The sequence below is a fragment of the Rhinoraja longicauda genome, chromosome 1 (assembly GCF_053455715.1).
Source record: "Rhinoraja longicauda isolate Sanriku21f chromosome 1, sRhiLon1.1, whole genome shotgun sequence".
NCBI classification, from domain to species: domain Eukaryota; kingdom Metazoa; phylum Chordata; class Chondrichthyes; order Rajiformes; family Arhynchobatidae; genus Rhinoraja; species Rhinoraja longicauda.
In genome coordinates this window covers 66254891-66326979 of record NC_135953.1, presented here as the reverse complement: position 1 = coordinate 66326979, position 72089 = coordinate 66254891, and the positions used below count along the sequence as shown (strand labels likewise).

At 42.2% G+C, this 72089-nt stretch overlaps 1 protein-coding gene across 1 annotated transcript; it reads left to right on the top strand.

The window, feature by feature from the left end:
• Positions 1-13967: 13967 nt before the first annotated feature.
• Positions 13968-70150, top strand: grxcr1a (glutaredoxin and cysteine rich domain containing 1 a). Its single transcript, XM_078410628.1, has 4 exons — positions 13968-14378; positions 41562-41801; positions 63347-63412; positions 69947-70150. The coding sequence occupies exons 1-4, from the start codon at positions 13968-13970 to the stop codon at positions 70148-70150; spliced, it is 921 nt and encodes a 306-aa protein (XP_078266754.1).
• Positions 70151-72089: the final 1939 nt, after the last annotated feature.

Genomic DNA, 72089 nt, shown 5'->3' with positions numbered 1-72089 from the left:
GTAAGTTCAGTTTATATTATTGTCACATGTACCGAGGTACAGTGGAAAGCTTTTGTTGCATGCTATTCAGTCAGCAGAATACATGGTGATACATGATTCCAATCGAGCCATTTACAGTGTAAAGCCTCGGAGAAAGAGCACTTGCACTCTGCCAAGGCACTGCGGCCTACTGCCTGATTTGATTGCCTCTGGCATTTTGTCATGTGTTAGACATTACTGTAAAGTGCCACAAAAGCAGCCATGAGCCATCCAGTCAGGATAATTAATAGACTATTCACTGAGCTGTGCTTATGTGCTGCTCCCCAGCCTCCTGCTTTAATAGTCAGCTAAAACTGCCCTCTAATAGCTGCATTTTAGACCTCTCACAGTATCATATATCTAACCCAGTGGCAATCACTACATGCTCAAACCAGAATTGTCTTTGCATTGACAGAATAAGACTATAATGTCCCTTATTTAGCCTGTCCTGCAGCTTTGTGCACATAACAAAAGACTTGCATATTGTTTTAATGAGGCCTAACTGAATGTGCTGGAGAAGTCAGAGAGATTTACTTCCCCGAGATTGAGAGAAGGAATCTGCTGTGTGCAGTGTGACAGTCAGTGCAGAAAGCACCTTGATCATCTATTCAAATCTGGAGATTCGAGTAAAGTTGCAAATTCGCCAAAGGTTCACTGAACTTCATACCAACCCCTCATTCTGCAGTGTTAAGCCTGTTCTATCACATCCTCCTCACACTCAATCAATTTGCCCGCATACCATTCTAAATCTCTCCATACCCTCTCTAATTGTCCCTTCTATGCATCAGCCACTGACACATTGTGGCACAGCCCAGAAATTGGCAATGTGGTCCAATTATCTAGGGATATGTTTACATTCCACACAAGTCTCACTAGACTTAAATCTTAGTTTTGCTTTGATGCTATCTGAGCTGTGTCAGTATCACAGATTCTTTTTTAATAAAATCATTTATTTATGCCATATGGATATTTCATTGGATTTGACTGAGATTTGAGCCCAACAGTATTATTTACCACCTCCCCCTATGGTTGGTCTGAAGAGGGGTTCAAACACGAAACATCACCTATCCATGTTCTCCAGGGATGCTGCCTGACCTGCTGAGTGTCTATCACTTACCCCTATATTTTACAATGACATAGAGTCATAGGGAGATACAGAACAGAAACAGCCCGCTGTGGTGCGTAGCACTGGTGGTCAGGATTTGACCCAGTACATTGGTACCACGAGGCATCAGCTCTACTACATGCAGCGCTGCTAACCTAATATTTTCTGCAGATTTATTCGACCATAAATCAAATCCACCTGAATTGTACATTCACATTGGAGATGTAATCTGGCAGCCTCTCAGCACCATATTGTACCAGCGCACCTGCTAAATCTCTTCATCAGGCATATTTCCTCTGTGTGCTATGTGTTGTGACTGTACTATTCCACCCACCACCAGATGTTAACTATAAACAATTATGAAGCAATGTATTGCATTCTTGCCAATGTTGTATTCTGGCACAAAAAAAAACAAAACAACATTGTAATATGAAACATTCAGTATAATATGTGTAGAAATGAAGTGGAGATTCTGGTTTAAACTGAAGATAGGCACAAAGTGCCGGGGTAACTCAGTGGGTCAGGCAGCATCTCTGGAGAAAAAGGATGGGCGATGATGCGGGAGAGAACCCTTCTTCAGGCTCCTTTCAGAGTCTGAAGAAGGGTTCCGACCCAAAACGCTGCCCATCACTTTTTCTCCAGAGATTTAGTATAATATGGTTGGTCTCATTAATGTGAGATTGGAGGACAGCATCACATCTCTATTTTGATGTAGCTTTTCGAAGCCAATTAAACACCATGATCATATCTGCTTCTCCTGGCACCAGGAGTTCCAGGCACCCACTATTCTATGTGTAAAAAACTCACCTCACACATCTCCTTAAAACTTTCACTCTCTGACTTTAAAACAATGGCCTCGAGTAATTGACCTTTCCTGGGTTGTTATAAGTTGTCTACTTTTCCAAAGCATACAAGAGACCAAAGATTCAAATGCTATGTGTGAGGTTCAGGGTCTTCCTCTTAGAATGCTCTTTTCCTCTAACCATCCAAGGTTGTGCTGGGGGACTGAAATGGTGGCTGAACCAGACTGAGTTCAGTTCCTCTCCTGAGTTTAGCAGTTGCGAAACATTGCTGATGTAGGTGCTAAAGCAATAAACATGATTGAAGGCAGCAAGCTACATCTGTAGAGGGGTAGTTACTGTTCCAGTCTATATTTGTGATCCTTTTTATCCCACACTGTATAAAGATTCTGCTTTCACATTTCGGGCCCACCAGGTTGCCTTAATGCTGAACATTAACCCCTGGTTCCTTTCGTCATCTGCTTTCTGCACTATTGTTTTGTTTCTGCAAAACTCACTTACGATACGCTACGATAGAACTTAATTTATCCCAGGAGGGAAATTGGTCAAGGACCAATTGAGGACCAAGACTTGTCCATAGGATTGACATGCCCTTTGCCTGCTACTGTTTCACTGCAGAGCAGCAGAACGTTATGGAAGGAGGTGAGACGGAGGGGGTGCCTCAGCATTCGTTTTGGAGATAAAAACCCCTTTAATAACAGAAAGCAATACAAATGATATGTATCACATCTCTCCAGAGATGCTGCCTGACCCGCTGAGTTACTCCAGCATTTTGTGATACATTACTGCCCCAGTGTGCTTTAGGTGAGGTCCTGATGGAGAATATGGGTGGTTTTTAATAGATAGAGGTTTTTTTAATTTTGAGAGGGACGGACAGAGTTGACGTGGGTAGGCTTTTCCCTTTGAGAGTGGGGAAGATTCCAACAAGGGGACATAGCTTCAGAATTGAGGGACAAAGGTTTAGGGGTAACATGAGGGGGAACTTCTTTACTCAGAGGGTGGTGGCTGTATGGAATGGGCTTCCGGTGGAAGTGGTGGAGGCTGGCTCGATTTTATTATTTAAGAGTAAATTGGATAGGTATATGGATAGGAGAGGATTAGAGGGTTATGGTCTGAGTGCAGGTAGATGAGACTAGGTCAGGGAGAATGGTCGGCGTGGACTGGTAGGGCCGGACAGGCCTGTTTCCATGCTGTAGTTGTTATATGTTATATGTTATTAACTATTTTACACTAGTCTGTTCAAATTATTGGTAACATTTAGTCAGCATCATTGCTTTATATTTGGTTTCATTATTGATTTAAATTTATAAACTTATCAATTGCAACTGTCCTTTGATGAAGTAATGGAGAGAAATGATGCTGATGACGTTGTTAACTTTTGACAAGTTGCCACATTTTAACGAATTAATACATTTGAGGTCCAAGGAATTACAAGAACAGTGGAATTACAAGAACGTCACAGTTTGAAAAGAATGGGTTACGTTTTTGGATATCTCTTAGTTTAGTTTAGAGATACAGCACGGAAACAGGCCGTTCGGCCCACTGAGTCGGCACTGACCAGCGATCCCCGTACATTAACACTATCCTACACTCACTAGGGACAATTTACACATACACCAAGTCAATTAACCTACAAACCTGCACGCCTTTGGAGTGTGGGAGGAAACCAAAGATCTCGGTGAAAACCCACACGGTCACGGGGAGAACGTACAAACACCGTACAAAGAACATCCATAGTGGAATCGAGCATGGGTCTCCGGCACTACAAGTGCTGTAAGGCAGCAACTCTACCGCTGCGCCACCGTGGCTGCCCTCTTCTTCAAAAGCCATGGAATCAAAATTATTGGAAAATTTTAAGACATCGATTCTTGATCAGCACGAGATTAATTGTTATGGGGGCTGTGAACATGCAGTGGTGAAGTTACAATCAGTTCAGCCATGACATTACTGAAGGATGGAACAGCCTCAAGGGGCCAAGCAGTCTACTCCTGCTCCTAAGCTGTAGAGTCAGGTATAAAGGCGATGGTTAAAAGACATTGACACACATGTATGGACAGGAAAGGTTTAAAGGGGATTTGGGCCAAATGCAGGGAAATGGGACCAGCTGAGATATAAAACCTGTTCAGCATGGCGTAGTTGGGCTGAAGGGCCTGATTCCATGCTGTGTGACTCGAAGACTCCAAATTGTTATGTTCATATGAAAATGGTGTGCGATAAAAAGGAGAAACTAGCGGGCAAATGTTTTGGTGGCAACTCTCCACTTTCTCAAGGTTCATGTGGTCAAGAACAGAGCAGTTGCTATAGCAGGCTGAGATATATCCTACAATTCTCATTTGTTTGTTTCTTCCTGAACTACAGCCAACATGGTACCAAATAGCACAACAATTTTAGGCCCATCTTACTCACCGTCACTCACCTTTGGTGCTAATGGAAGAAGTTTCATTGAAATTGGTGTTATATTTTCAGTTATTCACATTTTAAAGTTTAAATCTATCTCCTAGGGAGGGAGGGGGGGGGGGGGGGAGGGAGGGGGGAAGGCGAGGGGGGGAGAAGGGGGGAAGAGGGGGGATAAGGGGGGTTGAGGGGGGAGTGGGTGGGAAGGGGCAGAGAGGTGAGGGGGAGGGGGAGGGGGAGGGGGAGGGAGGTGGGGTGGAGCGAGGGGAGAAAAGGGGGGTGGAGTGGGGGGGAGGCGAAGGAGGGGAGGGGGAGGGAAGGGGGGAGAGGGGGAAGGAAGAGTGGGGGAGGGGAGAGGGGAGGGGGAGGGAGGGGGAGAGTGAAGGGAGGGGAGAATGAGGGGAGGGGGAGGGAGGGGAAAGGGGAGGGTGGAGTGGGGGGTGGAGAGGGTGCTGCACCAATGCAGGAGAGATTTGGGCCCAATGGGTCCACTTGGTCGAGTACTTTCTTTCATGCATCTATACAGGTTCAAGAGAATCTTTGTGGATATATCAAATACTTGTGGGCATGCAATATCTCATAGTCATAGAGTGATACAGTGTGGAAACAGGCCCTTCGGCCCAATTTTCCCACACCAGCCAACATGTCCCAGCTATACTAGTCCCCCCTGCCCGCGTTTGGTCCATATCCCTTCAAACCTGTCCTATCCATGTATCTGTCTGTTTCTTAAACGTTGGGATAATCCCTGCCTCAAGTACCTTCTCCGGCAGCTTATTACATATACTCACCAACCTTTGTGTGAAAAAGTTACCCCCTCAGATTCCTATTAAATCTTTTCCCCTTCACCTTAAACCTATGTCCTCTGGTCCTCGATTCACCTACTCTGGCCAAGAGACTCTATGCATCTACCCGATCTATTCCTCTCATGATTTTATACACCTCAATAAGATCACCCCTCATCCTCCTGCCTACTCAACCTCTGCCTATAGCTCAGACTCTCTAGCCCTGGAAACATCCTTGTAAATCTTCTCTGTACCCTTTCCAGCTTGACAACATCTTTCCGATAACCTGGTACCCAGAACTGAACACGATAATCTAAATACGGCCTCACCAATGTCTTATACAACTGCAACATGACCTCCCAACTTCAATACTCAATACTCAATACTCTGACTGATGAAGGCCAATGTGCCAAAAGCCTATTTGACCATCCTATCTACCTGTGACTCCGCCTTCAAGGAACCATGCACCTGCACTTGCTCCCCTGCACTATGAGATCTCTCTGCTCGACAATACTTCCCAGAGCCCGATCATTCACTGTGTAGGTCCTGCCCAAGTTAGACTTCCCAAAATGCCACACCTCACATTTCTCTCTTAAATTCCATCAACCATTCCTCTGCCCACCTGGCCAATTGATCCAGATCATGCTGCAATTTTTCACAACCATCTCCATTATCTGCAAATACATCCACTTTTGTATCATCTGCAAACTTGCTAATCTTGCCGTGTCTGTTCTCATGCAAATCATTGATATAGATGACAAAGAGTAATGGGCCCAGCACCGAACCCTGACACACACCACTAGTCACAGGCCTCCAGTCCAAGAAGCAACCTTCCACCATCACCCTCTGCTTCCTTCCATGAAGCCAATTTTCTATCTCTTCAGCTATCTCTCCTTGGATTCCATGGGAAAGGGACCCTAGCAGGGATGACGGTGGAACAGCAATGGCAGGTATTTCTGGGAATAATCCAGAAGATGCAAGATCATTTCATTCCAAAGAGGAAGAAAGATTCTAAGGGGAGTAAGAGGCAACTGTGGCTGACAAGGGAAGTCAAGGACAGTATAAAAATGAAAGAGAAGACATATAACATAGAAAAGATAAGCGGGAAGCCAGAGGATTGGGAACCTTTAGAGAACAACAGAAGGTAACTAAAAAGGCAATATGGGGAGAAAAGATGAAATACGAAGGTAAGCTAGCCAAGAATATAAAGGAGGATAGTAAAAGCTTCTTTAGGTATGTGAAGAGGAAAAAAATAGTTTAGACAAATGTGGGTCCCTTGAAGACAGAAACAGGTGAATTTATTATGGGGAACAAGAAAATAGCAGGTGAGTTGAACAGGTACTTTGAATCTGTCTTCACTAAGGAAGATACAAACAATCTCCAAGATGTTCTAGTGGCCAGAGATCCTAGTGTGGAGGAACTGAAGGAAATTCACATTAGTCAGGGAATGGTGTTGGGTGGACTGATGGGACTGAAGACTGATAAATCTCCAGGGCCTGATGGTCTGCATCCCAGGGTACTTAAGGAGGTGGCTCTAGAACTTGTGGACGCATTGGTGATCATTTTCCAATGTTCTATAGATTCAGGATCAGTTCCTGTGGATTGGAGGGTAGCTAATGTTATCCCATTTTTCAAGAAAGGAGGGATAAAGAAAGCAGGGAATTATAGACCAGTTAGCCTGACATCAGTGGTGGGGAAGATGCTGGAGTCGATTATCAAAGATGTAATAGCGGCGCATTTGGATTGCAGTAACAGGATCGGTCCAAGTCAGCATGGATTTACGATGGGGAAATCATGCTTGACAAATCTTCTGGAATTTTTTGAGGATGTAACAAATAAAATGGACAAGGGAAAGCCAGTGGACGTAGTGTACCTGGACTTTCAGAAAGCCTTTGATAAGGTCCCACACAAGAGATTAGTGGGCAAAATTAGTGCACATGGTATTGGGGGGAGGGTATTGACATGGATAGAAAATTGGTTGGCCGACAGGAAACAAAGAGTAGGGATTAACGGGTCCCTTTCAGAATGGCAGGCAGTGACTAGTGGGGTACCGCAAGGCTCGGTGCTGGGACTGCAGCTATTTACAATATACATTAATGATTTAGATGAAGGAATTAAAAGTAACATTAGCAACTTTGCAGATGACACAAAACTGGGTGGCAGTGTGAACCGTGAAGAGGATGCTGTGAGGATGCAGGGTGACTTGGACTGGTTGGGTGAGTGTGCAGATGCATGGCAGATGCAGTATAATGTGGATAAATGTGAGGTTATCCACTTTGGTGGCAAGAACGGGAAGGCAGATTATTATCTGAATTGTGTCAGGTTAGGAAAAGGGGAAGTATAACGAGACCTGGGTGCCCTTGTACATCAGTCACTGAAAGTAAGCATGCAGGTAAAACAGGCAGTGAAGAAAGCTAATGGCATGTTGGCCTTCATAACGAGAGGAGTTGAGGATAGGAGCAAAGAGGTTCTTCTGCAGTTGTACAGAGCCCTGGTGAGACCACACCTGGAGTATTGTGAAAAGTAAAGTGTGGCATATAAGCAGTGACAAAAGCTTGTGAAAAGAGAGATTTAAAAAATGAGGGAGATTTCGGATAGAGATTTAAGGATGTCTAAATGAAGTTATCGCTGTGATAAAAATGATATCATTTGATATTAGAAAGAATGTAGAGAAGAAATATATCAAACGGCAAGGAGCAATAAAGTGTCTTTCTTTTGTGTGGAATGTTGTAAACAATGATGCATGTCACTGAACATAACTGGGCAGAAATTTACAGATAATGCAAAAAAGCATGAAAGAAGTGTTTAGAAGGGCGACTCAGATGAAAATTCAGAATTGTGAGGGCTTTGATAAAATAAATTGGGAAGGATTATTTACATTGGTTAGTAATTTGAAAACTAGAAGGTATAACTTTGAGATAATCACCAAAACAGAACAAAGTTTAGAAAATGTATTTTCATTCAGACATGAGGACATGAAAAATAATATCAGAACCAATATGAGCTCCAGAGGCAGTAGGGGAAATTTTATACAGAAAGTGGATTCATATATGGAAAAGAAAATGCGTTGATTGATTCCAATTGCTTTAGATGGCATTAAATGTATTCCTCTTATTTGATTTTTAGCCACAGTTTGCATCTGCAATTGTTTGTACCTCTTGGCTACACTTCAGATACTTAAGATGCAAACACACATAGACAGCTACACCAAAATACATCATTGTTAAATTATAAATGTTTTGAGAGTGCTCAGAGGATAGTGTATTCTTTGATGCACTCTAGTCAGCTTTTAGATAGGCTGAGGTAAGGTCATGAGAAAGAGCATTGGACCCCTCGAGATACTTTGTTGACATGGTTTGAGAATGTTCTTGCCTTCTGCAGATTCTGATTCAAGCGACAAGCATATAAACAAAGAGCTGCAGATGCTGGTTAATGCACAAAATAACACAATGTGCTGGAGTTTAAACAGTGTTAGAAATTCTTTGTATGTTTCTAGCATGCACTCTGAAACCTATGGTGAGCAGAACACTTTCAGCTTGGAATGGGCACAAACAACCACTCACAGATGTTGGGCTCTCAGGCTGGCACTTTACACAATTGATTTTCTTAGCCATTTATTTTGCCCATACTTTCTGATGTCTTGAAATGTACAAAGTTTCTCTTGCCATTTCTCTGAATCATTCAGACACATCTCTGAATGTACAAAAGTTGCCCTTGAAATGAGAGCATTAGAAAATAAAATATAGAACAGTGCAGCTCAAGCTCAGGTGCTTCAGCCCACAATGTCTGTGCTGAACATGATGCCAGTTTAAACTAATCTCCCCTGCCTGCACATGTTCCATACCCCTCCATTCCCCACATCTCCATGTGCTGACATAAAAGCTTCTTAAATGCCACCATCAAATCTGCCTCCACCACCACACCAGACGCCCACCTTTTTAAAATCTCCTTTAAACTATCCCTTATGCATTTATGGAGCAATGCCCTCCAGTCTTTCACATTTTCACCCTGAGAAAGAAAGGTCCTGACTGTCCACCCTGTCGACGCCTCTCTTCATTTTATATACTTCTTTCAGGTCTCCCCGCAGAGAAAACAATTCAAGTTTATCCAACCACTCCTTACAGCTAATACCCTCTAACCTAGGCAATGTTCTGATCAACCCCTTCTGCACTCTCTCCAAAGCCATCACATTATTCCTGTAATGGGGCAACCAGAACTTCACATAATACTCCAAAAGAGGCCTAGGCAAAGTCTTTTAAAGCTGCAACGTGGCTCCTTGATGCTCATCCCCAATGCCCCGCCTGATGAAGGCAGGTATACCATATGCCTTTTTACAACTCTTTCTATTTATGTTGCCATTTTTGGGGAGCTATGGATTTAGACCCCATGATCCATCTGTTCATCACTGTTGTTAAGGGTCTTGCCATGAGACTAGTTCTAGTTGCTTTAACCTCATCTCAATCAATACATGATATGGAACATTCCTGATCTGCGAAGCGCACAGTACCCAGTTGTTTCTACTATCCACAGAAGTACCAGGCTAATTTTTGTTTTTTACATTTTAAATTTGAATAAATGACAAGTGTTTTTCCTGGTCTTTCAATGACATTCTCAAAGCCTTTTATTGCAAAGTATGTCTTCCTTGTATATTTCTGTAGTTACCTCATCACTTTGACAACCTGCTTGGCTGCAAAATTCCAGGCTTTGTTGGAGTGCAATCTATAGCTGCAAAGTGAAACCTTGCAAATTTTCCTGAGCTGCAAGGTTCTGCCACATTTCCCTGCTACAGAAAGGATGATGTTTCTGCCACCTTATGCTGTGTTACTCTTCTCATCTTCTGTGAGCTTGAAGATCATTTTAGTGAATAACAGCTGGTCTTTTATTCACCGGTACCAGGCTTCGGTGATGTGACAAGTAAAATGGATGAAGGAGAGCCAGTGGATGTGGTGTATCTGGACTTTCAGAAAGCCTTTGATAAGGTCCCACACAGGAGATTAGTGGGCAAAATTAGAGCAGATGGTATTGGGGCTAAGGTATTGACATGGATAGAGAATTGGTTGGCAGACAGAAAACAAAGATTAGGAATAAACAGGTCGCTGTCAGAATGGCAGGCGGTGGCAAGTGGAGTGCCAGAAGGCTCGGTGCTGGGGCCACAACTATTTACAATATATATTTATGATTTAGATGATGGAATTAAAAGTAACACTAGCAAATTTGCAGATGACACAAAGCTGGGTGGCAGTGTAAACTGCGAAGAGGATGCTAGGAGGTTGCAGGATGACTTGGACAGGTTGAGTGAGTGGGCAGATGCAGTATAACGTAGATAAATGTGAGGTTATCCACTGGCGGCAAGAACAAGGAGGCAGATTATTATCTCAATGGGGTCAGATTTGGAAAAAGAGAAGTGCAACGAGACCTGGGTGTCCTTGTACACCAGTCACTGAAAGTAAACATGCAGGTTCAGCAGGCAGTGTAGAAAGCTAATGTTGGCCTTCATGACGAGAGGATTTGAGTATAGAAGTAAAGAGGTCCTTCTGCAGTTGTACAGGGACCTGGTGAGACCACACCTGGAGTATTGTGTGCAGTTTTGGTCTCCTAATTTGAGGAAGGACATCCTTGCTATTGAGGGAGTGCAGCGTAGGTTCACTAGGTTAATCCCCGGGATGGCGGGGCTGTCATATGAAGAAAGATTGGAAAGACTGGGCTTGTATTCACTGGAATTTAGAAGGATGAGAGGGGATCTTATAGAAACATATAAAATTATAAAAGGATTGGACAAGCTAGATGCAGGAAAAATGTTCCCGATGTTGGGGGAGTCCAGAACCAGGGGCCACAGTCTAAGAATAAAGGGAAGGCCATTTAAAACTGTGAGAACAACTTTTTCACCCAGAGAGTTGTGAATTTGTGGAATTCTCTGCCATAGAAGTCAGTGGAGGCCAATTCACTGGACGAATTTAATAAGAGAGTGAGATAGAACTCTTGGGACTAATGGAATCAAAGGGTATGGGGAGAAGGCAGGCATGGGGTTACTGGTTGTGGCTGATCATCCATGATCACAATGAATGGCGGGGCTGGCTCGAAGGGCCAAATGGCCTCTTCCTGCATCTATTCTCTATGTTTCTATATTTCACCGATTTTGCAGCTCTGAACTTCCACCACACAGTGTTAGACCACAGCTTATTTCAGAACCTGGTGTGGGTTCATATCCATCTGTTTTCACAGTCACAAATGGCAACAAAAGTTCCACTGCACTGCAACAGATTCTCAATGAGCTGATGAAAATATAAACACATCATTTGCAATACTTAAGGCGGAAGCCAAATGTGTCAGTGTGATAATTGATGGATTTTAAAACATATGTTGCAAAAATTCCTGAGATTAATATGAAAAATTTGAAAAGTTAAATCATGAAAAAATTAGGGATCCAATTCAGTTGTATTGATGATTATAGGACAAAGATTCTATTGTGAGTATTAAAATGGAGTGCCACCAAATCATGATATATATATTGTCATAGAGTCAAAGAAAAATGCAACTTGGAAACAGACCCTTCAGCACACCTCATCTGGTCTGACAATCAGCCACCCATTTATGTTCATTCTATGTCTGCTCATCCTATATTCTTATATTAATCCTACTTTAAACTTATTTTGGAGTGCAAAACTTCAGACCATGAGGATTATAATGAGCCGAGATTCTAAATAAAGTTTTGTTGTGGAGGGTTGTGGATTATGTGCAGGCAGTTAAGAATTGATTTTGACATCATGTTCAGCACAGACATTGCAGACAGAAAGGTGTGTTCTTTTGCTGTCCTGTTCTGCGTTCTATGCTCTAAAAGGGCAAATGTTGCACCTTTTGTGATTGCAATGACATAGGAAATGAAATGAAACAAGAAAGAATGGTGGAAATGGAAGGGTGGATTCAGCAGTTGTGAAGGGAATGGTGTTTTTGGAATGCCAGAAGGGAGGGGAAGTGAAAGGTTTGCCTGCAGGTGGAATTCTGCTCAAGGTACTTTCTTACGGCACTTTTCCATTCAACTGAATACATTGCAACACCTGTCCTTTCATCTCTTCCCAGATCATCATAGGGACCCAAAAGCAGTCCTTCCAGTGAAACAGCGATTCACTTGCATATCTTATAATGCAGTGCATCACACCTGGTGCTCACAATGTGGTATTCCCCACAATGGAGGAACAGGAATCCTTTGCTGTACTTTATACTGTCCACAAGGGGCAGCACAGTGGTGCAGATTGCGGTTCCGTGGCATAGTGGTACCTGTCCATGATTATGCTGCTTGCCTTGCTGAGGCAGTGTCTGGTATAAATGGAGTCAATGGGAAGTTGGTTTGTGTGATGGTCTGGGCTGCGTCCACAATTCGCTGCGATTTCTTGCGGTCTTGGATGGAGCTGTTCCCAAACCAAGCAGTGATGCATCCACATAAAAGGCTTTCTTTGGTGCATCTGTAGAAGTTGGTGAGAGTTGTAGTAGACATGCCAAACTTCCTATGCGTTCAAAGGAAGTAGAGGCGTTAGTGGGCGTTGGTGTGAACATGATCTATATTCCTCCATTATGCTTCAATCTGTTGCTTCTTTTCTATTCTGCTTCTTACCACTGGTTAATCACTGGCTAACCTTGACAATTCTGTTTAGCATGCTATGAAAGGTTCATTTACTCTTTCCCTTTCTGAAGCTTAATAACATTGCTTTCTCACTCTTACTGTTCTGGTGCAGGGTCTTTGCAATGTCCTAGATCTGAAATGTTGACTCTATTTCTTCACCCACCGATGTTGCAAGACCTGCTGTAGAGCTTCCAGCTCTTTGTATTTTCATTTCACAATTTATGTATGTTTGCCAGCAGTAAAATCATTTTCTGAACATTCTCAATGATATATTTCAACACTGCGGTGAAAACACACATTTTTACTTTGTTTTTTTTGATGTGGCAGCCATTGCACCTTTTGTGGGACTGAATTGTGTCCTTTGATGGTGGTATGTTAACATGAAAAATTGAAGCACTAGGACTCCATTTGTATCTGTAATTCCCAATGCATTCATAAGAGTCATGAGCCAAGCAATGAACTGCCTTTGGAAGGAGCTCATTCCATCTATGCAACTATGATTTATCAAAATAAGAGACTGAAGTTAAGCTGCAAGCAAGTCCCTTAATGTTCATGCATATTTTAATTATCCATTGATCTTGTGTTCCTTTTGACGAATATTCATGTGCATTTTCCAGAACCGATGGAAATTTCGTTCTGCCATTTATTGTAGTGGAAAGAACTCTGAACATGGTTTGTCAGGAGGCCCTCTCCAGCAGCAGGGGGTATGGGGAGAAGGCAGGAATGGGGTACTGATTGAGAATGATCAGCCATGATCACATTGAATGGTGGTACAGGCTCGAAGGGCCGAATGGCCTACTCCTGCATCTATTGTCTATTGTATTTAGCGTATGTGATGCTCAATATCCCAGTACTAAAGTCAAATACTTGCTGGAATGGCCATGGTATCTGGAGAAGGGTTCAAAATGAATTGGCGGGGAATGTTGTGTTGAAACTAAATATTTTTTAATACTTTCTCACATTTGGATGTTACACAAAGAGTACACAATGGCAACTTAAATATTTAATCATCGATATCATGTTACCGTCTGCTGTTATAAAGGCAACTATGATGTAATCTTATTCATTATTGAAGTAGAACGTTTTCAGGATCAGCACCAGTTATATTCTCCTTCACACCGTTGCATGGTGTTGAGAGCGCTCAACGTGTGAAATACCTACTGACATCAAGGGGAAATCGACTTGCAGATTTTCAGCTGGCTCAAAGAGGATTTTATTTGAAACCAAAACAATGTGAACTTCATTCTTCGATGGAAAACTCTGTGCTCAATGGCATAATGAAGACAGAAGGAGAACACCGGCAGAAAAAAGTCAGGTTTCGGATATCTTCTGCGAACAGTGGAAGGGTGCTGAAAGAAGTGTACACCGACGGAGACCTGGTGGGCTTGCAAGTGCCTGAATGTGCCAGCATTTCCAAGGGCGAGCGATGCAGCGCTCACATTGAAGTGAATGGATGGAACGAGCAGCGATTCCCCCTGGAAAATGATGGCAGTGACAGTGAATGTGATGACATGCTTCTGCTGGCCGGTAACACAAAGGACAGAGGAATCTACAGAAAGAGAATTAATATCTTGAGTAAAAACGGCACAGTGAGAGGAGTCAAACACAAAGTCAGTGCCGGACAGGTACTTTTCAGTAACTTGTCAAATGGTGCTGTTCAGGTATGTCGCTAAGAATATAAAGATTGCTCTAATTGGCTGTTGCTTCCTGTAATGTTAATTAATGCCTGGCATCTAATATTTATTTAAATGTGTAATGTCAATATATTCATTATCATACAGTAATCTTAATGATGTTATCAAGAATCTTATAAATTAGCAGGAAAAGTGAGGTGGTGCCAGTATCTAATAACACCCATGCATTAGATTTAATGTGGAGTTATTCTGGGACACGATGGTCATAATTAGGTCAATGGGTTTCAAGCTTGTTGCTTACTCCTCTTCTGAACAGTGCATGGCTGTGTCAGGAATCCAAGCAGAGCACCAGCACAAGTAAATTCCTTTTGTGTTTTGTTGTAGTAAACACATGATGTAACAATGTCAAAGGTCATCTGCGGTTAGAACACCGTATTGACGATTGAGACAACAGGAAATTGATGTTGGTAAATATCTTGCAAGTGAATTTCCATTTGACAAATTTTGGATAGGTCAATATCTTGTATCCTTTTATTTACAGAGGGTATTTGTTTTCAGTTTGAAACAATACTTTTACTTTGTTCTGAAAGGACTCATTGTATTAGAAAGGCAGCTGTTCAATTTTGTTTTGTGACCGTGGCTGACCTTATAATATCTATATCATGTAGATAAGCTTCTGTAAATTGTATTTACTCGCCGGGTCATTTGTGATGAAAGGCATTTTCTCCTGTTAAATGTAATTGATATTTCCCTGTCATATGATTTTCCAATCCTCAATTTACGTCGATAGGTTTGGAAGTTCAATTTATAAATAGTAATTATTTCAGGATTCAGGATTCAGGATATCTTTATTTGTCATCCAAAAAACAAGTTATTTGGACGAAATTTAGTCACCCACAGTCCAACAATAAAAGCAGTAAAATAAGCAAATTACACAACCCCAACCAACACAAAAAAAAGAAACATCCATCACAGTGAGTCTCCTCCAGTCCCCTCCTCACTGTGATGGAAGGCCAGAATGTCTTTTCTCTTCCCCTGCCGTCTTCTCCCGCGGTCAGGCTGGTGTCGTTGCCACGTTCCAGGCCTCGCCGGACGGTGAAAGGTCCACGGCGGGCCGACCCAAGCCCCATGATCCGGGGCGGGTGAACACGCTGCCGCTGCACGTCGGGGCGGTCATGGCTCCCGACATTGAAGCCCCCGCCGAGCAGAGAAAAATCCCGCGGCCTATTTCAGGCCGCGCCGGACGGTGAAGGGTCCGCGGCGGGCCGACCCAAGCCCCGCAATCCGGGGCGGGCGAACACGCTGCCGCTGCCGGTGCTCCCGATGTTGACATCCACGCGGCCTGAGCCTAAGGCGAGTCGCAGCCGCTCCCGCAGCCTCCGAGGACGGCCGGCTCCGCTGATGGTGAGTCCGGTCCGCGGGCTCTGCGAACCAGAGCCCTGGAGGCCGCCAGCTCCAGGAGTTGGGCCGATGGTAGGCCGCAGCAGGAACGGAGACCCGACCCAGAAAACAAAGGTCGGGTCTCCGTTCAGAAGGGACAAATTACAATTTTACAGTTCCCCCCTCCCCCCCACATACACACATAGTACACAACCACAAAAACACGTCATCACATCTACAATTAAGACAAAAAAAACCAACAAAAACACAAAGACAAACGGACCGCAGGTAAGCCGCAGCTGCTAGGGCAGCGCCGCCATTTTGCTTCCAGTTGTTTAGCTTCCAGCCGCATGAACGGATCTCAATAAATACATTGTCCTTTTTTTAATACTATCCTTTTGCCACAGTTTATAACTCTTGCAAGCACAGCAGAGGGATGTTTAGCCACTGCAAAATGTGATATATAAATACATAGCTGTTATTGCATGGAAACGGGCCTCTTCGCCAAATAGGTCCATCTTCACACAATCTTTTCCACATTCGCTTTACTTTATCAGTATAAATTTTCTCTTTCTCCCTCAGAAACATGGGTGGTTTCATCTTAAATGCATTAAAGCTTTTCGCTCCAACCAATCCATTGGGTAGCAGCTTCCACATCCACTCCACTTTTCCACTTATTGGGTTTCCTTCCTGAGAAACAAAGCCCAGTTTCCAGTTTTAACAGAAAAAAGGAATAGGTGATGTTTTGGGTCAAGACCCTTCTTCAGACTGAGAGTCAGGGGAAAGTGAAACGAGAGCATAGACTATTTTCTAAATGGGGAGAGAATCCAGAAAATGGAGGTGGAAAGGGACTTGGGAGTGCTGGTGGGGGATTCCCAAATAGTTCATCTGCGAGCTGAATCGGTAGTAAAGAAGACAAACGCAATGATAGCATTTATTTCAAGAGGGTCAGAATATAAAGACTGGGATGTAATGCTGAGGCTCTATAAGGCACTGGTCAGGCCGCATTTGGAGTATTGTGAGCAATTTTGGGCACCATATCTGAGGAAGGATGTGCTGGCCCTGGAGAGGGTCCAGAGGAAGATTACAAGAATGATCCCAGGAATGAGTGGGTTAAATAACGAAGAGTGTTTGACGGCACTGAGCATGTACTCGCTGGAGTTTAGAAGAATGAGGGGGGGGCCTCATTGAAACGTACCGAATTGTGAAAGGCTTGAATAGAGTGGAGTGGAAGTGGAGAGGATGTTTCCACTAGTGGGATATTCTAGGACTAGAGGTCATAGCTTCAGAATTAAAGGACGTTCCTTTAGGAAGGAGATGAGAAGGAATTTCTTTAGTCAGAGGGTAGTGAATCTGTGGAATTCTTTGCCACAGAAGGTTGTGGAGGCCAAGTCAATGGATATTTTTAAAGCAGAGATAGATAGATTCATGATTAGTACTGGTATCAGGGGATTATGGGGAGAAGGCAGGAGAATGGGGTGAGGAGGGAAAGATAGATCAGTCATGATTGAATGACCCAGAGTAGACTTGATGGGCCAAATAGCCTAATTCTGCTCCTATTACGTATGACTTTATGACCTTATGAGAGATATAGATGGTGATATAGAGAGATATAGAAAAAATAAATGAAGGAATTGTTACTTTTTTGCATATCTTTCATTCATTTCTTCTGTCTCTCTTTTTCACCGTCTATATATCTTGTTTCCATTTCCCATGACTCTTAGGCTAAAGAAGGGTCTTGACCTGAAACATCACCTATTCCTTTTCTCTGGAGATGCTGTCTGACCCACTGAGTTACTCCAGCTTTTCATGTCTATCTTCAGTTTAAACCAGCATCTGTAGTTCCTTCCTATACATTTCAGTTTTTATGGGTCTGTTAACCTGAACTACTATTTCTAATGGAGGCACAAGAAACTGCAGATGGTGGAATCTTGAAGAAAAAAAAGTGCTGGATGAACTCAGCAGGTCAGATAGCATCTGTGGAGTGAAATGGACAGATAAGGTTTTGGGGTTTTCTCTTCATCTGTCCATTTCGCTCTACAAATGCTGTCTGGCCTGCTGAGTCCTTTCATCACTTTGTTATTTGGTAGTTCATTTAGAGATACAGTGGTAACAGGCCCCTTGACACACCGAGTCCATGCTGACCAGCGATCCCCGCACATTAACACTGTCCGACACACAATAGGGACAATTGTTACATACACCAAGCCAATTAACCTACATACCTGTACGTCTTGGAGTGTGGGAGGAAACCGAAGATCTTGGAGAAAACCCAAGCAGCTCACGGGGAGAACGTGCAAACTCCGTACAGACAGCACCCATAGTCGGGATCGAACCCGGGTCTCCGGCGCTGCAAGCGCTGTAAGGCAGCAACTCTACCACTGCGCCACCCTGGTGGTATTCCTAATGATTTGTGCATTTGTGCACCATATTTCTCTCATACCTATTCTGCGTTAGACACATACATTTCAAAGAGTGGGTGGCCGCCATTTGTTCCATCAAATACAAATAAGTATCAGCCTTTAGTTTCCGTTTAGTTTATTGTCACGAGGTACAGTGAAAAGCTTTTTGTTGCCTGCTGACCAGTCGGCAGAAAGACAATGTATGATTACAATCGATCCATTTACACTGTATGATAACATGATAAGGGAATAACGTTAACTGCAAGGTAAAGCTAGCAAAATCCGATCAAGGATGGTCTGAGGGTCACCAAAGAGGTAGATAGTAGTTCAGCACTGCTCCCTGGTTGTGGTAGGATGATTCAGTTGCCTGATAACAGCTGGGAAGAAACTATATCCTGAATCTGGTGGTGTTTGTTTTCACACTTCTTTAACCTTTGACTGATGGTAGAGGGGAGAAGAGGGAGTGGCTAGGGAGCGACTCACCCTTGATTATGCTGCTGGCCTTGCCGAGGCAGTGTGAGGTATAAATAGAGTCAATAGGAGGGTGGTTGGTTTGTGTGATGGTCTGGGCTGCGTCTACAATTCGCTGCAATTTCTTGCTGTCTTGGTCTTGTAAGCTGTTCCCAAAGCATCTGTAGAAGTTGGTGAGAATTTTGGAGGACATGCCAAACTTCCTAAGCCTTCTAAGGAAGTTGAAGCATTGGTGTGCTTTCTTAGTCGTTGCTTCAATATGGTTGGTCCAGGAGAAGTTGTTGGTGATATCGATTCCTAGGAATTAAATGTTTTCAACCATCTCTACTTCGGCGCTGTAAATGCAAACTGGGGTATGTTCCTGAAGTCGATCATTATCTCCTTTGTCTTGCTGACATTGAGAGAAAGGTTGTTGTCTCGACACCAGGACACGAGGTTCTCAATCTCCTTCCTGTTCTCCGTCTCATCATTATTTGATATCTGGCCCACAACGGTGGTGTTCTCTGCGAATTTGAAAAGTGAATTAGATTTGTACGTGGCTGTACAGTCGTGGATGTAGAAGGAGTAAAGAAGGCAGCTGAGAATACATCCTTGCAGAGCCCCCGTGTTGAGGATTATCGTGGAGGATAATTTGTCCCCTATCCTCACTGATTGGGGTCCGCTGGTCAGGAAGTTGAGGATCCAGTTGCAGAGATGAGTGCTGACACCAAATCCCGCTTGTTAGGTGATAAGCCTGGATGGTATAAGTGCAATACCAACTCGTATTTCTCACTGGTCCTTTGATAACAGTTCTTTTCTCCTCCACCCAACCTGCTGGTGATCCCATTTTAAATTGGGGACTCAGTTCCCTGGACCAGAATTCTGTGGAACTTTTCAAGCATAATCATTTAATTTACCTTTGCTCATTTTCATTCAGTAGAAGCACAATTACATCTTTAACCTTGTCTGCTTTCATCAGATCATGCAGTATTAACTCTTTAAAACATTTTTGTTACTTTAGTAACAAAAGTATTAAAGACATGTATTTACACCAAAATAGACAGTTAAGATCAGCAGGGCCAGTGGGCTGAGGATGGACTAATGGAGTTTAATTCAGACAGAACACAGAACATAGAAGAGTACAGCAGAAGAACAGGCCTTTCGGCCCACAATGACTGTGCTGAACATGATGCCAAGACTATCTCTTAGCTACCTGCGCATAATCCATATCCCTGCAAACATCCGAAGCAACATGTCTATGTTTATATTCAAATCAATTATATATATCATAAATAACAGAGGTCGCAGCACAGATCCCAGTGGAACTCCACTGTTCACAGACTATGGTCTTTCCAGATAAGTATGCAATATTGCATTTTGTAAAGTCAAACCAAGGCAGGACATTCACAGTGAATGGTAGGATCTTGGGGAATGTTGTAGAGCAGAGGGATCGAGGACAAATATTTCGTTCCCTGAAAGTGGCATTAATGATAGAGTGATGGTGAAGGCTTTTGGTATGCTGGCCTTCATTGGCCAGGGAATTGAGAATAGAAGTTGGGACATTATATTACAATAATTCAAGATGTTGCACTTGGAGTATCGTATTTGATTTTGAACACCCTGCCATAAAATAGATGCCATTAAGTTAGAAAGAGTTCAGAAAAGATTTATGAGGATGTTGCCTGGGCTGGAGGGGCTGAGTAACAGTAAGAGGTTGGCCCGGCTAGGACTTTATTCCTGAGAGTGCAGGAGACTGATGGCTCACCTAAAAGAAGTGTATAAAATCATGTGGAATAGGTAGGGTGAATGCACAGAATTCTTTACCCAGTGTACTGGAATCAAGAACTAGAGGGCATAGGATTAAAGTGAAAGGGGAATGATTTAATAGGGAGTACCTGAGGGGAAACTTTCTTAATAGAGGTCGGTGGGCAGATGTAATGAGCTGCCAGAGGGCTGCATTGTGGCGCAACGGTGGAGTTGCTGCCTCACAGCACCAGGGTTCGATCCTGACTACGGCTGGTGTCCTTACGGAGTTTGTATGTTCTCTCCCGTGATTGTGTGGGTTTTCCCCGGGTGCACCAGTTTCCTCCCACATTCCAAATATGTATAGGTTTGTAGGCTAATTGGCTTCAGTAAAGATTGTAAATTGACCCTAGTCAGTAGGATAGTGCTAGCATATGGGGATCGCTGGTCGGCACGGATTCGGTTGATCGAAGGGCCTGTTTCCACATTGTATCTCTAATCTAAACTAAATTAAAGGAAGTAGTTAAGGTAGATACAATAATATTATGTAATAAATTCCAATAGTAAATTTCACTTTCATTATGTTTTGTCCATTTGCCAAGTACCAATGGAAGTCAATCTATTGTCACTCTGATACATCTGTAATATGTTATACTTTGTTTTTAACAATTCTCAACATAATTATTTGCAAATGCACGAAATGAGACGATACGATACAGTACGATACGAAAAAAAGTTATTCATCCCCGGAGTGAGATTGGTCTGCCAACAGTCACAGCACACAACAAGGTACACGAAGAAGTTGAAAGTAAAATTAAATTAAAAGTGAAATAAGGAAAAAGACAAGCAACTGTTGGCTGGCTGCCATATGCACAGCGCCTTAACTAGAACGAACGTACAAACGAACAAACGAACAAACGAACGCAGGCTTATCCCCTGGATAGTGGATTCTAAAACTAGTGTGTCCCCTCCCTCCCCCCATGCAGGGTCCCCATCATCTTCCACTCCCCCCCTCATGCCTATCGACCGCTGATTACGGGTCGATTGCAAGGCCCCACCGCCACCGAGGCTCCAGCTGCTGCCGAGGCCCCGCTGCCGCTGAGGCCCCACCACCGCTGAGGCTCCCGTTGCCTCCCAGGCTCATGCTGCCGCCGAGGCCCCACCTCCACCTCGGTAGCGGTGGGGTCTTGCAATCGACCCGCAATCAGCGGTCGATGGGCGTGAGGGGGGGAGGGGAAGACGAAGGGGACCCGGTGTGGGGGGAGGGTGGGGTGACACTAGACTTAGAATCCACTATCTAGGGGATAAGCCTGCGAGTCACCCATCACCGCTGCCACTGAGGCTTCTTTGGCCCAAACAGGCCTCGCCACCCGGCTTCTCCACAATTCTCTGGGAGGCCTGTGGGGCAAGTCGGGCCTACCGAGGTGCGTTCCGGTCGATGGCACGGTTCTTCAGCGGGTGGATCGGGTCCGCGCGGCTTGCTGGGACACCCCGGAGATTACGTTAATCCTTGCCACATGTGTCCTATTGAAATGCTACCACTCACTTAACTAGTTGTCAGTTGAATCGTACTTCATAATAATACTTCTGACTTCAACTGAAACATTTTGTGAAACACTTCATTGATACATTTCTAAAGATCTAGTGCAGGACTGGAATTTTGAATACCTTTCATGATTCTGAGCCTTACTCATATTTTCATATATTAGAACATCCTAGACACATCACCCATGAAATACAACTATTCATTGGCACACAGGGTTCAAACACCGGTGGTGGTGGACAGTAACCAGGGAACAGCGGCCAAAGGGACAAGGGTGGCAAATATGAAATAGTCGCAATGGATGATTGGGGTCTTGTCCTACCTTTTCCATAACATGAAAAATCACCTCATTAATTTATTCCATTGACATTATTCGCTGCATCATTTACAGAATCAAAGAGACCTCACATCCACACGTATTCGATCCTGAAAAGAATTTAAAGCCAAAATTTGAAATTACTAACATAATTACTTAATATAATGCAAAAGAATTCAATCTAAACGCAATCATATTTGTATAGAAAATGATTTCCAAGGAAATTAACATTTTGTCATGGAAAATGAAAAAGAAAAGATTTTACTATTAGTTTGTAAATGAACCACTTAATGTAATTTTGGTAAACATTAACAATTGAAATTTATAATGTTCAAAATAAAATTTCAAACAGAATATTTGATAAAAACCTAATCAAATTTGCCCTTTAAATTGTCCTTTGTGTTTTTTATTCACACTTTCATTCAAAATCTAAGGTTCAAAGGCAGGGCTTTAATCGAACAGTTTTGCTCACAGTATTAGGTAGAACATTTAATCATATTTATAATTATTTTATGTATGTTCAGTTCGCATAATTTCTGAACTTACAATTCATACATCAACAGGAAGGATAGAAGGATTTGATTTGCTCATCTTTCGAGAACTTGACAATTTTTTGATTTTTCCTAAAGAAAAGTGAGGCAATATTATGAAGTTAGAAACCAAAGTATTACAAAAAATGATTGTATATTTACAAAAACCATCTACCCAGTTTCTTCCCAGCTGTTATCAGGCAACGGAATCATCCTACCACAACCAGAGAGCAGTGCTGAACTACTATCTACCTATTTGATGACCCTCAGACTATCCTTGATCAGACTTTGCTGGCTTTACCTTGCATGAAACGTTATTCCCTTATCATCTATCTATACACTGTAAATGGATCGATTGTAATCATGTATTGTTTTTCTGCTGACTGGTTAGCATGCAACAAAAAGCATTTCACTCTACCTCGGTACACATGACAATAAACTAAACTGAACAGAACTAAGAAATGAACTACCTCCAAAGCAGATATGTGAATGACCGACATCTCTTTGACTAGAAGCTTTATGACTGCATTGCATTTCCAGCGACTTGTGCTTCAGAGTATATTACAATGGTGGGATTTCCAGAAGTCACATTTAAATGCTTTGGGCAAATATGAGATTTTGCTGGATATGCCCCAGCATAAAGAAAAATAATAACTTGGATTTTAAAGGCAGCAGCATTATTTAACTGGAAGATATAGTCACAGACAGTTAGCCTACAACCCAATAGTATGAGCATGTAATTATCCAATTTTAGGTATCTAACCAACAAACAACCCACCCCCATCTTCTTCCTTCTCTTCACTGTGTCCCACTTGCTACCTGGATGCACATCTATTGCTGCTTTTCCCCTCCTCCCCCTCTGTCCTTTTCCACCTATATTGCTTCCTTTTCACATTTCATACATTCTCTCTGTATCTCCTTATCTCACCAGCTTTTGTCTTTTCATCGGTGACCTCTGTCCAACCATCTGCCAAAGCTCCCCTCACCTGTATCCACCTATTACTTGCCAGGCTTTGTCCCGCCCCACTTCTCTACCAGCTTTCTCACCCTACTGCAATCAGTCTGAAGAAGGGTCCCGACCTGAAATGTCAGGTGTCCATGTTCTCCAGAGATGTTGCTTGACCCACTGAGTTACTCCTGCACTTTGTAAAACAGTATCTGCAGTTCTTTGTATCTAGAGAAAGGCAGACAGTTTCGTATATTTGGTTGATTTTAGAGATACAGCATGGAAACAGGCCCTTTTGCCCACCGAGCCCACACCGACCAGCGATCACTGCACATCAACACTATCCTACACACACTAGGGCCAATTTACATTTATACCAAACCAATTAACCTACAAACCTGTACGTCTGGTGATCTTTGTTTATTTCCAGGATGTGTATCTGCAGACATTCCAACCATATTTGGAACATGCTTTTATTGATTTTTTATTGCGTTAAATGCCGTGAGTGTTGTTCACAACGACCTAAGGAAGTTTGGCATGTCCCCAATAACCATCACCAACTTCTACAGATGTGCCCTAGAAAGCATCTTATGACTTGCATCAGCCTGGTTTGGGAACAGCTCCATCCAAGACAGCAAGACATTGCAGAGAGTTGTGGATGTAGCCCAGACCATGACGCAAACCAACCTCCCTTCCATTGACTTCATCTACACTTCATGATGCCTCAGCAAGGTCACCAGCATAGTCAAAGACCAATCTCACCCCAGTCACTCCAGCCTTTCCCTTCTCTCATCAGGCAAGAAATACCGAGGTTTGAAAACACCAACCTCCAGATTCACGGACTGTTTCTCCTCAGCAGGAATGAGGCAAATCAGCTAGAGAGCAGTCCTGACATCCCATCTACCTCATTGGGGACCTTTGAAGTATCTTTAATAGGACTTTTTTTGGACTTTAATGTATACCTTGCACCTAATGTTGTATCATTATTCTTTTTCTGTGCACTGTCGGTGGCTTGAGTGTACATATACATGTGTAGTCTTTACCCTGGCTGGATAGCACGCAAACAGAAGCCTTTCAGTGTACCACGGTACAATTGACAATAATAAAGCAATCTAAACTAAACTAAAAGCTCCATTCTTCCTCAATTAAGTTTATGCCTCTGCTTAGGTTAGATGGCGAGAGCAATCTACTGTAAATAGATGTCTAGGCTGAATTGCAGTCCAGATTGGAAAAAAACAAGCAAGCATGATGGTATTATTTTTGTGAAACCGTGGCTGGAGAAATGAAAAGTGTGAGTACAGGGAGTGTGCACATAAGAATGACAAGGGGCGAGTATCCTGATTGGGAGGCTTCTCGTTAATCCCAGCAAAGGAGCCAATCTCAATCTATGAAAAGTGTTGGAAGGATCTGCAGATATTGGTTTAAACCAAAGATAGACATGAGGCAAGTAGGGTCTTGCAGCGAGGAGGCCATAGTGTATACTTTGACCCCATCTTGGAAGATAGCTTGCCATCTGCTAAATGCTGCAACAATTCCTTCAATGGTTTTAACGTTTCGATAGTCAGAGATTTAAAAAAACCTATCTAAGAGACTCATGAAAAATGCATTAACTATTGACAATTAATATAAGTAATATACTTAAGATAGACACAAAAAGCTAGAGTAACTCAGCGGGTCAGACAGCATCTCTGGAGGAAAGGAAGAAGGGTCTGTTCCCAAAACGTCACCTGTTCCTTTTCTCCAGAGATGCTGTCTGACCCGCTGAGTTACTCCAGCATTTTGTGTCTATCTTCTATGAAAAGTGTTTTTACTGGGTGAATGGGGGTAAGATGTGGGAATGGGGTGGTAGTGGTGGAAGTTGGGCTATGCAGTGTGAAACAATATTTTCACCATAAAGTCTGATATTTTAATGGAATTCTCTATCAAATCCTTAAGCAACTATATTATTTTTTTCAATTCCATTAAATAAACTTGAACTTGCCCCATTTGGATGAATGAAGCTTGTACTAGGAATCAAAGTCACAAAGATAGGAGCTTGCAGGAGAATTGTGCATCTGAATGACTCTTGGAGGCAAGTTGAAATTTGCATGAAATTGACATTACTGAGACTTTATCAGGTGCAAGGAAAACCAAAAAAGAATTATGTTTGCATTGGAACAGAATCACAGGCAGAGATTAATATTTGTATTTCTGTGCATTGCAATAATTGTTATTCAGGAGCAGAGAAAAATCATCTTTTCTATTTAAATTTCAGTCACTCAACACTTACTGAATACAGTTAATAAATCTAGTCTATTTCTGACAAAAACGGATATTAAACCTTTTTCATCTCTTGAAATTATTATTCAAAATGTTCAAGATAAGTTTTCATTTTTGAAATGTATTTTTGTTAATGCCTATGATATAAACATAGTGTGCATGCCAGGAGTACAAATTGGGAAAGTGAACACCTCGGACATAACTATCCACCACTAATCTTAATGACAGTTTACTATAACTGCATTGACAGCTTAGCAGATAATGGGGAAAAGGGCTTCCTTATGGTACTTGGGAAGACCAAGGAGCCTCGGAGTGTTATGTATCTGTAGAACTCTCTTCTTCAAAGTACAGTGGTTTTCAAGGTAGAGGTACGTAGATACGATAAATAAGGAGATGAAAGGTTAATGTAGATAGACAGGCATGCTGCAAAATATACAAAGTTCCACCTTGCATACTGCTGGTGACAATATGTATGCTCATATATACGTTTATGAAATAGATGGAGTTGAAATTGCAGATAGGAATATGATCCATATTGGAATTTGATGACTGAGAAGAAGTCAAGAATAGTTTTGTTTGCATTCTTATTTTCCATAGGTCTGTTCGACCCTGCATAACACCCACCCAGCCACCAGTTAATGGACCAGCAGTCAAATCATATTATGAAGCGAAAACCAGTAAATCCAGTGATTGTGGTTTAGCACCAAAAACATGAATTATGTCAGGTTGTTGGAAAACCCTGCTGGTTCAACAATGTCCTTCCGAGGATGGAAAATGCCACCACTATCTGGATCAATCTCTGTGTGACTCATATCCTAAGCTATTTAATACACTGTTAATGCGTAATGGAGTGGCCTAGTCATCCAGCTAATTGCAACGTATCACATAAAAATAAAGAAGAAACATAAATAACATTTTCATAAGATCATAAGTGATAGGAGCAGAATTAGGCCATTCAGCCCATTGTCTACTCTGCCATTCAATCATGGCTGATCTATCTCCCTCCTAGCCCCATTCTGCCTTCTCCCCATAATCTCTGATATTTTGGGAGGTGTTTTTGAAAGCTTTCACACAGCTTCTGTGTCAGCAGGGAACATTAGTGAAGCTAATGTGTGTAGGAGTCAAAGAGAACGCCTCACCAATGGCAGGTATGACTGCTGACACAAATGAAGATGGTCCTAGTTTTCAGATAGTAATCATCGTGGTCTCATTACATCATTGCAGGAGTGCTTAGGGAAGAGTTAACTTTGTCTGCACCTTGTGGCGTCTCTCTCTCTCTCTCTCTCTCTCTCTCTCTCTCTCTCTCTCTCTCTCTCTCTCTCTCTCTCTCTCTCTCTCTCTCTCTCTCTCTCTCTCTCTCTCTCTCTCTCTCTCTCTCTCTCTCTCTCTCTCTCTCTCTCTCTCTCTCTCTCTCTCTCTCTCTCTCTCTCTCTCTCTCTCTCTCTCTCTCTCTCTCTCTCTCTCTCTCTCCCTCTCTCCCTCTCTCCCTATCTCCCTCTCCCCCTCTCCCCCTCTCCCCCTCTCCCCCTCTCCCTCTCTTCCTCTCTTCCTCTCTTCCTCTCTTCCTCTCTCTCTTCCTCTTCCTCCCTCTCTTCCTCCCTCGCTTCCTCCCTCTCTCCCTCTCCCTCTCTTCCTTCCTCTCTTCCTCTTTTCCTCCCTCTCTCTCTTCGTTCTTCTCTCCCTCTTCCTGCCTCTCTCCCTCTCTTCCTCCCTGTTCCTCCCTCTTCCTCCCTCCCTCTTTCCCTCTTTCCCTCTCTCCCTATCTCCCTCTCTCCGAACAATCCTCAGCTGGTTCAGTTGTTACTTGCTCTCCATCCTAAGATCAGGAGTGGATACTGTTGGTGATTCATGTGTTCACTGCCTCTGATAATAGAGCAGCCAATGCTAACTTACAAAGGAAACTTGATCACATCCACTCTTGGCTGCGACACAGCTGTACAGCTTGTTGCCAGGTAACGATTGTCGAGAACAATAGAAAGCTCAAACCTCTTCCTTTAATGTTATTATTGAAGGCAGAACCATCCATCCATTAACCATGGATTTAAATGGACCAACACAGTGGCGCAATGGTAGAGTTGCTGCCTTACAAGACCCGGGTTCGATCCCGACTACGGGTGCTGTCTGTACGGAGTTTGTGCGTTCTCCCCGTGGGTTTTCCCGAAGATCTTCGGTTTCCTCCCACACTCCAAAGATCTACAGGTATGTAGGTTAATTGGCTTGGTGTATGTATAAATTGTTCCTAATGTGTGTAGGGTAGTGTTAATGTGTGGGGGTCGCTGGTTGGCACGGATCCTGTGGGCTGAATGGGCTGTTTCCGCGCTGCATCTATAAACTAAAGTAAACTAATATAATAATTTTAACCACAGCTACATGAACAAAGCAAAGCCTGTATCCTCTGCACCTTCTGATTGAAAGTATCTCTAACAACTACAAGGACAGAGCCGCCTCATCAGTGCTTAATAGTCAACTTCCATCAACGTTACATTTGACCAGTGCTAAGAAAAATATGAGCTGGAATGCTGCAGGATCACCATTCTTATATCAGGATCATCACATGTTCCTCCTAATTCTAATTGTCCCAACTTCAATATATATCACTGTTAGAATGTTATTAGTGATCAGAATCTTGGAAGTCCCTGCCTGGACTTTACTTGAGGAATTACTTGGAATGAAACAGTTTAAGAAGAAGGACTATTGTCACAACTAAAGATTGGTCCTGTTATTAGTTTATTATTGACACTTATACTAAGATACTGCAAACAAATTTGGTTTGGGTGCTATCCAGGCAAATAATACCATAAATGAATACTTCAGGTAGTGGAAAAGAGAAAATAAACAGATTGTAGGGTATCATGTCACAGCAGTCGAGAATGTGCAGAGAAATAAAAATGCCACGGGCACAATGAAGTAGATTGGAAGATCAGGAATACATTCTTAGCAAAAGAGAGGACCATTGAAGAGTCTGACAACAGTAGCAAAGAAGCTGTTCTTCAATCTGGTGATACATGCTTTCAAGCTTTTATATGTTCTGCCTGAGAAAAGAGGGGAGAAGTGAGAAGGACAGAGTGTGAATGGTCTTTGATTATGGTAGCAACTTTTCTGAGGGAGTGTGATGGGTAGATGGTGTTGATAGGAGGGAGGCTGGTCTTGCAATGGATTGGGCAATTTGTATTTCTTTACCTTTGTCACCTGCGATCCAAAGATATGGGGGGGGGGGGGGACAGTTGGCCGATTCGGACACCCTAAAGTTCCAAAGTTTCCCTGCAAACCTTTGAAGAGTCTGCACCCCTCGCCTTGGAGTTCTCACAGCAATCCCATATTCCACACCACATTCTGAATGCTCCACAACCCCAGACCAATCCCAAATACTCCCAGGTTATGTTTGTGTTTCTAGCATAATACAAATGTGCTTATGAAATCCATTCTTCTTCTTGAACAGTGATTTCGGTGAGTGATTTGTAATTAATTGCAATGATATTCATGGTATCTCAAAGCCAATTTGATTTGTAAGTTATTCTTCCATGCGGGGATTGTTCACTCATTATGCATGCAATATTTCTTGTCTGTTGACTACTATATTGGTAATTGGTTCCGACCTTGAAACATGCACTGAAATATTATGGTCATGAACGAGGGATCTCTGCAAATTTCTCCTAATTCCTACCTCTGTCTATTTTTGTGCTGGGTGGATATTTGAATGTGTGATAGCCACAACCTGAACAGCTGGGTAACTCATTGGCTGATAAATATAAGTGCAACCACTAACCAGCACTCCGTGTAAGCTTGACTAGAAACTGGCAACAACAAAAAATTGTTGAAATAATTAAAAATTAAATTTCATTTTTCAGATAGATAGATTCTTGATTAGTACGGGCGTCAGGGGTATAGAGAGAAGGCAGGAGAATGGGGTTGGGGGGAGAGATAGATCAGCCAAGATTGAATGGCAGAGTAGACTTTATAGGCTGAATAGCCAAATTCTACTCCTATCACTTGTGAACCTTATTTTTCTTAAATGCCCCTTTGATTATGTTCTTTCCAGTCCCTTATCCACTGAGCTTCAAAGTGCTTTGTGAATCCAACCAGTAAGTTATGGATTAATTGATTAAATGCATTAAGCATTTAATGCATTCATGTCACGATAGGCACAGAAAGTAAAAGATGAATCAAACTCATTCATCTTCTTTTATCCTTGGTCCACATCATTAATCCAGAAAACATGAGGTTACTTTTTTTTGGAATGGATGTTCTTTTTTTGCACATTTCATTAGCTGATTTAAATATGATTAATTTTCTCATCCACTCAATTCTCTGAACAGTCTTCTCTGAAAATAATACATAGTGCAATAACTTGCGGATGCAATGGCCTAAATTTCTCCCCTCATTGGCTCTGTTAAAAAAGACGGCAAAGTGTCAGGCAGGTAAGAGCTGGAGCTGGAAGTCCAATTAATTGTAAGGCTCTGTGCCAGCTATATAATATTAATTTAAACTGTTATGCGCACTTAGATGACTTAAAATCAGGCAACTGTAAATAACTACAAGTTTCATTTCAAGTTATTAAAACATCTGTTTAAAATAACACTTGGCCATTGATTTGCCTTTCCTTCGGTTTCTGATTTACGTGCTCAGTGTTGGCATTTGCAAAATACCAGAAGCGCAAGCTTGAGTGAATTGAAGGTCACTTTGCAGAAAGACGCAGGGGCTGCGAAACCCCACGAGGAGAAGGGGGTGGTGCAACCAGGCACAAGGACATGGAGCCTGCCCCAGCCTCTATTGCTTATTCTACCAGACTGAGGGAAAGCAGCAAGGGAGCTCTTTGTTTGCAGGGAATCGAGGCAGTGGAGACCCCACCTTGGAGCCTTTGCAGTTTAGAGATACAGCGCAGAAACAGGCTCTTCGGCCCACCAAGTCTGCAGCAACCAGCGATCACCCCATACACTAGCACTATCCTACACACAAGGGACAATTTACAATTTACAGAAACCAATTAACCTACAAACCTGTATGCCTTTGGAATGTGGGAGGAAACTGGAGCACCGGTGAAAACCCACGTGGTCACAGGGAGAATGTACAAACTCCGTACAGAAAGCACCCATAGTCAGGATCGAACCTGGATCTCTGACGCTGTAAGGCAGCAACTTTACCGTTGTACCACTGTGCCGCCACTGTGCTGCCCTGCACCACGGTTTAGAGATTGGGACATCCAATGTTGTTCTAGGGTAGCTGAGTATTATGAGCATGGCGGGGTAGGGAACAGGGAAATCCAAATTCCCGACATCTATATTGTGGTTAGCCGCCTTATCAATGAGGAGGCCAAATGCAAATTCTCCTATTGTGCCTTGACTTCGGTTCAGGACCTGAAGGTGTGCTACTCCTTTCATTTAACTGAGAAAGGTTTACAATCTTACATCTGGCAAGTGTTCAAGTATTCCCTAAAAATTAGATTATTCAAATAATATAATTTTTAAATCGTAAAATGTTTCTTCTGTTTCATTCACATTATGTGGATACAAATACTCTATATCTGAAGATTGAGGCGAGATAGTGAATCCCTTTATTTCACCTTTCATGTTTTAACTCAGCGATCAAACCTATTAAAATATCTAATTATTTCTTAAATATATATATTATCCTATTTACCGGTACTTGTATCATCTGCTGACCAGCACCTGTGGAAAGAGGTCTCAACCACATGACATGCCTGGTATTTGTGCCCTTCTTAGAGTTATAGAGTCATAAAGTCATAGAGTTGTACAGCACGGAAACACAGACTCATTTGCCCATCACATCTATGCTGACCAGCATGCCTACCTATACCAATCCCACTAGGCTGCATTAATTGCATATTCCTCCACGCTTTTACCATTCAGGAGTCTATCCAGATACCTCTTTGGTGTTGTTAGCGTTCCTGCCTCCATTGGTCATTCCAGATATCAACTGCTCTACGTGGAGCAATGTACCCATCAGATCCCCTTTAAATTTTCTTCCTCTCACTTCAAACCTATGCTCTCTAGTTTTAGATAACCTTCCCCTGGGAAAAAAAACTGTGACCTTTAGGATGGAGATGAGGTGGAATTTCTTTAGCCAGTGGGTGGAGAATCTGTGGAATTCATTGCCACAGTCGGTTGTGGAGACCAGGATATTGGATATATTTTATGCAGAGATTGTTTAGCTCTTGATAGGAAGGGTGGCTAGGGTATGGGGAGAAGGCAGGAGAATGGGGTTGAGAGTGAAAAATAGATCAGCGCTGATTGAATGGCAGAGTAGACATGATGGGCCAAATGGCCTAATTCTGCTCCTATGTCTTATGGTCTATCTATTCCATCGATGCCTCTCGCAACTTTATATACCTCATGTGCCTTTAAGAACTAACTGCACACCAACAAGGAAAATATTGCTACCCCACCAGGCAACAGGTATAGAAGTGTGAAAACTTCCACCTCCCGATTCAGGGACAGTTTCTTTCCAGTTCTTATCAGGCAGCTGAATCATCCTACCACAACCAGAGATAGTGCTGAACTACAATCTACCTCATTGATGACCCTCTGACTATCCTTGATCAGCTTTGCTGGCTTTACCTTGCACTAAACATTATGCCCTTATCATGTATTTATACACTGCAAATGACTCGATTGTAATTATGTTTCGTCTTTCTGCTGACTGGTTAGCACGCAACAAAAGCTTTTCACTGAACATTGGTACATGTGACAATAAACTAAACTGAACTAAACTGAACTGATAAAGAAATGCTGCACTAATCAAATGAGTCAAATATATTGCAGACTAAATCTTGGGTTCTAATCACTATGCCAAAAAACTCTTACAGGAGATAGCAGAAAATAATATTTTATGAGTATCCACATAGAAAACTCCAGACAGAATGTATTAGAGAGCTGGGAAGTGAAAGTACTCAGTGCTTTTAAAAAAGAGAGATAAAACAAGTTAATTGATTTATCACTGTTTAGCTTAGCATTAATTCTAAGAAAGAACCAAAGAATCTTTACTGAAAGATCAGATAAGCAAACATTGTGGGACAGTAAATATAATAAAAGTAAAGTCAACATAGATTTCTAAAAAGCAATTTCTTAGTCAACATTAAGTTGTTTGAAGAAATAAGATGTGGTGAATCTCTAGAATTCTTCATAGGGAGAGTAGTGGGGTCTAGAAACAGAAACATAGAAAATAGGTGCAGGAGTAGGCCATTCGGCCCTTGGAGCCAGCACCAATATGATCATGGCTGATCATCCAATATCAGTTCCCCCATATCCCTTGATTCTGTTAGCCCTAAGAACTATACCTTACCCTCTATTGAAAACATCCAATGAATTGGCCTCTACTGCCTTCTGTGGTAACCTTCCCAGGGTAAGGTTATCTAACTCAGCGGGTCAGGTAGCATCACTGGAGAAATAGGATGGATGATGTTTTGGGTTGGGACTCTTCTTCAGACAGTCTGAAGAAGAGTCCTGGCCCGAAATGTCACCAATCCTTTTTCTTCAGAAATGCTTCCTGACCTATGATAATGTTGGTGATGTGCTGTCCATAGGCTTTGAGGAGACTTTGGAAAGATATAACAACATACCTTCTTGGTCAAGTTGGCAGTTGCAAGCTGGTTTGAAATTAGAGAACATGGGACATCTAAGGAAGAAAATGTTCTTTGTGGCAGAGTATGTACAGATGTGTTGTGTGGATCTGTGATTGGACCATTGCTGTTTAGTACATTCAAATATGATTTGTCTTCTGAAATTGGAGGTACGGTTTCAAAATCTGCAGATATTTCAAATTACCGACGTGGAAACATATTAGCATTCCTTTACTGTTGCTTGGTGAAAATCGTGGCGCTTGCTTCATGGGGCTATTTTCACCAGGACTGTGGTGGATTATGTAGGTGGTTCAAAACTAGCTTGTCAAAAGAGATTAGGATGCAAAATAAGCACTGATCTTGTCAATAAAGTCAACTTCTCACGAGTGACTCAAAATAATAGATATGGATAATGATATAAAATCTTGCATTAAATCATGGGAATATATACGAGCTAGTATAGAGTGAGTTGATAATTGGCAAAATGTTTGAAAGCAGTAATATAAATTGATCAAAAATAGTAACACAAATTGATCATAAATTGATCGATGTGATCAAAGAAAATATGGCTCTAGAAATGCCCAGTATCCTTTGGTGGGTTAGTTTACAGGTTCTGCATTGGGCCAATGGGTACTTGGTTCATGAGCCCAACACCTGTAAGTCCATAAAGTACAAGGTGCTATCTCCAACCTACAATATGGTGGTGTCGTGAATAAATTACTGGATTTGTAACATAGAAATGTGAGTTTAAATCTCACCATGCAGCTGAGGAATTTAAATCCAATAATCTGGACTTTTGTAAGATGAGTCTCAGTGAGTGATGACCATGAAATACCAGTTGTCGTTTAAAAACTGATCTCACTCACCAATACCCTTTCTGGGTATGTCTGATATCCTGACCTGGTCTGGTTTACAATGTGATCCCAGACATACAACAATGTGGTTGCATTTCATAACTGCTATGTAAAAGTAATAAACAAAATAAGCTTGATGGACCATACAGACTTGACCTGGGTTCTCAATTCAGATGTATCAAATTCTCAGTCAAAGAAATATTAACCCAGTTAATCCTGCAAACTCCTTCTCACAAATATCTGAGAGCTGCTGTTTGATATAAATCATCTTCACAGATTCCTTCATTTGAGGCCTGAGTACATCCAGTCTCTTACTGACTGGACAGTGTCACCAGAGTTGGTGGTGGTACTGTGTTTTCAGGTGGGAATGAGTGGCCCTGAGAAGTCTCAATTTGACTACAGACCTCATGAAATCAGGTGAAAATTGGCAAAGAAGCCACCTTCCGATTGCCACCTATCGTCCTGCTTTAGCTGATGAATCAGTGCTGCCTTGTATTGAACAAAATTTGGAAGTAGTAAAAGGAGTAAAATACACTCTGGGGGGAGAACTTCAATATCTGACATTCCTTTGTTAACACCTTTGCAAGCTGAGCCCTGAAATGCTGCAACAGCCAGTGAGTGAACTAACACAAAGGATTATCTACTTGATCATCAATCTCTCCGAGGCAGATGCATATATCCTTAATACCAGTGATAGAAATGACAACTGCATGTTGCTTATAAAGTCAAAGTGTCGACTTTGCTCACGCCATGGATATTCTCTGCCACATTGTGTGGCACTACAGCTGTGCTGAATTACATAAACTCAAAACACATTGAGCGACTGAAAACTGGGCATTCATGAGATGCTGTGGGCCATGGGCAGAAATAAATAAACTTGTCACCTTGAGAACTGGTGCATCTCTAACTGTACTATTACAGTCAAACCATTGGATCGATCCTTTTTTGACGAGGAGTCCAGAAAGTCCTGCAGGGAACAACAGCTGATGCAACTAATAGTGGGCACAAATCTGGTGAAGCTAAAGGAGCACGGTCGAGCATGTACTCGACATAACTAAGTAGTCCCATAATTTCATAAGTTCCAGCAGCAAAATTGGACCTTTCGGCATATCAAGTCTGCTCTGCCATTCAATAGTCATAGAGTCATAGAGTGATACAGTGTGGAAACAGGCCCTTCGGCCCAGCTTGCCCACACCGGCCCAGCTTGCCCAACATGTCCCAGCTACACTAGTCCCACTTGGCTGCGCTTGGTCCATATCCCTCCAAACCTGTCCTATCCATGTACCTGTCCAACTGTTTCTTAAAAGTTGGGATAGTCCCAGTCTCAACTACCTCCTCTGGCAGCTTTTTCCATACACCCACCACCCTTTCTGTGAAAAAGTTACCCCTTGGATTCCTATTATATCTTTTCCCCTTCACCTTGAACCAATGTCCTCTGGTTCTCGATTCCCCAACTCTGGGCAAGAGACTCTGTGCATCTACCCGATCTATTCCTCTCATGATTTTGTACACCTCTATAAGATCACCCCTCATCCTCCTGTGGTCCAAGGAATAGAGACCAAGCCTATTCAACCTCTCCCTATAGCTCACACCCTCTAGTCCTGGCAACATCCTCGTAAATCTTTTTTGAGCCCTTTCAAGCTTGACAATATCTGTCCCATAACACGGTGCCTAGAACTGAACACAATACTCTAAATGTGGTCTCACCAACATCTTATACAACTGCAACATGACCTCCCAACTTCTATACTCAATATTCTGACAGATGGCCAATGTGTCAAAAGCCTTTTTGACCACCGTATCTACCTACGACTCGACCTTCAAAGAACCATGAACCTGCACTCCTAGAACCCTCTGCTCTACAACACTCCCCAGAGGCCTTCCATTTACTGTGTAGGCCTTGCCTTTGTTAGACGTCCCAAAATGCAACACGTCACACTTCTCTGTATTAAATTTCATCAACCATTCCTCAGTCCATCTGGCCAATCGATCCATATCCTGCTGCAATCATTCACAACCATCTTCACTATCTGCAAAACCACCTCACTTTTGTATCACCAGCAAACTTGCTATTCTTGTCCTGTATGTTCTCATCCAAATCATTGATGTAGATGACAAACAGTAACAGGCCATGCACTGAACCCTGAGGCATAACACTAGTGCCTCCAGTCCGAGAAGCAACCTTCAACCATCACCCTCAGCTTCCTTCGATGGAGCCAATTTGCTATCCATTCAGCTATCTCTCCTTGGATCCCATGTGAACTAACTTTCCAGAGCAGTCTACCATGCGGAACCTTGTCGAATGCCTTACTGAAGTCCATGTACTCAAAATCTACAGCTCTGCCCTCATCGACCTTTTTGGTCACGTCTTCAAAAAAATCAATCAGATTTATGAGACACCACCTCCCACGTACAAAACCATGCTGACTATCCCTAATCAGCCCTTACTCATCCAAATGCCTGCAAAACCTATCCCTCAGAATCATGGGTGATCTATCTTTCCTTCTCAACCCCATTCTCCTGCCTTCGCCTCATAACCCCTGACACCCATAATAATCAAGAATCTGTCACACTCCGCCTTAAAAATATCCATTGACTTGGCCTCCACAGCTGTCTGTAGCAAATTCCACAGATTCACCACCCTCTGACAAGATTCTAAATCAATGGATCAGATGAATGTTCTGACATTTTTGCCTCATCTGGCTGTGCCCAATGAAAGGGCTGACAAAAGGAAAAGACCTGAAGAAAATACTGCAGGATCCAACATGTGAAAGGCAAAGGTGAAGCCATGTTCAGCCAACCATCCTCTGTGGTTGATCCATTCCTCTTGAGATTCCCACCATCTGACACCAGTTCAATTTGATTCATTCCACTGGTTTCAAGAAATAGTCAATAGCCCTCAAAAAAGCAAAGGATAAGGGGTTGAGACAAAATTCCAGCTGAAGGCTTTTGTTCCAGAAATAGTTGGGTCTATTCTGCATTCACCCTATCTATTGCCCTCATGATTTTATATACCTCTAAAAGATCGCCCCTCTGCCTCCTACGCTCCAAGGAATACAGTCCTGGCTTGCCCAACCTCTCCCTATAGATCAGGCCCTCGAGTCCTAGTAACATCCTTGTGAATCAGTCAGCTGGACAACTTGACCTCCATGCTATTCTGAAAGATTTCCTCTCTACACCCCTCACTAACTGAAAACACAATTATTTTTCACTTATAGATAGAAAATGCTGGAATAACTCAGTGGGCCAGGCAACATCTCTGGAGAGAAGGAATAAGTGACATTTCGGGTCGAGACCCTTCTTCTGAAGAAGGGTCTCAACCCGAAACATCATCAATTCCTGCTCTCCAGAGATGCTGCCTGTCCTGCTGAGTTTCTCCAGCATTTTGTGTCTATCATTGGTTTAAACCAGCATCTGCAGTTCCTTCCTACACATTATTTTTCACTTGTCTAGTTCAGGTTAGAGAGTCACTAACCCGCCCCCCTGACATCAGTCGGAAGAAGGGTCTCGACCCGAAACGTCACTCATTCCTTCTCTCCCGAGATGCTGCCTGACCTGCTGAGTTACTCCAGCATTTTGTGAATAAACTCATTTATATATTCTCCCTGATTCTTTTCTGGTCATCAATTTTTAATCCCAACCAATATACTCTGCATGGTAACCTCTTATGTGGGACTTTATCAAATACTTTCTAAACATCCAACTGCACCACAAGGACTCATTTATCTCCTCTAGTAGTCACATCCTCAAAAATACTCCAATTGGCTTGTCAGATTTGATTTCCTTTACATAAATCCACATTGACATTGTCTAATCTAGTAATTTTCCTGATATAGTAGACTCCAACATTTCCCCTAAAACTGATATTAGTCTTATTGGTGTTGAAGTCCCTGATTTCTCGCTCCCATCTTTCTTGAATAGTGGTCTTATGTTTACAGTCTGTAGGAACTGTTCTGTAATCTATGTGACTTCGGAAGATAACAATCAATGTATACACTATTTCCATGGTGATGTTTATCAGTACTCTGGTGCTTGTTATCAGGCCCTGGGGATTTATTGATTTTCAGTGCATTCATTTCTTCAGTTTTTTGGATAATTCTAATTTTCTTTAACCCCCTCCTTTTCAGTCGACTCTTGGTTCCCTAGTATTTCTAGCATTTTTTGAACCTCCTTCCATGAAGACAGAATCAAATTTTTTGCTTAATTGCGCTACCAATTGTTTCTCATTAAATTGTACTGATTCTGAATATAAAGGATCAACATTTGTTTCACTAACCTCTTTACATACGTATTGAAGCTAATCAGAATACATTATATTAATATAAAGTTTTAAGATAAAAAACCATCTGGGGCACACCATCCTATAAATGTGAATGGTTGTGCACTTACTCCAAGAGAGTGGGTCAAAATCAGGAATGAATATTTGCAAATATTGACTTACTATATATAGCCTTTATTTATTTGTTTCACCTAAATTCCAGCATAACTAGAAAGGACAATTAAAAGCATATTATTATTAACAGGCAGCGAGGGAAATTCCAGTGGTTAGACAGACTAATTGATACACTTACAAGTACTGATCCAAAGGTAATCTGATTCAAGCAGAAATATCCCCAGGTTATCATATTTTGGCACAGATGCTGTCATGTTTCCTCCAAGAGCGAAGCCACGTGTGAAGAGGGATGGGGTCTTGCATTGAGATTCAGTAAGTATTCTTGATGGGGAAACCCGAACATAAGGGGTGAAAGTTGCCGCAGGCCACCTTTTTAAATGTCTTTGTGCGTGTTGACTGCTTAAAAACCAGGTAAGTCAGAAACAGTGAGTGGCTGAGGGGCAGTCAGAGGATCAGGCATGAATGTGGAGGAGGATGTTGCAAATAGCCAGTGTTCAGCAGTTTTTCGATTGGGCTGGGGACAGCCAGAGAATTGGCAATTTGGTGACCTGGAAGACAGGAGATTGGGTTTGGGAGGTACAGGAATCCAAATTACTGGGGATTGAGTATAGGATCGATGGGAGCAAATGGAAAATCGCAGGAGGGGACTGGGATATTGGTGGGTATATGCGGGTGGCTCTTTTGTGAAAATTGGAGCTCATTGGCAAGGGAAAGTGTTTCACTTATTGAATCCAGTGGAAACATCCTTCCTCTGGCAACCTTGTAAACGGCACTCAGCATTAAGACGATGGGTATTAAAGGATGGCCAATGTCAGTGCCTTTTGAAATTTCATAGGAGAATTGGAAAGAACATCACATGTCTGACACTTTGCATTGCTGTTTACCAGCATAGATTCTTATATCTGTGAAAAATCCAGCTGTCAAGGTTTAAAAATAAGCATTCTATTAAAATTGATTTGTTCAACTTCCTTGAAGACTTTAATTGCTGAAACCAGAATGAGGTGGATAGGAATCTGGCCTGACATTTAAAAATGCTTTCATTCCCACCTTTCTCCAACACACTCTCCTTTGGGACTAGAACAAAAACAACCCTATTGCAAACAAAAAATCCAAATTATTTGGAGAAGCGTGAACTGATGGGTGTCATTTCTTCATTTATGGAGGCCACATAAATTTGAATGTGATATTAGCTCAGGTGTAAAAGCTCCCTGGTCATGGTTGGTATAGAATCTCGCTGAAGAGCAGCGGGTAATGAAATCAATACTACCTCTCATGATTTGTCATACACTTATGATACTTTACAAAGTCTGCTTAGAGATATTTTTCCCCTGTTTTCTGAAGATTTCTTTATTCTTCTAATCTCCCAGAATCCCGGGACAGCACAGTGGCGTAGCAGTAGAGTTGCTGCCTTACAGCACTAGAGACCTGGGTTCAATCCTGACTACGGGTGCTGTTTGTCTGGAATTTGTACGTTCTCTCTGTGACCATGTGGGTTTTAGAGTCATAGAGTCATAGAGTCCTACAGCACAGAAAGAGGTCCTTCGGCCCATCGTGTCCGTGCCGCCCGTTACCAAACACAGTCTAATTTTAATCCCATTTTCCCGCATTTGGACCGTAGCCCTGAATGTTGTAGCATTTCAAGTGCCCATCCAAATGCCTCTTAAACATTGTGAGTGTTCCCGCCTTCACCACCACCCCAGGCAGTGAGTTCCAGACTCCAACCACCCTCTGGGTGAAATAGTTCTTTCTCACATCCCCCCGAAACCTCCCTCCCCTTACCCTGTATCTATGTCCCCTCGTTGTTGAACCTTCCACCAGTGGAAGAAGTTCCCCGCCATCTACCTTATCTATGCCCCTCATGATCTTGTACACCTTGATCATGTCCCCTCTCAGCCTTCTCTGCTCCAGGGAAAACAACCCCAGTCTGCTCAGTCTCTCCTCATAGCCGAGGCCCTTCATCCCTGGCAGCATCCTGGTGAATCTCCTCTGCACCCTCTCCAAAGCTATCACATCCTTTCTATAATGTGGTGACCAGAACTGTACACAATACTCCAGCTGTGGCCTCACCAGTGTTCTGTACAATTCCATCATTACCCCCCTACTTTTATATTCGATGCCCCGGCTAATGAAGGCCAGTAACCCATATGCCTTTTTGACCACCCTGTCCACCTGTCCTGCTGCCTTCAAGGACTTGTGTACCTGTACTCCAAGGTCCCTCTGTACCCCTGTCTTCCCTAGGGTCCTTCCATTCATGGTGTACTCCCTCTCCAAGTTATTCCTGCCAAAGTGCATCACCTCGCACTTTTCAGGATTAAATTCCATCTGCCACTGCTCCGCCCATCTGACCATCTCATCTATATCTTCCTGCAGCTTGCAGATCCCTTCCTCGCTATTCACCACCACCCCTAACTTTGTGTCATCTGCAAACTTGTTTTCTCCGGTTTCCTCCCACATTCCAAAGACATGCAGGTTTTTAGGTTAATTAGCTTCTGTAAATTGTAAATTGTCCCTAATGAGTAGGATATTGCTAGTGCACAGGGTGGTCGCTGGCCAGCGCGGACATGGCAGGCCGAAGGGTCTGTTTCCACGCTGTATCTCTAAATGAATTTAAACTAAACTAAACTAAACTAAACTAAGTGGAATTGTTTGGGGTGGATGCAGAGTGTGCTGTATGGAACATCTCAATTATGTGGATGCAGAGTGTGCAAGTTTGTATAGAACTTAACAAAGTTACTTGAAAATATAAGTTATTTAGAAAGTTAACACAATAAGATACAGACAATGTGCTATCTTTGAGACTTCTCTTTATTTGTTGCAGCCACCACTCACTCTAGAATTTGGAAGAATAGTAATCTACACAACTAGCCTTCGAGTTGTGCGGACAACATTTGATCGCTGTGAGTTAGTAAGGAAAATCTTTCAAAATCACAGAATAAAGTTGGAAGAAAAAAATATTGCCTTGAACAGTGATTATGGAAAAGAGTTAGAAGGACGATGCAAGAGAGCAAATGAATCTCCTTCCTTGCCTGTAGTGTTCATCGATGGCTATTACTTGGGGGTAAGTTGAAATGTTCTGACCAAATGCCTATCTCGGTATTTGCTATTATAATTGTGAAGAGTTATGGGCAAAACTGCAACTTCTTCTCCCCTGACTTTCAGTCTGAAGAAGGGTTTCAACCCGAAACATCACCCATTCATTCTCTCCAGAGATGCTGCCTGACCCGCTGAGTTACTCCAGCATTTTGTGTCTATCTTTGATTTAAACCAGCATCTGCAGTTTATTTTCCTACCAGTATTTTGTGTCTATCTTCTGTGTAAATCAGCATCTGCAGTTCCTTCCTACACTAAACTAGATTAGTTTAGTTTACGGTGGCATGGTGGCGCAGTGGTAGAGTTGCTGCCCTACAGCACCGGAGACCTGGGTTCGATCCTGACTACGGGTACTGTCTGTACAGAGTTTTATATGTTCTCCCTGTGACCTGTGTGGGTTTTCTCCGGGTGCTCCGGTTTCCTCCCGCACTCCAAAGACGTAGTTTGTTGGTTAATTGGCTTCTGCAAAATTGTAAATTGTCCCTAGTATGTAGGATAATGCTAGTGTACTGGGATCGCTGGTCGGCGCGGACTCGGTGGGCCAAAGGGCCTGTTTCCGAGCTGTATCTCTAAATATTAAAATATCTAAACTCAGACATGCAAGTTTCACCATTTCAATGATGAAGCAAGTTTTTAAAATTACATTTAGTGCCTATTCTGTACCTGCTTGAGCTACTAATGAAAGTCATGAGGTGAGAGAGAAATTCAGCTTAAATGGCCCAAAGAGGATGGAGTTTAGCTTCCGTGTAATTGATTTTGGAAAGAACACAATTTTCTTTTGCCATTGTATCAACTTTATTTACATAATTTAAGAATTAGGCTTCTGAACAGCCCTTCCATAAGCAAGGGTAGGGTCCTGATCCTCCAATCTACCCCATTGCGGACATTGGATTTTTTTATCTGGAACTCTTATGCTATAATGCTGAGAATTATATTATGCATTGTATCTTTCTCTTCGTTCTACCTTTTGTATTTGAGTTTGGCTTGATTGTATTCATGTGTAGTATTATCTGATTTGATTGAATAGCTCACAAACAAAAGCTTTTCACTGTACCTCAGTATGCGTGACGATAATAAATCTTAACCTTCAATTACTCAGAGAGAAATAATACTTGTAATTTGATGAGCTATCTAATCATGGTTTAATTTAGTGCTACTAATTCTTCGGACTCTTTGGTGTTGTGATGAGTTGCCTTAGGTTGGTTGTTCCTGTGGCAATTGGATTCTTTATTCTCAGAATTCTATTTAGTCCTTCTTGGTATTGTATCCATTTTGTACTTTCTCAATCCCTTAATTAAATATTCTTCTTTGCTAATCCAGAAAAAGAGCCCACAAATAAATAGGAAAATGCATGTTTGGTCTGGGCTATTTCCTGGCGACAACCAATTTTGCTCTTCACACCCACGCTCTGGCTGACATCACCTTTTTTTAATCAACTGTGCAATTCTTCCTGTTGTTCCATTAGTCTCCAGTGTCAGGTTTTCATGAAATCTTCTGAAAGGCAAGTTGGAACAATTAATTTAATATTAGAGGTTGGCAGACTCTTATGGGAAAAGCTTTTGTGAGATGATAGAGAATTGCAGAGCAATCCTGATCTGAAAAGTTCCATCCTTAATGGAGTTTACAGTTTGGCAGCCAGAACATATCCATTATAGGCCTTACAGTCCAACATCTGATAACATTCTATATCTTATAATATTCAAAGTCATTGACTGCACAGTTGCAGAGACATTTTGGAAAGCAACTCAATGGAGCCTGCCATGTGCACATTGCCCTGGGTTTTAGCTGGCAGTACTGCCAAAGTATCTCAGTAATTGGTATTTTGGGAGTATTGGGCCAGGACGTATAGAAATATTGCTCTGAGCAGCAAAGGAATAATGTGGGCGATCTGGGCTGCTCATTTCACTCCCTCTACTAACACTGTGATTGCACCTCCAGTCTACTCTGCAGTAACCCAACATAGCTTATCATCTGATTGATATATTGAGGCCTAGACATGGCAGAAAAGAAGTGAGGTGTCCACTTGGCATGAAGTGCTATTTGGCGATGTGAAGAGGCAATTTAACTGACCCACAGTTAAAATGTCTCCACAAGAAACCATTCATCTCAAAACGTTCGTATTGGTGCAAACTCATAAAACGGGGGTACTTATCCCACTACTTATGTTAATTATTAGCTAAGCTCCTGAAGTTCAATGTTGGGAGTGTTTATATGTTGTATCATTTAAGTTAAATATAATGAAAAGGTGAAACTGCAGAAAAGATTCACACAAATTTATGAAAAGATCCTTACTTCCATTCAAGCAGGTTCCCACTGTCTCTATCATGCACTGTCTAATCAATTTGCTGTACGTCAATAATTGACCTTCCATTTCATGAGCTTTAATTTTCAATGACAATCTCTGATCAATCTATAGACATTTTACTTTCAATCACTTTAGTTTCTTCATTAAAAAGAGTGATTCATTAAACATGGCCTATTCATTACAAATCCACATTGGCTTTCGCTAATTAGTTTGGATTTCTCAGTGCACAGTCTCTTTGTCTTTCATTATAGATTTGAGTAATTTCATTACATCCGATGACAGTCAAACAAATCTATAATTTCTAGGATTTTTCCATTTCGAAATATTGATTGATTAGGATTACAATTAGAAATATGATTATAATTTTGTAACTCAATGCGCACAGACCTGGTAACATACTCAGAAACCTTTTTTGCACCCATTCCAGTTGAATTAATCCTTTCCATAGTATGTTGACCAGAACTGTAGAGTGTACTCCAAATGTGGCCTTACTAACATCTTGTACAGCAGTAACATGATATCCAAGGTCCTATTCTCAATACTCTGTGCCAATTGCCAAATGCCTTCATTATCCTGTCTACTTGCTTAGCACCTTCTAGGACCTATATATCTGCAGCCCTAGGTTTCTCTGGTCTACAGACCACCTGCTCTGGGTTGTCCCATCAAAATGCATCTCCTTGCCCATATCAGAATTAAATTTAATCTGCCATTCCTCAGCCCATTGGCCCATTTGATCAAGATTTCATTGTAATTACAGATAGTCCTGTTCACTGTCCAGTATTTCATCAATTTTAGTGTCATCTGCAAACTTCCTAATTACGTCACCTACAATCACATCCAAATTGTTAACATAAATAGTGAATAACACTGATCCCGATACCAATCACTGTGGCACATCACCTCCAGTCTGTAAAGCAAACCTCTGCTACCACTCTCTGTTTCCTAACTTAATGCTAATTTTGTACGCCAGCTCACCCAAGAACCAATGTGAACCAACATTCCAGACCAGGCTACCTGTGGCACCTTGTCAAAGACCTTGCTGAATTCAATGTAGGCAACTGCCCGACATCGTGGCGCTGCAGTAGAGATGTTGCCTTAAGGCGCCAGAGACCAGAGTTCGATCCTGACTACGGGTGCTGACTATACTGAGTTTGTACGTTCTCCCCGTGATCTGAGTGGGCTTTCTCCAGGAGCTCCTGTTTTCGCACACACTCCAAAGATGTACAGGCTTGTAGGTTAATTGGTTTGGTAAAATTGTACGTTGTCCCTAGTGAGTGTAGTGGAAGTGTGTGGGGATCGCTGGTCGGCATGGATTCGGTGGGCCGAAGGGCCTGTTTCTGCACTGTATCTCTAAACTCAACTAAACTAAACTAAACTGCCTTCATCAACTTTCTTGATCACCTCTTTAAAAAAAATTGTTGAGACACAATTTCCCATGCATAAAGCCATGGCTGACTATTCCTAATCAGTACATGCCTTTGCAACAGGTAGATCCTATTTCTCAAAATCACCTCCAATTACTTACCCACTACTGATGTAAGGCTCACTGGCAAGTAGCTCCCAGGCTTTTCTTTGCTGCCTTTCTTAAATATAGGTACAACATTAGCCATCTTCCAGTAATGTGGCATTTCTCCATCACAATTGAATATATAAATATATTTGCCGGTGGTCTCAACCCCTGCTGGACTAGTTTAAACCCCCCTGAGTAGTTCTAGCAGATATCCTTGCCAGTTCAGGTGCAACCTGTCCCTCCTGCACCCAGAAGAGACCCCAGCAGTCCAAATACCTGACCCCTTGTCCCCTCCACCAGCTCCTCAGTCATGCATTCATTTACGCTAACCTCCTATTCCTACTCTCACTAGTACGTGGCACTGGAAGTAATCCAGTGATTGCCAACTCTGAGGTCCTGTTTTTTAATCTCCTTCCTGTCTCTCTATATTCACTCTACAGGACTCCGTCCCTTTTTCTCCCTATGTTGTTAGTGCCAATATTGTTACAGTTACAGTTTAGTTTATTGTCACATGTGCCGAGGTACAGTGAAAAGCTTTTGTTGCGTGCTATCCAGTCAGCGGAAAGACAATACATGATCACAATCGAGCCATTTATAGTGTATAGACACATGATAAGGACCTTTGGCTACTCACCCAACGACTTGAGAATTTTCTATAGCCATTCAGAGAAATCTTTAACCCTGGCAACAGAGAGGCAACATACCATTCGACAATAAGCCATAGGAACAGTATTTTAGGTCATTCGGCCCATCGAGTCTGCTCTGCTATTCAATCATGGCTGATTTACTTTTCCCTCTCAACCCCAATCTCTGCCTCTTCCCCATAACCCTTGATGCCCTTACTAATCACAATCCTTACTAATACCAACCTAATATCTCTTTGGCAGACACAGAATCTCCTATCTAAATCTCCATCATCTAGCTCTCCCTGTCTCCACTCTTCCCTGCTGTGTATCAGAGCGAAAAACCTGGCTACTGTGGCTGCTTTACTCTGAGAGGCCACACCTCCCCTGCCCACCACATTTCTCCCTACTCCCACCAAATAATATCCAAAATGGTATACTTGTTGCTGAGGCAAATAGCCAACACCTCAATAAAACTCCAATGACGAATTGTGAATTTGCTTTGTTAGCATAATCCATTTCAATGAGAAATGTGTGGCCATGGTGGCGCAGCGGTAGAGTTGCTGCCTTACAGCGCTTGCAGCATTGGCGACCCGGGTTCGATCCTGACTACGGGTGCTGTCTGTATGGAGTTCGTACATTCTCCCTTTGACCACGTGGGTTTACTCCGAGAACTTCCTTTTCCTCCCACACTCCAAAGACGTACAGGTATGTAGGTCAATTGGCTTGGTGTGAGTGTAAATTGTCCCGAGTGTGTGTAGGCTTGTGTTAATGTGTGGGGATCGCTGGTCAGTGCGGACCCAATGGGCTGAAGGGCATGTTTCCGCACTGTATCTCTAAACTAAACTAAACTAAACTAAACTAAACTAAACTAAACTAAACTAAACTAAACTAAACTAAACTAAACTAAACTAAACTAAACTAAACTAAACTAAACTAAACTAAAGGAAACAACTGCTGTAAATTTGTGTATTTATGTTACAAATCATACCAGATGCTGCTTCATGCAGGCATTCTCATGTATGCAAAGCTAACACACACTAGTACGCAGAACAGACTGGGTGTGATATTGCAGAGTATACAATAATAATCTGATGTAAGGACTGTTAATTGGGTGTTAATTAACCCAGTACAGTTGAAAGTGTAATTAGCAACCGAAAGGACCCCCAGATGTGTCTTAGCTTTTAGCTTAGAGATACAGCATGGAAACAGGCCCTTCAGCTCACTGACTCCACGCCGACCATGGATCACCCATTCACACTGGCTCAACGTTATCCCACCTTCCCACTCCCAACACACTAGGGAATATTTACAGAGCCACATTAACTAGAGCCACATGAGCTACAAACCCACATGTCTTTGGGATGTGGGTGGGAACCGAACACCTGGAGGAAATCCACGCTGACACGGGGAGAATATGCAAACTACACACAGACAGCACCCGAGGTCAGGATTGAACCAGGGTCACTGGTGCTGTGAGGCAGCAGCTCCAACAGCTGTGCTACTGTGCTGCCCTGTTGTACCATTGTACCACACTTGTGATGCCACTGTGCTGCCCTGCTGCATCACTGTGCTGCCCTATAGTACAGGATAGTTCTCCCTATAGTATAGTATTGCATGGTATAGTAAAGTGCCATAATAAAGTGAATTCAGGATCATTTCAAATTTATATTCAGTGGCCATTTCTATGTCTCAACACATGTTCATTCTATTCTGCAGCTGTTTAAATATGCTACTTGGTGATCCATGGTCGCCGTGGACTCAGTGGGCTTAAGGGCCTGTTTCCATGGTGTGTCTCTAAACTAAAAACTAAGACACAACAGGGGTCCCTTTCTGTTGCTAATCACACGTTCAACTGTAGTCACAAAATGCTGGAGGAACTCAGTGGGACAGGCAGCATCTCTGGAGAGAAGGAATGGGTGACGTTTCGGGTCGAGACCCTTCTTCAGACTGACCTGAAGAAGGGTCTCAACCCGAAAAGTCATCCATTTCTCCTCTCCCGAGATGCTGCCTGACTCGCTGAGTTATTCCAGCATTTTGTGTCTACCTTCAATTTAAACCAGCATCTGCAGTTTTTTTCTACACTGTTAATAAACCTAATACAGTTGAACATGTATGAAGGAAATGCAGATGCTGGCTTAAACCAAAGATAGACACAAAATGCTGGAGTAACTCCATGGGACAAGCAGCATCTCTGGAGTGAAGGAATGGGTGATGTTTCGGGTCAAGACTCTTCTTCAGACTGACCGACATTTCGGGTTGAGACCCTTCTTCAGACTGACCACATTTCAGGTGTGAAGAAAGGTCGCAACCCGAAACGTCAACCATTCCTTCTCTCCCGAGATGCTGCCTGTCCCGCTGAGTTACTCCAGCATTTTGTCTACCTAGGATAATTAACACCCAATTAACGGTCAGCATGGTTTCCAATTCTGCATTGGAACGCTTTGAAATCTGCTCTATCTACTGTCTCCATCAGAATGAGTCTCATAGACCTAGTATCACCTGCATACCTCCTTATAAAAGGCACAGGCTGGCTTTAATTCATGCAAACTTCACATTTCAGATTCTGATTTGGATTAGTTGTAATGCTGAGGCTCTATAAGGTGCTGGTCAGGCCGGATTTGGAGTACTGTGAGCAAATATGAGCCCCATATCTGAATAAGGATGTGCTGGCTCTGGAGAGGGTCTAGAGGAGATTTACAAGAATGATTCCAGGAATGAGTGGGTTAGCTTATGATGAGCATTTGACAGCACTGGGCCTCTACTCGTTGGAGCTGAGAAGGTTGAGGGGGGACCTCATTGAAACTTACAGAATAATGAAAGGCATCGATACAGTGGAGGTGGAAAGGATGTTTCCACTGGTGGGAGAGTCAAGGACCAGAGGTCATAGCCTCAGAATTAAAGGGCGCTCTTTTAGAAAGGAGGTGAGGAGGAACTTCTTTAGTCAGTGGATATTTTTAAGGCAGAGATAGACAAATTCTTGATTAGAACGGGTGTCAAGGGTTATCGGGAGAAGGCAGGAAAATGGGATTACGAGGCAGAGATCAGCCATGATTGAATGGCAAAGTAAACTTGATGGGCCGAATGGTCTAATTCAACTCCTATAACTTGTGAACTTGTGAACTTCAGCATTTAATAACATTCATGCCAGTGAGAGCCATTGTCAATAGCAGGGAGTCATACACCACATTATTAATATTCAAGATGGCCTAATTCTACTCCTATAACTAGTGTAAGAAAATAACTGCAGATGCTGGTACAAATCGAAGGTATTTATTCACAAAATGCTGGAGTAACTCAGCAGGTCAGGCAGCATCTCAGGAGAGAAGAAATGGGTGATGTTTCGGGTCGAGACCCAAACGTATAAGATCGTGAGGGGCCTTGATCGGGTGGATGCGCTAAAGATGTTTCCGATGATCGGGGAGACCAGAACTAGGGGGCATAGTCTTAGAATGAGAAGGGGCTCTTTTAAAACTGAGATGAGGAGAAACTTCTTCACTCAGAGGGTGGTTAGTCTGTGGAATTCGCTGCCTCAGGGAGCTGTGGAAGCAGGAACGTTAAATAAATTTAAAACGGAAATAGATTGTTTTTTAATAGACAAGGGAATTAGGGGTTACGGGGAGCGGGCAGGGAAGTGGGCATGAGCTATTGTTAGTATAGTAAGACCTGAGTAATCTCCTGGACAAGTTTCGATCGCCTAGCTTGGGGTCGGAGAGGAATTTCCCGGATTTTTTTCCCAAATTGGCCTGGGTTTTTATCCGGTTTTTCGCTTCTCCCAGGAAATCACACGGTTCTTTTGGGTGGGAAGAAGGGCGATAGTGGGAAGGGGGTTGGGGTAGGATCAGCCATGATCGTATTGAATGGCGGAGCGGGCTCGAGGGGCCGGTTGGCCTACTCCTGCTCCTATTTTCTTGTGTTCTTCTTGTGTTATACTACTCCTATAACTTGTGAACTAGTTTATTGTCATAGACTGCCTTTAGCTGGTGCTGCCACCCACAGCAGAGGTTCCTTGTTGAGTCATACAGCCACTCACTCAGCACCACGACGAGAGCTGGGGGCAGGCAGGCATTATGTAAATGAGCAGCCAGGATGACACTGCTGTGCCGCCTACCTTAGAAACCACACAGAAAGCTTAATTGCACATTGCTATCCCCACCCCCATTTTTATGTGAACCCAATTCAGTTCCCTTTAATTTTCAACGTTACTCCCTCTCAGGAAGCCCACTGATTCACTCTAATCACCTTGAATTACAGGAAATTAACATTTCTCAAGGAACTGTCAGGCTTACTGCTGGGTAGAATACTGCCAAGACTCTGTGGTCGGCATTAATCAACACATTTAAATATGTTTTGCTAAACAGTAACAACCAACAGGCGAATATTAATTGCCATAACATGGGTTCTTTAACACATTTTCCCTTCAGCTAACACAAACAACCTCGTCGAGTTTTATCTAAACTCTGAACGGGGGCGATTTGAACGTGGGAAAGGCGAACTTCCCTTATGCATTTAATTTTTAAAAGCTTTCTGCCAGAACTCAAATTAGCATTGAAATGAAGAAATGAAAATTCAGGTCAGGCATTCTGATACCCACCACTGAACTCCCAACACGATTCCTTATTGTCTGAAGCCTGGAGCGGAGAGAACGATTGCACCAGTATCCATTCCCATGAAAATCTCTGTGTGCAGGTGACTCTGTTAAATTTCCGATGTTCCGAATCCAACTTGAAGTTGATGATGTCATGCCAGATTAACTCTGATGCTAGTCAATCATTAACTAAACCCATTCTAAACTCATTACCACAAAATGACAACATGGCCTGCCCTGGTGCTGGTGATAGAACATGTTCTTCCCGAAAACTCTTCTGAATGTACTCGGGAAATTCACCACATCTCTGACCTGAGCTACTGTGCTTTTCTGAATCAATAAGAAAATTAGTCTTCATTGGAAGCAACCTACCTTTTGCCACTTCATTCCACACATCATTGCAGGTTTCCTTGACATTGCCTATCAGGAGACAATAGACAACAGACAATAGGTGCAGGAGGAGGCCATTCGGCCCTTCGAGCCAGCACCGCCATTCAATGTGATCATGGCTGATCATTCTCAATCAGTACCCCGTTCCTGCCCTCTCCCCATACCCCCTGACTCCGCTATCCTTAAGAGCTCTATCTAGCGGGCCTGTAATGGTTTTGTCCTTTCTTACTCCTCACTTCCCTGCTGATTTGTTTCTGTGACTGATGCCCCTTTTTATTAATGCCGTTATTGTGAGGAATCCTAAAGAGGTCCAGTCCTGATGCCAACTTCCTAATGTCAACCCACTGGCAGCTAAAGCTGAGCTTCCCACATCTGAGGCCTTTCTTTACAATTCGGTTTCTCCGTCCTGGTTACTTTTTCAGCAGAAACACCTCCTATAAATTTCATATACCATTAGGCCTGACATGAACTCCAACAATAATTTTATCTTCCTTCCTTTTCAAATTCATTTTCTGCCACTTTGAGATGCCCTTCCCCCTGGCATCTATTGACAACACACTTTTAGATACTCTTGATTGTAGCTATTGTGGTTGCTATTCTCCATGTGTTTTTTGAATTGGCTATAACTATTACATTTATATTTTAATCTTCCACCTTTAGACAGCCTCCTTCTCCACTGTGTCAAATCAAGCTACCCACTGCTGCTGTCAGCTGAAGACATCCTCTTTATCCTTACATTTATTATGAACATTGTAAGGCCGATCCATTGCCCTGCATACATGTTTCTCTGCCTCCTCTGGTTCTTCATACTTGCAAACTCTCATTTCCTTTTACTTGTCCCCCCACAATGTGTATGCACACAGGTGATCCGCACTGCTATTTTTAGTTTATATATGCTTAGTTATTTATTTGTTGCCAGTAGTTTTATTTACTGTATTTGAGACCTACATTATATTTAGTAGATGTATTTTGTTTTGATTCAGGTTTATTTATAATGCCTCATTTTCACTTCACTAAATTCATTATTTTAGTATCCCCTTATGTCTTGTTGCATAGACCATAGAACATTACAGCACAAGAGAAGTCCCTTCAGTCCACAACGTCGGTGCCGAACATAATGCCAAGACCAACTCTTATCTGCCTCCCCATAAACCAGATCTCTCTATTACCTGCATATTGATACAACTATCCAAAAGTCTCCTAAAAGGCCACTATCCTATCTGCCTCAATCATCATCCCTGTCACCACATTCCAGTCACTGACCACTTTCAATAAAAAAAACATGCTCTGCACATCTTCGTTAAACTTTCTTGCCTCTCTTGCCACAAAGTTATGTCCTCTATTATTCGATTTTCCACCTTGAGGAAAATGTTCTGTGTATGCTCTATCTATGCCTCTCATAATTTGATATACTTGCTCCCTGCAATCTCCAGCGTTCCAATTGTCTGTCCAACCTCTCGCTGTTGCTAATACCCCTCTAATCTGGGCATCATTCTAGTAAATTTTCTCAGCACCCTTTCCAAAGCCTCCACATCCTTCCTATAATGGGGTGACCAGAACTGCACGCAATACTTCAAATACAGCCTAAGCAAAGTCATATAAAGTGGCATTTTGACTTCCTGACTCTTTCACTCAATGCCCTAATTTATGAAGGCAAACATACCATATATCTTCTTTACCAATCTATCTACTACTGGTGTTGCCACTTTCAGGGAGTTATGGACTTGGATATCAAGATCCCTCTGTACATCAATGCTGTTAAGGGTCATGCCATTAATTGCTTATTTTCCCGTTACATTCAACCTCCCAAAGTGCAACACCTCACACTTGCTCTCATTAAACTCCATCTGCCATTTCTACGCCCATTTCTATAGTTGATCTATTTTCCGAAAAGAGTTTGACAGCCTTCCTCACAGTCCGCAACCTCAGCAATCTTAGTGACATCCTCAAATTTACTAACCAACCTATCTACGTTTACATCCAAGTCATTTATATATATCACAAACAACAGAGGTTCAGCACAAATCCCTGCAGAACTCCACTGGTCACACATCTCCAGCTTGAATATTGTCCTTCTATCATGATCCTCTGTCTTCTATCAGTAAGTCAATCTCTAACTGTTCATCACTTATGTAAACTAGATTTTATTTAATGCAATTCAGCTTTCTCTAATGTTGGCAAACGTGGATTTTTAATGTTATTGCTTGAAATGCGACTAACTCCAATGATGACTTATTTATTTATATATTGACTTATTGATGTTGAGCCTTGGTTTAAATTACCCAGCACCTCCTACCTCTTCTGTGACTAGTTGCCATTCTCTCCCAATTCCCACAGCTAAACTGTTTTGATAATTCTTCTAATTCTCTGCCCACAGCTCTTGGATGGAATCGATATCTTGCAGTGTTCAAAGTTTCATTGAGATAATTGGAGGCAAACAAAACCACACACAATTAAATTGTGCAAAGAGTATGAATTATATATTAAATGTGAAGTTGTGAGCGTTAAAATAATGGTGAAATGGATGGGCAGGTGTAGTGAAAAGTGAAAACAAAACTTGAGCAATTTTTTTTTTTATTCATTCAAGGACCCTGGGCTTTGCAGGCAGAGCCATTGCTTACTTTGTCTGAAGAAGGGTCCCAACCTTTCCATGTAATGCAGAGATGCTGCCTTACCCACAGAGTTACTCCTGCACTTTGTGTATTGTTTGTAAACTAGCATCTGCAAATCCTTTTGTCTTGAAGACAGACACACAATGGTGGAGTAACAGGCAGCATCTCTGGATAGAAGGAATGGGTGACGTTTCAGGTCGAGACCCTTCTTCAGACTGAGAGTCAGGGGAGAGGGAGACACAGAAGGATTTTTTTTTGTCTCTCTCTCTCTCTCACTCTCTTTAATTACTCATCCCTAATTTCCCTTGAGAAAGTATTGGTGAGCTACCTTTATGAATCCCTGCAGTTCTTGAGATGCGATGGTGAAGTAATGGTGTGGGACAACTTGCAGGTGATGCTTTAGCTTGTGCACTGACTCTTAAAGCTTCTGTGGCAACAATTTAGTTGAAAGATTTTTGTACTTGAAGTGGAAGGAGCACTTGAGGATTTTTGAAGTTACTTTATGTCGTTTAGTTTTAACTTTAGTTTAGTTAAAGATACAGCTTGGAAATAGACCCACCGGCCCACCGAGTCTGCGCTGACCAGCGATCACCCGTACACTAGTTCTATCCGAGAAATTAGGGACAATTTACAGAAGCCAATTAACTTATAAATCTGCATGTCTTTGAAATATACGAGGACCCGGAGAAAACCCATGTGGTCACAGGGAGAACATAGAAACTCTATATAGATAGTACCCATAGTCAGGATCAAACCCCGGTCTCTGGCAATGTACATGCTCTTTCTAGTTGTAATATGCTCTCCCACCAGGACCTGAGTTGACCACAGCTATTTTATATGTACGTGCACCACAAATGGAAAGGAGACATTCGGTCCCCTCATTCATCCCTGGTTTTAATTTGAAGTTCCTGCAATGAAATGAAATTGTATAAATGCATTCTTGGGTTCTCTAAACTAACAATCAACTGTAATGTTCAAGATAATGTGCAAGTTATGTTTGTTATGCAAACTCCTCAAACACAAATAGGCAACTTAGGGTGACACAGTGGCGCAGCGGTAGAGCTGCCGCCTTACAGCGCCAGAAACCCGGGTTTGATCTTAACCGCGGGTGCTGTCTGTTCAGAGTTTCTACGTTCTCCCTGCGACTGCGTGGGTTTTCTCCGGGTTCTCCAGGTTGCTCCCACACTCCAAAAACATACAGGTTTGTGGGTTAATTGGCTATTGTAAATTGTCCCTAATGTGTACGATAGTGCTAGTGTACAGGGTGATCGCTGGTCGGTGCAGATCCGCTGGGCCGAAGGGCCTATTCCGTGTTGTACCTTTAAATTCCAAAAATATAAAATCAATGGTTCACTGGTTCAAAGGTTCAATGCTTCAATGGTTCTTTATAATCACATGTTCCAAGGTATGAGGATTTATTTTTTTGCATGCAGCTCAGTAAACTTCTACCATACTTAAATACAATCCCAGATTAAGTAGAAAGTATATAGAAATAGCCCACTGAGACCAACTGCAAGAGTCGCCAGGTTTTCAGTCTCAGCTGCAGCTGCTTTTAAGGCCCGTTGCAGCCGTAGCCTCCATCTGGATCGTCCAGCGAACCATCATCCCTCTCCTTGCCCGGCCACCATTCAGCCTTTGTGCCCCGGGAATGCCTCCCGCAGCTGACCTTGAGGGCGCGAAACGTAAGATCTTGATTCTTCTTACCCAGTCCTCTGCTCTTGTGTCCGCCATCGACAACTCCCTCCTCTCTCCCATCCAGTTCTCTGGTCCTCGGGGACGAACAGGGGCGGAATGTACCAAGTGTTTGTTGCCGTGATTCCAAATTGCTTTGGGAAATGGTTTCTCTTTTTATATTAATAAATGCTATTTAAATGGAGCCACCCCTCCTTTCACAACTGTGCGTAGGATTAGTAGCAGCAGAGAAACTCTGTAAAGAAATACTGCTGGCCAGCCTCCTGCCAGATATCTCAAACTGTAGCTCAGGGCTACAATGGACTCTGGAGGTCTGGCCTGTAGCCTCATGTTTGAGCATTTACTTATTAATAGCTAACAGCAGATTTATTGAATTAATGTTTTACCAATTATATTTATTTCAGGAATTAATGAACAATTCTCGCTATAGATGATGTACAAAACATTATTTTTTATGTTTTTGGTAATTATTTCATGTATGACAATCGCAGGTGACCAATTGCATAAATGTGCCAAGTAAAACATTGAATTAATTTTCCTGGTTGCTCTGGTGGAATTATTAAAGCTCTTTGAGTTTATTGCTGCCTCTGATTACCTCTATCACCTACAGCACACAGTGGCCTGGAAATTCTTATGCACTCAAATGGTTCCCTCTTGCTGCCCTGATTTGACCGAATAAAATATAATGCCTCACAATTATCTGTATTAAACTCTGTTTGCCATTCCTCAGCCCAATTGCCCAGCTCATCAAAATCCTATAGCAATTCTTGATAACCATCAATGCTGCAAGAAATGCAGGCGAATGGGACTCACTTAGATGGGGCATCTTAGTTAGCTGAAGGGCCAGCTTCCATGCTACATGACTCTGTGACCACGATTCTGTGGCATCCTTTGAGGTCCCGAACTTGATCTTCCAACCCTGTGAACTCTAATCCATCACTTATTCTTCCTTCCAGGATCTTATATCTCAATGTTCAAGACTCCCTGACGCTTCGAGTTTCTCTGATAATCCTAACCCCTGAAGCCTTGCCCCCAACCTTCCCGATTGGAAAAAAATCTATTTCCCACCTATTTTCATGTCATTCACAAACTTACTAACCATGCCTTACACATGGTTATTGAGATCAGGTGGAGATTGGTATCTTTTTGTGTGGTGTGTAGAGGGGAATGATCCAAAATACGTAAGGGATATACCTTACAGAGGTCCCAATCATGATGTGTCAGACACGCATTGTCCAGGGAAGGCTTAGTTTAGTTAAAGATTCCCTACAATGTTCTTAAAATAATTCTCAAGAGGAAAATAAAGAATTATATCATCTTTGTGTTTGATGCATGAATTACTTCAGGCACACAAGGTTGAATTACTCTGTGAAGTTCCGAGTCAAACTGCCAGAATGATTGAAGGCAATGTGAAAATGGTCAACATGACTTATAATTGGAAGGTAGCTGACACTATCATAATTGCTCTGCCACTCTGTCCTTATTATTGGACTTGTATAAATTATGGATTTGAATAACGACAGCAGTCTGATATTTCATCTTTGATTAAGTGATGAGGTTAGATGTGCAATTTTCCAATCTGAATGCACAATCAATTAATAACTGTGCCAAATTTGAAGACTTAATCTTTGGAGATGTTTTCTTCAGATGGCCATTCTCCTGCCTTCTCCCCATAAGCGCCGACACCCATCCTTTTAAGGTTAGTGTAAATGGATCCTTGATGGTCAACAGAAACCTGGTAGGCCAAAAGGTCTGTTTCCCTTCTATCTGTCTCTATGACTCCATAATTCTATACAATACAGCTTCCATGTCATATGTCATACTTGTAGAATGGAGCTAAATTCCTGAGAGCAGCCAAACTTATGAACGATTCTCCACAATCCCTCTTGACTGAAAGAGTCAAAGGCATTTATACCTACATCGAGTTTGCCAATAATCACACATCGCTACCAAAGATTTAAAAAAAAATCTTGGTTAAAACAAAAGATACAAAGTGATGGAGTAACTCAGCTGGTCAGGAGACCTCTCTGGAGAATATGGGTTATGTTTCGGATTGGGACCCTTCGTTTCCTATACCACTTTCTCCCCTATTTACTTTATCTCAGCCCTCATAATTCCATACATCAAAATTAAGTTGCCTTTCAGCCTCCTGTTCCAAATAAAGCTTACCCAAAAGCAAAAAATTGCAGATACTGGAAATCTGAAATAATAATTGAAATTCAGGTGGATACAAGGCTATAGACCTGGAATATTAACTCTGTTTCTCTTTCTACAGATGCTGGCTGACTTGCTGAGCATTGCCAACAATGTTTGGTCTTATCTTAGCTTACCGTTCTTTTGCATTATCTGTGTGCTCAGAAATCTCCTGTACCATCCACAGTACATTCATGATTTTCTTGTTATATGGTGCCCAAAACAATCCTCAAGCTGCTTTTAACCAGCATCTATCGAGTTCCTTTAAAAAAAAAGTGATACAAATAGAATATTTCAAAGACATTTGGACAAGTAGGTGGATAGGAAAGGTTTAGAACAGTATGGGTCAAATATGGGCAAAGGGACCACCTTATATGGGGAAGCTTGGACAAGTTCATAAGATCATAAGATCATAAGTGATAGGAGTACAATTTGGCCATTCGGCCCATCAAGTCTACTCCACCATTCAATCATGGCTGATCTATCTCTCCCTCCTAACCCCATTCCCCTGCCTTCTCCCCGTAACCTCTGATACCTGTACTAATCAAGAATCTATCTATCTCTGCCTTAAAAGCAGTGACTAGTGGGGTACCGCAAGGCTCGGTGCTGGGACCACAGCTATTTACAATATACATTAATGACTTAGATGAAGGGATTAAAAGTAACATTAGCAAATTTGCGGATGACACAAAGCTGGGTGGCAGTGTGAACTGTGAGGAGGATGCTATAAGGATACAGGGTGACTTAGATAGGTTGTGTGAGTGGCCAGATGCAGTTTAATGTGGATAAATGTGAGGTTATCCACTTTGGTGGTTACAACAGGAAGGTAGATTATTATCTGAATGGTGTCAAGTTAGGAAATGGGGAAGTACAAAGAGATATAACAGGTATAACAGAGCTTTATTTGTCGTTCGGTACCGAAGTACCGAACGAAACTACATAGCAGTCATAGAAAAAAAAAAGAACACAAGACACATAACCCCAACACAAACGTCCATCACAGTGACTCCAAACACCCCCTCACTGTGATGGAGGCAACAAAACTTCCCCTCTCTTCCCCACGCCCACGGACAGACAGCTCGTCCCCGACCGACCCGCACAGTCCCCGCACCGGGCGCTGAAACGTCTCGCGGCCGAACCGGGCGATGAAAGGCCCGCGACCAAGCCTTGCGCAGCTAAGTCCCGCAGCCGAGCCGCACCAGCGGTGAAAAGTCCCGCAGCCGAGCCGCACCGGGCGGTGTTAAGTCCCGCAGCCGAGTTGCACCGGGCGGTGTTAAGCCCCGCAGCCGAGCTGCACCGGGCGATGTAAAGTCCCGCAGCCGAGTTGCACCGGGCGGTGTTAAACCCCGCAGCCGAGCTGCACCGGGCGATGTAAGTCCAGCGGCCAAGCCGCACCGGGATGTAAAGTCCAGCGGCCAAGCCGCACCGGGATGTAAAGTCCAGCGGCCGAGCCGCACCGGGGGATGTTAGGCCCCGCAGCCGAGCCGCACCCCGCGCCGTGAGGAAGAGAAAAGTTCCCCACACCCACCCACCCACACCCACCCCCCACACACCACCACCCCCTCCCACACATACACAACCAAAAAAATATATATAAAAATCATCCCAACACCGACACTCAACAAAAAAAAGACGGACAGACTGCTAGTCAGCCGCTGCCGTTAGGCGCCGCCACGTGAAGTGTCCTTGTTCATCAGTCACTTAAAGTCAGCATGCAGCTACAGCAGGCAGTGGATAAAGCTAATGGCATGTTGGCCTTTATGACAAGAGAAGTTGAGTATAGGAGCAAAGAGGTCCTTCTGCAGTTGTGCAGGGCCCTAGTGAGACCGCACCTGGAGTACTGTGTGCAGTTTTGGTCTCCAAATTTGAGGAAGGACATTCTTGCTATTGAGGGAGTGCAGCGTAGGTTCACTAGGTTGATTCCCGGAATGGCGGGACTGTCGTATGTTGAAAAACTGGAGCGACTGGGATGTATACACTGGAATTTAGAAGGATGAGATGGGATCTTATTGAAACATATAAGATTATTAAGGGATTGGACACACTAGAGGCAGGAAACATGTTCCCGATGTTAAGGGAGTCCAGAACCAGGGGCCACAGTTTAAGAATAAGGGGTAGGCCATTTAGAACGGAGATGAGGAAAAACTTTTTCAGTCAGAGAGTTGTAAATCTGTGGAATTCTCTGCCTCAGAAGGCAGTGGAGGCCAATTCTCTGGATGCTTTCAAGAGAGAGTTGGATGGAGCTCTTAATGATAGCAGAGTCAGAGGGTATGTAGAGAGGGCAGGAACGGGTACTGATTGTGAATGATCAGCCATGATCACATTGAATGGCGGTGCTGGCTCAAAGGGCCGAATGGCCTACTCCTGCAACTATTGTCTATTGTCTAAATAGAAGATAGACACAAAATGCTGGAGTAACTCAGCGGGACACGCAGCATCTCTGGAGAGAAGGAATGGGTGATGTTTCGGGTGGAGAGCCTTCTTGGTTATCAATGCCTTAAATATATCCACTGACTTGGCCTCCACAGTCTTCTGTGGCAAAGAATTCCACAGATTCACCATCCTCTGACTAAAGAAATTCCTCCTCATCTCCTTCCTAAAAGACCGTCCTTTAATTCTGTGGCTATGACCTCTGGTCCTAGACTCTCCCACTAGTGGAAACATCCTCTCCACATCCACTCTTTCCAATCATTTCATTATTCTGTACGTTCATTCTTCTAAACAACGTATGTCAACCTACACATTCCTAGGATTATTGTAAACTTCCTCTGGACCCTCTCCAGAGAAAGCACATACTTCCTTAAATGGTGCCCAAATGAGTTGGGCTCATGCCTGTTACCGTGCTATGTGTGAATCTAACAGTTCTGACTACTTTGTTGCCTTCATTCTTCAAATTGTTCAAAATCTAGAAATATAAAATAGCATGTAAAAAATAATTTGCTTGATTCAAGAAATCAGTATGCCAAATAAGTTGCCAACACTGCGATTTTTTAGTGTTGATTTTTTTATTACACATTTAAATCTATAGTTTTCCAAGATTACATTCTGTGCTTTTGTGATGCAAATACATCTGTGCTGAGGGAAAAGCAATTCTAAAGGAAACTTGGGAGAGATATTAAGTCAGGACTAATGTGGACCATTTAAATCAGATAATGGCAGTATTTCCGCTTCACTGAGCTACTAGTGCATAAAATAGGCTTGATTTTCTGAGAACTCCCCTCATTCAGACAGTTTCCATGTTTGTCAGTTGGCAGATTCCAATCAGTAGCCAGATATTCTCATGTATAGAATATAGAACATAGAACCAGTGGCACGGTGGCGCAGCAATGTAGAGTTGCTGCCGTACAGCGCCAGAGACCCGTGTTCAATCCTGACTTAGGATAATAAACATATAACCATATAACAACTACAGCACGGAAACAGGCCCGTTCGGCCCTACCAGTCCACGCCGACCACTCTCTCTGACCTAGTCTCATCTACTTGCTCTCAGACCATAACCCTCCAATCCCCTCTCATCCATATACCTATCCAATTTACTCTTAAATAATAAAATCGAGCCTGCCTCCACCACTTCCACCGGAAGCCCATTCCATACAGCCACCACCCTCTGAGTAAAGAAATTACCCCTCATGTTACCCCTAAACTTTTGTCCCTCAATTCTAAAGTTATGTCGCCTTGTTGGAATCTTCCCCACTCTCAAGGGGAAAAGCCTACCCACGTCAACTCTGTCCGTCCCTCTTAAATTTTTAAAAACCTCTATCAAGTCCCCCCTCAACCTTCTACGCTCCAAAGAATAAAGACCCAACCTGTTCAACCTTTCTCTGTAGCTTAAGTGCTGAAACCCAGGCAACATTCTTGTAAATCTCCTCTGTACCCTCTCCATTTTGTCGACATCCTTCCCATAATTTGGCGACCAGAACTGCACACCATACTCCAGATTCGGCCTCACCAATGCCCTGTACAATTTTAACATTACATCCCAACTTCTATACTCGATGCTCTGATTTATAAAGGCAAGCATACCAAACGCTTTCTTCACCACCCTATCCACATGAGATTCCACCTTCAGGGAACAATGCACAGTTATTCCCAGATCCCTCTGTTCCACTGCATTTCTCAATTCCCTACCATTTACCCTGTACGTCCTATTTTGATTTGTGCTACCAAAATGCAGCACCTCACACTTATCAGCATTAAACTCCATCTGCCATCTAAATGTGAAATGGAGTTTCTACATTATCCCCGTGACCTGCATGGGTTTTCTCCCACACTGCAAAAACGTGCAGGTTTGTGGGCTAATTGGCTTGGTAAAATTGTAAACTGTCTCTCAAGTGTGTATAGGATAGTGTTAGTGTGTGAGGATTTCTGGTCAGAGTGGACTCAGTGGGCCAAAGGGCCTGTTCCCATGCTGTATCTCTAAACAAAACTAAACAGTACAGTACAGTACAGTACAGCACTGGAATGGGCCCTTCGGCCCCCGATGTTTGTGTCGAACACAATGCCAAGATAAAGTGATTTAATCTACATGCTGGGAAGGTAAATTCAGACGTGAGCATTCGAGACCACCTCCATGTGATTTGTAAGAGCTGTTTACAACAAAGTTGGCAGCTATAATTAAACAAGACAGCAGGAAATAACTAACTGAAATATTGGTCCCTGTGATGAAGGAAATGATGGAGGCGGAGGCAATTTCTTGACATATACATATGCTATTATTTAATTCTTGTATTTGCTCTTAAAAGATCCAGCCAAAATTGGAGATAGAATAATTGAATCTATGTTCAGAAATAGGTGTGGAATGGCTATTTACTGAGTAGATTACTGCAGTTTGCAGCATAGGATGCCTAACCATACAGTGTAACTGGATGCTCAGCATAAAATAATTTGCACATAATACACTTGGATGTGCATGTAACCAGCCGTACTGATAACTCATCTGAGATACAACTATTATTGCACATAATTCTGTAAGTTACGTGTACACTGCTGCATTGCAAAGAAAGAGGCAACTGAGTGATCAAGGTGCATACAAAACTGAAAGGATCTCAGGAAGATCTGCAAGATATCCAGGTAAAATCTGCTGCAGTTTTGCATTTCATTTATCTTGATCATCGTCTCCAATGTGCATCAGTAGGGGCTGCAGCTGGGATGTGACAACTGTCCTCCACTAGCCAGAGTTAGGAAGGCAGCAAGAGGCATCATTCACTGTCTCAGCGCAAAACAGTAAATCCTGCCTGCCACTGACAAGTGAAGACTGCACTGAGCCTGACAGTGGTTCTCCTGCAGTTAAACAAAGTGTTGACATTCCCTGGCTTGGCCTGTACTAACAGGGCGCGACAAAGAACCAGCAAAACCACAGCGGGAATCATTGTCGTTGGAGAATACATGGAGCACAGGGGGTAGTATTATGGCAAACAAATGTCCAAATATATTTGCACCAATATATTTGAAATAAGTTAGCTACAATAATCAGCAAGGTAATTCATATTGTTCAAAAAGAAGCAAAATTAGTACAATAAAAAAATGTTAAATGCTCATCAGTTTTGGGGGATTTGATGTGATGTTTCTCTTGGTGCTATTGTGCATTTATTTGCCTACAGGATGCAGAGAAAATATTGTCAATGAATGAATCAGGGGAGCTGCAAGATCTCTTAATAAAGATTGAGGTAAATATATTTTTGACACAATAATGGCATGCTTTAGGAGCAGTCAAATCTCCGATTTATTAACATGCTTGCATTGTTTCCCACAATAACAAGCGCAGAGCTTATTATAGGCCGTCCCTGGGTAAAGAGCGGGATTACAGAGGTCCGGATGTGAATGCTGTCCACAAGTCGGAAAATACATAAAACTCATTTTGGCTTGGTAGCCTTACCTCCCTGGTATAGTAATAAATGGTATCAAAAGCACATAAGACTGATAAGAAAGAACAATTATTAAAAGTGGTGAGAGAAAGAGGAAATTAATTTTGCTGTTGTAGGAACGAATGGATGTACCATATTGTAGTTTTGAATTTAATAACATTGTGGGAGCACATTCATATGAGGGGCATCAAAAGGTCACGGGTTTGCAAGCATGGGACGGCCTGCACTAATTCACTGTAGATTGTTGTTTGTTGAGTTCTGATAACCTTAATATTAATTCATGCTTTTGCATTTTTGCCCTATTTATTTGCCCAATATATTATTTAACCTTTTCTTATTGCATGCTTATTGCCTAATTGGTTCTTTTCTCTCAGTGTTTCCAGACTTTTGTCTTTAGTGATACAGCGCGGAAACAGACCCTTCAGTCCACGGAGTCCGCGACAACTAGTGATCACCCCGTACACTAACACTATCCTAGACACTAGGGAAAATTTACAATTATCAAACCCGGGTCTCTGGTGCTGCAAGGCAGCAACTCTACTGTTGAGCCACTGTGCCAATGTGCGGCTCCTAAATCAAATCAAAATAAGCTTTTTTCTGATTTTCCTTTAACTATAATTTCACACCAGCAAACAATTTAAGGGATTAACATATGGATGTTGTACATTGACCATTAGTTTGAGGAAATGCTTGTATTATTATAAGGGGACAGAATGGCTGAATGTGATAACAGCCAGGCAATGTGAGAGTGCTGGGAACATGAAGTCCTATCAGATTTTATAGCTGACTCAATTGTATTACTTCACCTGTGAGACATGTGGTCATTGATAGAGCATCTCCGAGTTGGTGCCTGATGGCAAGGAATGGGGATAGGCAAGAACAGGGGCCTCCAAACTTTTCAGCAGGAGGGCCACATTACATATTTGGCACATTTGTGCGGGCCGTAGGAAAAAATAAAGAAGTGTGAGTTTTATAAATTTAATGAACTCAATAAACTTTAGACTAGGTTACGTTCGTTTAGATTAGGAAAGGTAAAACTAGGTTAGGTTAGATTAGGTTAGTTTACATTAGGTTTATATGGCAACAAATAAATAATATTCAGTTTTTAAAAAAGCTTGAAATATTGGAATATATATATACCGTAGGTGTACAATTATTTATAAAACAGACACGGCTGCTATAAACTGATAGGATCCAGACGTGCACCAAACAGCCAACCTCATTGCTACCCATGTGAAGCAACCAAGAGCTTCCGCTGCAGTCCAACTCTGTAGTGACGTTTTGGGTCAAGACCCTTCTTCATACCCGACCCAAAACATCACCCAATCCTTCTCTCCATAATCTCGTATCCCGCTGAGTTACTCCAGCATTTTGTGTCTATCTTCAGTTTAAACCAGCATCTGCAATTCCTTCCTACACATGATCATATTGACACTGTGGATGGCTTTGATTGGAGTACACTGCGGACGGCTAGATTGTAATCATGTATCGTTTTTCTGCTGACTGGTAAGCAAGCAACAAAAGCTTTTCACCGTAGCTTGGTATGCGTGACAATAAACTAAACAAAATTGTCGGGGCAGGCTGAGGGGCCAGGTGACCTAATCCCCCTTCTATTTTCCTGCGTTCTTACCCAGTGAGTAAGCTGCCACACAAGCTCTCACTTTCATGCTGGCCTGTCTGTCCAAAGTCCACGTGCCGCTGCACTCTCCCTCTAAATCACCCTCTTCAGTCCGCACAGTGCCAAGACCTAATCTGGTGGATGCAAGTGTCAGATGCAGTGCAATATGATCTGCTCTGCCCAGTGCATCTCTTGTCAGAATATCTTGTACATGAAATGAGAAAGGGCCTGCTCATATTAAAGGGTGGAGAGCAGAGATAAGGATCGGGCTTAAACAACTTGTTTGTTAAGGGAAGATAGACACAAAATGCTGGAGTGTCTCAGCGGGTCAGGCAGCATCTCTGGAGAAAAGGAATAGGTGACATTTCAGGTTGAGACCCTTCTTCGGACCCGAAACGTCACCTATTTCTTTTCTGCAGAGATGCTCCCTGACCCGCTGAGTTACTCCAGTATTCTGTGTCTATCTTAGGTGTAAACCAGCATCTCCAGTTCCTTCCTACACATTATTATGAGACTGTCAAGATTATGGGCTGAATTAGAATGGGATGCAAGAAGGTTAATGGGATCCACGTGGCAGAGCCCAGCATAACAACATACTCCCTGGAGGCTCTGGGCATCGTAAGATCTTTCCCTCTCCCACACCCCTTCAGCCTGCCACTGCAGACAGCTGTTGAAACAACCTCTTGCAAGAAGGATGAAGATTGTTGGTGAGTGAGCTGCGGTGTTTTGTGGATATTCCTGCCATGGGTGAATAGATGTGAGTATGTATAGAGTTTGATGTCCGTGTGAGTGTAATAGTGCATGCACTGGATACTCCTCCCACTGAACTTGACCAGATGTCCTTGTTCATTAATACGCTTGTGGCATTATGGCCATCTTCCTTGGGCCACGATCTTTGCGATTGTCTTCTCCAATTCTGCCATTGTGCTGGAAGTTCTCCTCGACCTCCAGGATCCCCCAGGTTCATGACCATGAAATGGGCTGCCCAACCTTGTGCCAATGCAGCCCATCTGTTGTCTTTGCATGCCAGTGGACATGAAAGCTTCCAGCAGCAGTTGGATTCAGACCTTTTCAGTTCTGTTGAATTTATAAACCACTCAGGCATAATATGAAATCATAACTATGGCAATAATTTTCACAACATAGCGCATTCCAGTTTATAACAATGAGGATAACTAATGCACAGGGGGCATGCTTCCAAAGATTTTAAAACTAAAGATACTTCATTTCTCAGGAAGTCAGTGCTGGTCAATATATAATCAAGTGCATTGCCTGTTGTAAATGCTATAGTTTGATTTTTGGGGCACAGTGGCACAGTGGTAGAGTTGCTGCCTCACAGCGCCAGAGACCCGAGTTCGATCCTGACCTCCGGTGCAGTCTGTATGGAGTTTGTACGTTCTCCCCTTGACCATATGAGTTTTCTCCAGGTGCTCAGGTTTCCTCCCACATTGCAACGACATACAGGTTTGTGGGTTAATTGGCCTCGGTAAGAATTGTAAATTGTCCCTAGTTTGTAGGATAGTGTTAGTGTATGGGGAATACTGGTCGGTGCAGACTTGATAGGCCACAGGGCCTGTTTCTGTGCTGTATCTCGAAACTAAACTAAACTAAACTAGTCTAAAACTGTAAACGGAGATGGCAACAATTGCTCAAGGAAGCGGTTTCAGAAAATGGACGTGAAGCCTGAATTTAAATTATAGTAGCGTGTTTACTGAACATAGCTGAGCTATATTTAGATTTGGCTAAGGAGCAGAAGGCACATGCAACAGTTATATCATCGTCAGGAAGTTTCACTGTGAATTATGCTTACAGGGGCTTAATACAATAATGACGCCATACAGTCTGAGATTACCAGTAGTAGATGCTGGCAAGAAAATATCCAACTTACTCAAACAGGACTAAAGGAAATCAAACTGCAAAATCCTTTAAAATTCAGGATGCATGATAGTGACTACGTGAAAGATCATCTCTGGGATCTGATATGCTCAGATTGTTTTGCAGCATGTGTATTTAGAGAGTGAGTGTGCCATAAGTGAGAGAATGATCCAATATTAGATCATGCACATCTAGCCACTAAAGCCCATTGAAAATGAGGTTGGGCACAATTTGTGCGACTTGTTATTTTTTCTGGTAGTTCTGGCAAGAGCATCACTTAAAGAGAAAGTCAGAACATTTCTTCGAGGGCCCTCTAGAGCTAAAGACACAGGCTTAAGGTGAGATGGGAGAAATTTAAAGGAGATCTGAGGGGTAGGTTTTACACACAGAGGCAAGTAAATATTTAGAAAGTGTTGCCAGGGGAGGTGATGTTAGCAGATACAATTACAGGTATTTGGACAGGTACTTGGATTAAAAAAGGCAAAGAGAAATATGGGCTTAATGTGGATGTGGGATGAGTGTAGACAAGCATGACAGTTGGCATGGACATGGTGGGCTGAAAATTTCTGTGCTGTATTGATTGTTACGGTTCTGTGATTCATGGTGCATCTCTGTGGCTGCCATTGTGATTGATCATCGAGTGATAAAGCACAGAAACCTTAGATCACCTCTACACCTCCTCCCTCTCAACTTAAAATCTATGCCATGCATTCATAGGTGGTCAAAATGGAGGAGGTGAAGATCCCAAGGAATCTGTGGGAATCAGTTGTTTACTTCATGTGACAGGTTTTTGTGTATTTAATTTTTTTGCTTTATTAATATTTTGTTAATATTAGCTTATATGTTATTAATAGCTGTTACTTCACACTAACAAAAATGACATTCTAGAATATCAGAATGTTTTCTCCAACAAAATCACATTGTATTTTATGAGCTATGAAAGTTAATCCTTGGGATGCCTGGAATTTCCTTGTTATTTTTAAGGATCTTGGGAATGTTTGCATATTTTCCTTTATTTGGGAAGGGCTTGATAATTGGGAAGGGCGCAATGCCCTGTTGGCTTGCATTCTGGGTATATTCACTGTTCATTCTCCATTAGGAAACTGAAAATCTAGCGAAGAGTTTGATTTTGTATCACATCTTCAAATAATGCTGTAGATTATTTTAAAGAATGCTAGAAAGTAAGTGATCTTGAAAAGTAGCCCGAATGATGATTTGAGTTTCCTGTGGGATTTAAACAATCAGCTGAGTTAGTCACTTCAAGTGAAACCATCAGTGAATTAAGAGATTTCTTCATCCATAATATTATTAGGCTAAATGTTATGTTGTGATAAGAAATTCATGAACAAAACAACTTTTTCATGGGAGCCAACAGCAATAGTTTCATAGTACAACTCTTGGAGCCTTTTATGGGATAAGAAACCTACAGGCAATCAGCATTTGATATGTTTAAGAATAGCAGGGGAATGAAATTTAAACACCAAGGGATGGAGGAGCAGAGAGATTTTGTTTTTGCCAACTTTCTACATTAATTTTAATAAACAGAAAATTGTGAAGATTGCACACACACAATCTTATTGTGCACTGCTGGTCTCTGCAAGTATCGCAAATGCTTTGAGTGTGCTTATCATGTAGAATGTAACAATTCCTATATTCCTGGGAGACTGGAAATTATATAATTGCAGTACAATTAGGACAGAGTAATGCAAATGTAGTATGGGGGAGTGATATCTCAGTTTTGTACTTGTCCCTGAGGAGAGGATAAAGAGAGATTTCATAACTTCATCTTTGCATTTTTCCCTATGATTCATCACTGCCTCGAGTGTATTGGTGAGTTGGATAAAGATGATCTCACTGCTTTTTAACACTGCAACAACCTGCAGACTGAGACATCTGTAGATCCTTTCCTTCTGTGCTCTTATACACTGTTTTTTTTGGTTTTTTTTTTTTTCCATTGCCCAGCATGCTTTTAGTAATCTAAGCCCTTTAGAGATTCACTCCTTGAACCTCACCATCTCATTGTTCTCCTAAGACTACTTATAGTAAAAGCCGACTCCTTACCCAAGCGTTTGATAGCACATCCTACTGTTACTTTCCTTAGCCTATTAACAATATACATTTTCTTTTTTGATATCTTAGGATATTTTATCACTTTAAGAATTTCCAAAGGAGGACTGAATAGGTATTTGATAGTACAAAATATGGAGAAAAGCTAGGGAAATAGGACAAGTATAAAGCCATAGATTGAATGGCTTCCTTAAATGTTGAATTTACCTCGGAAGCATAATAAGTAAGAGTAAAGATTGAATATGACCAGTTGAATATTTGACACTGATGGGACTATATTACACCCAACGTTCTACATCTTGTAATGTTGTGTGAATTATTTATCGATATAACCAGCCGGGCACTTGAACTCAGTGGATAATGTGTTTCTCCTCAGAATTATTACAGAATGAGACATCAAACAACAGAGGTACTGTACAGTGCTGCAATAAGAACATCTCATGGTAGTCAGGCACTCCTCCATACAGTTAATTAATTTCCTTTATAACACCTGCTGAGCAGTAACACACCAGCTTCCCTCCTAATATAATTACAATCATCCCTGTAAATCTAGACATGGGCCAAGTTTACGTACTATCTTGCTTGAGACCATTCTTGTTTTTGGACAACTTTGAATAATGTTCTTGGGATTTTGATAATGTTGAGTTTGTACTCTGATAGTAATTTTAGTTGCTTCTTCTCTGAGCCAAGTTATGCCTGTATATATTATTTTTAAAAGATTTTAAAAAAGGAAGGACTACGCTGAAAAACATGTATTTTGTCTCTTTTCCTTTTAGAAAGTCCAACATCCACTGGAGTGCTCAGCATGTGGAGGGTTTGCATTTGTTCCGTGTTCAGTGTGCCATGGGAGCAAGATGTCAGTGTTTCGAAACTGCTTCACTGATTCCTTTAAATGCCTCAAATGTACATCTTGCAATGAAAATGGATTACAGCATTGCAGGCTCTGTGAGAAGTCAAACTTCCATCATCATGGAAAATAACACTGTAATGACATTTGTTATGCCTTGACAGTGAATGTGTTTGTAGGAAAGTGTCTTTTCTCATCTTAATTCCAGTGCACTAATTAATTGTAATGGAAATTAAAATCCCAAATGCCGCCTTGCTCTGGTTGGAAGAGCAAAATAAAAACGTATCATTAGCAGTTTACCAATGAGATGGCTATTCCGCAAATTAAATTAAATTTGATATTAAGGCAAGTTAGGTTAAACCCTCCCACTTATTTCATCCTCATTCACAAAGTACTTCAACTGTTAAGAACAATCATTACAGTTCATATTGTGGCATCATTAAAGTAGTGGTACTTTACATACAGTACTTTACATACAGTTACAACATACAAATGCTGAGTGAAAAATCCAAACAATGTAATATATACAACAATATAGATTTTTTTAAATGGAACTGTAAAAGGGCTAATAAAGGAAAACAAATTAAATGAAAATGATTTGCAAGAGGTGAGTCATTATTTCCTCCAGTTAACGTAATTATTATTTTTAATGAATTAACTGGCCCGGGACTGGAACATTATCTTTTAAACTGAGATTACATAAAACCGCAATATTTGAACTCATTACTCCAAATCTTTAGTGCAAGTCTCTTTAGTGCAAAATTTCTAAATCAGTAACATAAACACTACAATACTGCCTTGTTATGTGGGCCGACACTTGCATTGGACTGTCATATGATTATGTGAATCATTCATATGCCATATTTGGATGAATAATCTTACACACTCTAATTTTGGTTAGAATTATGAATTGGTGGAAGAGTTCTCCACGATCGGAAATTAGAGAAAAACTCTTGCTTTTTTTGAAGACAGTAACTTTATTGACTCACATTTTATCTTCACTGATTTGTAAATTGCAATGATTAATTATTTAAGTCAAATCACATTCAGTATTAAAAAGAAACTTAATGTGGCTTAGTCGGCAGAGCTGGTTTTTGCCAAACAGGAAATTAGTATTCTCAAAGGATTCATGGACATGATTTTGTTGGCTTTGCATTTGATTCAAATTCAGAAAAGTAAATGAGAGTGTTGAAAGGAAATGCTAATGTTTCAATGGTCGTGTATGACTTGTTAAGAAGGGAAGCATTACTTTGCAATTAATTCACGGGGTTGGATGCAGATAAACATTGGAGGGGGCATCGTTGCACAAAATGCAGGAGTAACTCCAGCAAGAGCAGGCACCGTGCGCAGTGGTAGAGTTGCTGCCCTACAGCACCAGAGACCCGGGTTGGATCCTGACCACGGGTGCTGTCTGTGCAGAGTTTGTACGTTCTCCCTGTGACTGCGTGGGTTTCCCCGGGTGCTCCAGTTTCCACTGACATTCCAAAGACGTACAGGTTTGTAGGTTAATTGTCTTCGGTAAAGATTGTAAACTGTCCTTAATGTCATAAAGTCATAAGAAATCGGAGCAGAATTAGGCCTTTCAGCCCCTCAAGTCAACTCCATCATTCAATCATGGCTGATCAATCTCTCCCTCCTAACTCCATTCTTCTGCGTTCTCCCCATAACCCCTGACATCCGTACTAATCAAGTGTGTAGGATAGTGCTGGTGTACAGGGATCGCTGGTCAGCATGGACTCGGTGGGCCGAAGGACCTGTTTCCGCACTGTATCTCTAAACTAAAACTAAACTAAAGTCAGTGGGTCAGGCAGCATCTCTGGAGAAAATGGATAGGTGACGTTTTGGGTCAGGCCCTATGGAGGTGGCATTATTGCACAGAATCTCATGTGTTCCTTAATGAGTGGGTTGGACAAAGAGGATGTCCCCTCTCCCACACCCACCCCAATGCCAGCGCCATAGACCTTGTTTCTTACTGAATTTTGACTAAAGTGTGAAATATGTGGATAAAGATGTAAATGCTAAATGATTGCAATAGATTTTATTCTGTGGCAGTGAAGCATTGCACGAGTAAT

Excerpts from the sequence above, each read along its gene's own strand:
- grxcr1a (XM_078410628.1), top strand. The coding sequence starts at position 13,968 with ATGGAAAACTCTGTGCTCAATGGCATAATGAAGACAGAAGGAGAACAC. Across the intron at positions 14,379-41,561 it reads TGTCAAATGGTGCTGTTCAG|CCACCACTCACTCTAGAATT; the intron begins GTATGTCGCTAA and ends TATTTGTTGCAG. Across the intron at positions 63,413-69,946 it reads ATCTCTTAATAAAGATTGAG|AAAGTCCAACATCCACTGGA; the intron begins GTAAATATATTT and ends TTTTCCTTTTAG.